The following is a 71562-nucleotide window of genomic DNA, read 5'->3' on the forward strand; positions in this document are numbered from 1 at the left end:
CAGAGGTTCGACCGGGTCCTAGTGCGGCTAGCACACACGTCGCCCAGGACCGGAGCGTGGCTGTTCGGGAAGGACGGCTGCTGCTCACGAGAGGAGAGAACCCCATGTCCCCGCGACTGTCAGCCCCCGAGCCGGCGGAGGACAGCCTCCTGCTTCGCGGCAGGGCTGGCACCCACACCGCTTGTGGCCGGTCACCCGTGTCTTGCGATCTCTTTCGTCCAGCCGCCCAAGGCGGGACCCGGACCCCGGCGCGGCTAGTACACACATCGCCCAGGACCGGAGCGTGGCTGTTCGGGAAGGACGGCCGCCGCTCCGGACAGGACAGAAGCTTTCTTCTCGGGGACAGCCAGCCCCCGAACCAGCGGATGACAGCCTTCTGTTTCACGACACGGCTGCTACGCATGCAGCTCGTGGCCGGACCTCTGTGTCGTGGGATCTCGTTTCCCGAGCCGCCCAAGACAGAAGCCGGACCCCCGTGCAGCTAGCACACACGTCGCCCAGGACCGGAGCCCAGGGACCACATCCGGACGCCTGCCGCTCTGGACTGTCTGAATCCCCGGTCCCCGGCACTGCGTAACTCCGAGCCGCTGAACGACAGCCTCCTCTTGTCGACACGGCTGGCAGCCACCGCGCTTGTGGCCGGACAACCGTGTCGTAGGATCTCCTTCCCCGAGGCGCCCGAAATGGGATCCGGACCCCGGTGCGGCGAGGAAACACGACACCCAGGATGGAGCCAAAGGGCTCGGGAAGCCGGACCCACGCAGCCCGTGGTGGGACACTGGTGTCCTGCGATCAAAATAGCGGAGCCGACCGAGGTCCCACCCGGACCCCAGTGCGGCTAGCACACAAGTCGCCCAGGATAGGAGCGTGGGTGTTCGGGACGAACGGCTGCTGCTCCGGAGAGGAGAGAACCCCATGTCCCCGCGACTGCCAGCCCCCGAGCCGGCGGAGGACAGCCTCCTGCTTCGCGGCAAGGCTGGCAGCCACAGCGCTTGTGGCCGGACAACCGTGTCTTGCGTTCACTTTCGTCGAGCTGCCCAAGGCGGGACCCGGACCCCGGTGCGGCTAGCACACACGTCGCGCAGGTCCGGAGCCTAGGGGCTCGGGAAGCCGGACCCACGCAGCCCGTAGAGGGACACACGTTTCCTGCGATCGAAATAGCGGAGCCGACAGAGGTTCGACCGGGTCCTAGTGCGGCTAGCACACACGTCGCCCAGGACCGGAGCGTGGGTGTTCGGGACGGACGGCTGCTGCTCAGGAGAGGAGAGAACCCCATATCCCCGTGATTGCCAGCCACCGAGCCGGCGGAGGAAAGCCTCCTGCTTCGCGGCAAGGCTGGCAGCCAGAGCGTTTGTGGCCGGACAACCGTGTCTTGCGATCTCTTTCGTCCAGCCGCCCAAGGCGGGACGCGGACCCCGGCGCGGCTAGCACACACGTCACCCAGGACCGGAGCCCAGGGACCACATCCGGACGCCTGCCGCTCTGGACTGTCTGAATCCCCGCTCCCCGGGACGGCGTAACTCCGAGCCGCTGAACGACAGCCTGCTCTTGTCGACACGGCTGGCAGCCACCGCGCTTGTGGCCGGACAACCGTGTCTTGCGTTCACTTTCGTCGAGCTGCCCAAGGCGGGACCCGGACCACGGTGCGGCTAGCACACACGTCACCCAGGACCGGAGCCCAGGGACCACATCCGGACGCCTGCCGCTCTGGACTGTCTGAATCCCCGCTCCCCGGGACGGCGTAACTCCGAGCCGCTGAACTACAGCCTGCTCTTGTCGACACGGCTGGCAGCCACAGCGCTTGTGGCCGGACAACCGTGTCTTGCGTTCACTTTCGTCGAGCTGCCCAAGGCGGGACCCGGACCACGGTGCGGCTAGCACACACGTCGCGCAGGTCCGGAGCCTAGGTGCTCGGGAAGCCGGACCCACGCAGCACGTAGAGGGACACACGTTTCCTGCGATCGAAATAGCGGAGCCGACAGAGGTTCGACCGGGTCCTAGTGCGGCTAGCACACACGTCGCCCAGGACCGGAGCGTGGCTGTTCGGGAAGGACGGCTGCTGCTCACGAGAGGAGAGAACCCCATGTCCCCGCGACTGTCAGCCCCCGAGCCGGCGGAGGACAGCCTCCTGCTTCGCGGCAGGGCTGGCACCCACACCGCTTGTGGCCGGTCACCCGTGTCTTGCGATCTCTTTCGTCCAGCCGCCCAAGGCGGGACCCGGACCCCGGCGCGGCTAGTACACACATCGCCCAGGACCGGAGCGTGGCTGTTCGGGAAGGACGGCCGCCGCTCCGGACAGGACAGAAGCTTTCTTCTCGGGGACAGCCAGCCCCCGAACCAGCGGATGACAGCCTTCTGTTTCACGACACGGCTGCTACGCATGCAGCTCGTGGCCGGACCTCTGTGTCGTGGGATCTCGTTCCCCGAGCCGCCCAAGACAGAAGCCGGACCCCCGTGCAGCTAGCACACACGTCGCCCAGGACCGGAGCCCAGGGACCACATCCGGACGCCTGCCGCTCTGGACTGTCTGAATCCCCGCTCCCCGGCACTGCGTAACTCCGAGCCGCTGAACGACAGCCTCCTCTTGTCGACACGGCTGGCAGCCACCGCGCTTGTGGCCGGACAACCGTGTCGTAGGATCTCCTTCCCCGAGGCGCCCGAAATGGGATCCGGACCCCGGTGCGGCGAGGAAACACGACACCCAGGATGGAGCCAAAGGGCTCGGGAAGCCGGACCCACGCAGCCCGTGGTGGGACACTGGTGTCCTGCGATCAAAATAGCGGAGCCGACCGAGGTCCCACCCGGACCCCAGTGCGGCTAGCACACAGATCGCCCAGGATAGGAGCGTGGGTGTTCGGGACGGACGGCTGCTGCTCAGGAGAGGAGAGAACCCCATGTCCCCGCGACTGCCAGCCCCCGAGCCGGCGGAGGAAAGCCTCCTGCTTCGCGGCAAGGCTGGCAGCCAGAGCGTTTGTGGCCGGACAACCGTGTCTTGCGATCACTTTCGTCCAGCCGCCCAAGGCGGGACGCGGACCCCGGCGCGGCTAGCACACACGTCACCCAGGACCGGAGCCCAGGGACCACATCCGGACTCCTGCCGCTCTGGACTGTCTGAATCCCCGCTCCCCGGGACGGCGTAACTCCGAGCCGCTGAACTACAGCCTGCTCTTGTCGACACGGCTGGCAGCCACCGCGCTTGTGGCCGGACAACCGTGTCTTGCGTTCACTTTCGTCGAGCTGCCCAAGGCGGGACCCGGACCACGGTGCGGCTAGCACACACGTCGCGCAGGTCCGGAGCCTAGGTGCTCGGGAAGCCGGACCCACGCAGCACGTAGAGGGACACACGTTTCCTGCGATCGAAATAGCGGAGGCGACAGAGGTTCGACCGGGTCCTAGTGCGGCTAGCACACACGTCGCCCAGGACCGGAGCGTGGGTGTTCGGGACGGACGGCTGCTGCTCAGGAGAGGAGAGAACCCCATATCCCCGTGATTGCCAGCCCCCGAGCCGGCGGAGGAAAGCCTCCTGCTTCGCGGCAGGGCTGGCCCCCCCACCGCTTGTGGCCGGTCACCCGTGTCTTGCGATCTCTTTCGTCCAGCCGCCCAAGGCGGGACCCGGACCCCGGTGCGGCTAGCACACACGTCACCCAGGACCGGAGCCCAGGGACCACATCCGGACGCCTGCCGCTCTGGACTGTCTGAATCCCCGGTCCCCGGGACGGCGTAACTCTGAGCCGCTGAACGACAGCCTGCTCTTGTCGACACGGCTGGCAGCCACCGCGCTTGTGGCCGGACAACCGTGTCTTGCGTTCACTTTCGTCGAGCTGCCCAAGGCGGGACCCGGACCCCGGTGCGGCGAGCACACACGTCGAGCAGGTCCGAAGCCTAGGGGCTCGGGAAGCCGGACCCACGCAGCCCGTAGAGGGACACACGTTTCCGGCGATCGAAATAGCGGAGCCGACAGAGGTTCGACCGGGTCCTAGTGCGGCTAGCACACACGTCGCCCAGGACCGGAGCGTGGGTGTTCGGGACGGACGGCTGCTGCTCACGAGAGGAGAGAACCCCATATCCCCGTGATTGCCAGCCCCCGAGCCGGCGGAGGAAAGCCTCCTGCTTCGCGGCAGGGCTGGCCCCCCCACCGCTTGTGGCCGGTCACCCGTGTCTTGCGATCTCTTTCGTCCAGCCGCCCAAGGCGGGACCCGGACCCCGGTGCGGCTAGCACACACATCGCCCAGAACCGGAGCGTGGGTGTTCGGGACGGACGGCTGCTGCTCAGGAGAGGAGAGAACCCCATATCCCCGTGATTGCCAGCCCCCGAGCCGGCGGAGGAAAGCCTCCTGCTTCGCGGCAAGGCTGGCAGCCAGAGCGTTTGTGGCCGGACAACCGTGTCTTGCGATCTCTTTCGTCCAGCCGCCCAAGGCGGGACGCGGACCCCGGCGCGGCTAGCACACACGTCACCCAGGACCGGAGCCCAGGGACCACATCCGGACGCCTGCCGCTCTGGACTGTCTGAATCCCCGCTCCCCGGGACGGCGTAACTCCGAGCCGCTGAACTACAGCCTGCTCTTGTCGACACGGCTGGCAGCCACAGCGCTTGTGGCCGGACAACCGTGTCTTGCGTTCACTTTCGTCGAGCTGCCCAAGGCGGGACCCGGACCACGGTGCGGCTAGCACACACGTCGCGCAGGTCCGGAGCCTAGGTGCTCGGGAAGCCGGACCCACGCAGCACGTAGAGGGACACACGTTTCCTGCGATCGAAATAGCGGAGCCGACAGAGGTTCGACCGGGTCCTAGTGCGGCTAGCACACACGTCGCCCAGGACCGGAGCGTGGCTGTTCGGGAAGGACGGCTGCTGCTCACGAGAGGAGAGAACCCCATGTCCCCGCGACTGTCAGCCCGCGAGCCGGCGGAGGACAGCCTCCTGCTTCGCGGCAGGGCTGGCACCCACACCGCTTGTGGCCGGTCACCCGTGTCTTGCGATCTCTTTCGTCCAGCCGCCCAAGGCGGGACCCGGACCCCGGCGCGGCTAGTACACACATCGCCCAGGACCGGAGCGTGGCTGTTCGGGAAGGACGGCCGCCGCTCCGGACAGGACAGAAGCTTTCTTCTCGGGGACAGCCAGCCCCCGAACCAGCGGATGACAGCCTTCTGTTTCACGACACGGCTGCTACGCATGCAGCTCGTGGCCGGACCTCTGTGTCGTGGGATCTCGTTCCCCGAGCCGCCCAAGACAGAAGCCGGACCCCCGTGCAGCTAGCACACACGTCGCCCAGGACCGGAGCCCAGGGACCACATCCGGACGCCTGCCGCTCTGGACTGTCTGAATCCCCGCTCCCCGGCACTGCGTAACTCCGAGCCGCTGAACGACAGCCTCCTCTTGTCGACACGGCTGGCAGCCACCGCGCTTGTGGCCGGACAACCGTGTCGTAGGATCTCCTTCCCCGAGGCGCCCGAAATGGGATCCGGACCCCGGTGCGGCGAGGAAACACGACACCCAGGATGGAGCCAAAGGGCTCGGGAAGCCGGACCCACGCAGCCCGTGGTGGGACACTGGTGTCCTGCGATCAAAATAGCGGAGCCGACCGAGGTCCCACCCGGACCCCAGTGCGGCTAGCACACAGATCGCCCAGGATAGGAGCGTGGGTGTTCGGGACGGACGGCTGCTGCTCAGGAGAGGAGAGAACCCCATGTCCCCGCGACTGCCAGCCCCCGAGCCGGCGGAGGACAGCCTCCTGCTTCGCGGCAAGGCTGGCAGCCACAGCGCTTGTGGCCGGACAACCGTGTCTTGCGTTCACTTTCGTCGAGCTGCCCAAGGCGGGACCCGGACCCCGGTGCGGCTAGCACACACGTCGCGCAGGTCCGGAGCCTAGGGGCTCGGGAAGCCGGACCCACGCAGCCCGTAGAGGGACACACGTTTCCTGCGATCGAAATAGCGGAGGCGACAGAGGTTCGACCGGGTCCTAGTGCGGCTAGCACACACGTCGCCCAGGACCGGAGCGTGGGTGTTCGGGACGGACGGCTGCTGCTCACGAGAGGAGAGAACCCCATATCCCCGTGATTGCCAGCCCCCGAGCCGGCGGAGGAAAGCCTCCTGCTTCGCGGCAGGGCTGGCCCCCCCACCGCTTGTGGCCGGTCACCCGTGTCTTGCGATCTCTTTCGTCCAGCCGCCCAAGGCGGGACCCGGACCCCGGTGCGGCTAGCACACACATCGCCCAGAACCGGAGCGTGGGTGTTCGGGACGGACGGCTGCTGCTCAGGAGAGGAGAGAACCCCATATCCCCGTGATTGCCAGCCCCCGAGCCGGCGGAGGAAAGCCTCCTGCTTCGCGGCAAGGCTGGCAGCCAGAGCGTTTGTGGCCGGACAACCGTGTCTTGCGATCACTTTCGTCCAGCCGCCCAAGGCGGGACGCGGACCCCGGCGCGGCTAGCACACACGTCACCCAGGACCGGAGCCCAGGGACCACATCCGGACTCCTGCCGCTCTGGACTGTCTGAATCCCCGCTCCCCGGGACGGCGTAACTCCGAGCCGCTGAACTACAGCCTGCTCTTGTCGACACGGCTGGCAGCCACAGCGCTTGTGGCCGGACAACCGTGTCTTGCGTTCACTTTCGTCGAGCTGCCCAAGGCGGGACCCGGACCACGGTGCGGCTAGCACACACGTCGCGCAGGTCCGGAGCCTAGGTGCTCGGGAAGCCGGACCCACGCAGCACGTAGAGGGACACACGTTTCCTGCGATCGAAATAGCGGAGCCGACAGAGGTTCGACCGGGTCCTAGTGCGGCTAGCACACACGTCGCCCAGGACCGGAGCGTGGCTGTTCGGGAAGGACGGCTGCTGCTCACGAGAGGAGAGAACCCCATGTCCCCGCGACTGTCAGCCCCCGAGCCGGCGGAGGACAGCCTCCTGCTTCGCGGCAGGGCTGGCACCCACACCGCTTGTGGCCGGTCACCCGTGTCTTGCGATCTCTTTCGTCCAGCCGCCCAAGGCGGGACCCGGACCCCGGCGCGGCTAGTACACACATCGCCCAGGACCGGAGCGTGGCTGTTCGGGAAGGACGGCCGCCGCTCCGGACAGGACAGAAGCTTTCTTCTCGGGGACAGCCAGCCCCCGAACCAGCGGATGACAGCCTTCTGTTTCACGACACGGCTGCTACGCATGCAGCTCGTGGCCGGACCTCTGTGTCGTGGGATCTCGTTTCCCGAGCCGCCCAAGACAGAAGCCGGACCCCCGTGCAGCTAGCACACACGTCGCCCAGGACCGGAGCCCAGGGACCACATCCGGACGCCTGCCGCTCTGGACTGTCTGAATCCCCGGTCCCCGGCACTGCGTAACTCCGAGCCGCTGAACGACAGCCTCCTCTTGTCGACACGGCTGGCAGCCACCGCGCTTGTGGCCGGACAACCGTGTCGTAGGATCTCCTTCCCCGAGGCGCCCGAAATGGGATCCGGACCCCGGTGCGGCGAGGAAACACGACACCCAGGATGGAGCCAAAGGGCTCGGGAAGCCGGACCCACGCAGCCCGTGGTGGGACACTGGTGTCCTGCGATCAAAATAGCGGAGCCGACCGAGGTCCCACCCGGACCCCAGTGCGGCTAGCACACAAGTCGCCCAGGATAGGAGCGTGGGTGTTCGGGACGAACGGCTGCTGCTCCGGAGAGGAGAGAACCCCATGTCCCCGCGACTGCCAGCCCCCGAGCCGGCGGAGGACAGCCTCCTGCTTCGCGGCAAGGCTGGCAGCCACAGCGCTTGTGGCCGGACAACCGTGTCTTGCGTTCACTTTCGTCGAGCTGCCCAAGGCGGGACCCGGACCCCGGTGCGGCTAGCACACACGTCGCGCAGGTCCGGAGCCTAGGGGCTCGGGAAGCCGGACCCACGCAGCCCGTAGAGGGACACACGTTTCCTGCGATCGAAATAGCGGAGCCGACAGAGGTTCGACCGGGTCCTAGTGCGGCTAGCACACACGTCGCCCAGGACCGGAGCGTGGGTGTTCGGGACGGACGGCTGCTGCTCAGGAGAGGAGAGAACCCCATATCCCCGTGATTGCCAGCCACCGAGCCGGCGGAGGAAAGCCTCCTGCTTCGCGGCAAGGCTGGCAGCCAGAGCGTTTGTGGCCGGACAACCGTGTCTTGCGATCTCTTTCGTCCAGCCGCCCAAGGCGGGACGCGGACCCCGGCGCGGCTAGCACACACGTCACCCAGGACCGGAGCCCAGGGACCACATCCGGACGCCTGCCGCTCTGGACTGTCTGAATCCCCGCTCCCCGGGACGGCGTAACTCCGAGCCGCTGAACTACAGCCTGCTCTTGTCGACACGGCTGGCAGCCACAGCGCTTGTGGCCGGACAACCGTGTCTTGCGTTCACTTTCGTCGAGCTGCCCAAGGCGGGACCCGGACCACGGTGCGGCTAGCACACACGTCGCGCAGGTCCGGAGCCTAGGTGCTCGGGAAGCCGGACCCACGCAGCACGTAGAGGGACACACGTTTCCTGCGATCGAAATAGCGGAGCCGACAGAGGTTCGACCGGGTCCTAGTGCGGCTAGCACACACGTCGCCCAGGACCGGAGCGTGGCTGTTCGGGAAGGACGGCTGCTGCTCACGAGAGGAGAGAACCCCATGTCCCCGCGACTGTCAGCCCCCGAGCCGGCGGAGGACAGCCTCCTGCTTCGCGGCAGGGCTGGCACCCACACCGCTTGTGGCCGGTCACCCGTGTCTTGCGATCTCTTTCGTCCAGCCGCCCAAGGCGGGACCCGGACCCCGGCGCGGCTAGTACACACATCGCCCAGGACCGGAGCGTGGCTGTTCGGGAAGGACGGCCGCCGCTCCGGACAGGACAGAAGCTTTCTTCTCGGGGACAGCCAGCCCCCGAACCAGCGGATGACAGCCTTCTGTTTCACGACACGGCTGCTACGCATGCAGCTCGTGGCCGGACCTCTGTGTCGTGGGATCTCGTTCCCCGAGCCGCCCAAGACAGAAGCCGGACCCCCGTGCAGCTAGCACACACGTCGCCCAGGACCGGAGCCCAGGGACCACATCCGGACGCCTGCCGCTCTGGACTGTCTGAATCCCCGCTCCCCGGCACTGCGTAACTCCGAGCCGCTGAACGACAGCCTCCTCTTGTCGACACGGCTGGCAGCCACCGCGCTTGTGGCCGGACAACCGTGTCGTAGGATCTCCTTCCCCGAGGCGCCCGAAATGGGATCCGGACCCCGGTGCGGCGAGGAAACACGACACCCAGGATGGAGCCAAAGGGCTCGGGAAGCCGGACCCACGCAGCCCGTGGTGGGACACTGGTGTCCTGCGATCAAAATAGCGGAGCCGACCGAGGTCCCACCCGGACCCCAGTGCGGCTAGCACACAGATCGCCCAGGATAGGAGCGTGGGTGTTCGGGACGGACGGCTGCTGCTCAGGAGAGGAGAGAACCCCATGTCCCCGCGACTGCCAGCCCCCGAGCCGGCGGAGGAAAGCCTCCTGCTTCGCGGCAAGGCTGGCAGCCAGAGCGTTTGTGGCCGGACAACCGTGTCTTGCGATCACTTTCGTCCAGCCGCCCAAGGCGGGACGCGGACCCCGGCGCGGCTAGCACACACGTCACCCAGGACCGGAGCCCAGGGACCACATCCGGACTCCTGCCGCTCTGGACTGTCTGAATCCCCGCTCCCCGGGACGGCGTAACTCCGAGCCGCTGAACTACAGCCTGCTCTTGTCGACACGGCTGGCAGCCACCGCGCTTGTGGCCGGACAACCGTGTCTTGCGTTCACTTTCGTCGAGCTGCCCAAGGCGGGACCCGGACCACGGTGCGGCTAGCACACACGTCGCGCAGGTCCGGAGCCTAGGTGCTCGGGAAGCCGGACCCACGCAGCACGTAGAGGGACACACGTTTCCTGCGATCGAAATAGCGGAGCCGACAGAGGTTAGACCGGGTCCTAGTGCGGCTAGCACACACGTCGCCCAGGACCGGAGCGTGGCTGTTCGGGAAGGACGGCTGCTGCTCACGAGAGGAGAGAACCCCATGTCCCCGCGACTGTCAGCCCCCGAGCCGGCGGAGGACAGCCTCCTGCTTCGCGGCAGGGCTGGCACCCACACCGCTTGTGGCCGGTCACCCGTGTCTTGCGATCTCTTTCGTCCAGCCGCCCAAGGCGGGACCCGGACCCCGGCGCGGCTAGTACACACATCGCCCAGGACCGGAGCGTGGCTGTTCGGGAAGGACGGCCGCCGCTCCGGACAGGACAGAAGCTTTCTTCTCGGGGACAGCCAGCCCCCGAACCAGCGGATGACAGCCTTCTGTTTCACGACACGGCTGCTACGCATGCAGCTCGTGGCCGGACCTCTGTGTCGTGGGATCTCGTTCCCCGAGCCGCCCAAGACAGAAGCCGGACCCCCGTGCAGCTAGCACACACGTCGCCCAGGACCGGAGCCCAGGGACCACATCCGGACGCCTGCCGCTCTGGACTGTCTGAATCCCCGCTCCCCGGCACTGCGTAACTCCGAGCCGCTGAACGACAGCCTCCTCTTGTCGACACGGCTGGCAGCCACCGCGCTTGTGGCCGGACAACCGTGTCGTAGGATCTCCTTCCCCGAGGCGCCCGAAATGGGATCCGGACCCCGGTGCGGCGAGGAAACACGACACCCAGGATGGAGCCAAAGGGCTCGGGAAGCCGGACCCACGCAGCCCGTGGTGGGACACTGGTGTCCTGCGATCAAAATAGCGGAGCCGACCGAGGTCCCACCCGGACCCCAGTGCGGCTAGCACACAGATCGCCCAGGATAGGAGCGTGGGTGTTCGGGACGGACGGCTGCTGCTCAGGAGAGGAGAGAACCCCATGTCCCCGCGACTGCCAGCCCCCGAGCCGGCGGAGGAAAGCCTCCTGCTTCGCGGCAAGGCTGGCAGCCAGAGCGTTTGTGGCCGGACAACCGTGTCTTGCGTTCACTTTCGTCGAGCTGCCCAAGGCGGGACCCGGACCCCGGTGCGGCTAGCACACACGTCGCGCAGGTCCGGAGCCTAGGGGCTCGGGAAGCCGGACCCACGCAGCCCGTAGAGGGACACACGTTTCCTGCGATCGAAATAGCGGAGGCGACAGAGGTTCGACCGGGTCCTAGTGCGGCTAGCACACACGTCGCCCAGGACCGGAGCGTGGGTGTTCGGGACGGACGGCTGCTGCTCAGGAGAGGAGAGAACCCCATATCCCCGTGATTGCCAGCCCCCGAGCCGGCGGAGGAAAGCCTCCTGCTTCGCGGCAGGGCTGGCCCCCCCACCGCTTGTGGCCGGTCACCCGTGTCTTGCGATCTCTTTCGTCCAGCCGCCCAAGGCGGGACCCGGACCCCGGTGCGGCTAGCACACACGTCACCCAGGACCGGAGCCCAGGGACCACATCCGGACGCCTGCCGCTCTGGACTGTCTGAATCCCCGCTCCCCGGGACGGCGTAACTCTGAGCCGCTGAACGACAGCCTGCTCTTGTCGACACGGCTGGCAGCCACCGCGCTTGTGGCCGGACAACCGTGTCTTGCGTTCACTTTCGTCGAGCTGCCCAAGGCGGGACCCGGACCCCGGTGCGGCGAGCACACACGTCGAGCAGGTCCGAAGCCTAGGGGCTCGGGAAGCCGGACCCACGCAGCCCGTAGAGGGACACACGTTTCCGGCGATCGAAATAGCGGAGCCGACAGAGGTTCGACCGGGTCCTAGTGCGGCTAGCACACACGTCGCCCAGGACCGGAGCGTGGGTGTTCGGGACGGACGGCTGCTGCTCAGGAGAGGAGAGAACCCCATATCCCCGTGATTGCCAGCCCCCGAGCCGGCGGAGGAAAGCCTCCTGCTTCGCGGCAGGGCTGGCCCCCCCACCGCTTGTGGCCGGTCACCCGTGTCTTGCGATCTCTTTCGTCCAGCCGCCCAAGGCGGGACCCGGACCCCGGTGCGGCTAGCACACACATCGCCCAGAACCGGAGCGTGGGTGTTCGGGACGGACGGCTGCTGCTCAGGAGAGGAGAGAACCCCATATCCCCGTGATTGCCAGCCCCCGAGCCGGCGGAGGAAAGCCTCCTGCTTCGCGGCAAGGCTGGCAGCCAGAGCTTTTGTGGCCGGACAACCGTGTCTTGCGATCACTTTCGTCCAGCCGCCCAAGGCGGGACGCGGACCCCGGCGCGGCTAGCACACACGTCACCCAGGACCGGAGCCCAGGGACCACATCCGGACGCCTGCCGCTCTGGACTGTCTGAATCCCCGCTCCCCGGGACGGCGTAACTCCGAGCCGCTGAACGACAGCCTGCTCTTGTCGACACGGCTGGCAGCCACAGCGCTTGTGGCCGGACAACCGTGTCTTGCGTTCACTTTCGTCGAGCTGCCCAAGGCGGGACCCGGACCACGGTGCGGCTAGCACACACGTCGCGCAGGTCCGGAGCCTAGGTGCTCGGGAAGCCGGACCCACGCAGCCCGTAGAGGGACACACGTTTCCTGCGATCGAAATAGCGGAGCCGACAGAGGTTCGACCGGGTCCTAGTGCGGCTAGCACACACGTCGCCCAGGACCGGAGCGTGGCTGTTCGGGAAGGACGGCTGCTGCTCACGAGAGGAGAGAACCCCATGTCCCCGCGACTGTCAGCCCCCGAGCCGGCGGAGGACAGCCTCCTGCTTCGCGGCAGGGCTGGCACCCACACCGCTTGTGGCCGGTCACCCGTGTCTTGCGATCTCTTTCGTCCAGCCGCCCAAGGCGGGACCCGGACCCCGGCGCGGCTAGTACACACATCGCCCAGGACCGGAGCGTGGCTGTTCGGGAAGGACGGCCGCCGCTCCGGACAGGACAGAAGCTTTCTTCTCGGGGACAGCCAGCCCCCGAACCAGCGGATGACAGCCTTCTGTTTCACGACACGGCTGCTACGCATGCAGCTCGTGGCCGGACCTCTGTGTCGTGGGATCTCGTTTCCCGAGCCGCCCAAGACAGAAGCCGGACCCCCGTGCAGCTAGCACACACGTCGCCCAGGACCGGAGCCCAGGGACCACATCCGGACGCCTGCCGCTCTGGACTGTCTGAATCCCCGGTCCCCGGCACTGCGTAACTCCGAGCCGCTGAACGACAGCCTCCTCTTGTCGACACGGCTGGCAGCCACCGCGCTTGTGGCCGGACAACCGTGTCGTAGGATCTCCTTCCCCGAGGCGCCCGAAATGGGATCCGGACCCCGGTGCGGCGAGGAAACACGACACCCAGGATGGAGCCAAAGGGCTCGGGAAGCCGGACCCACGCAGCCCGTGGTGGGACACTGGTGTCCTGCGATCAAAATAGCGGAGCCGACCGAGGTCCCACCCGGACCCCAGTGCGGCTAGCACACAAGTCGCCCAGGATAGGAGCGTGGGTGTTCGGGACGAACGGCTGCTGCTCCGGAGAGGAGAGAACCCCATGTCCCCGCGACTGCCAGCCCCCGAGCCGGCGGAGGACAGCCTCCTGCTTCGCGGCAAGGCTGGCAGCCACAGCGCTTGTGGCCGGACAACCGTGTCTTGCGTTCACTTTCGTCGAGCTGCCCAAGGCGGGACCCGGACCCCGGTGCGGCTAGCACACACGTCGCGCAGGTCCGGAGCCTAGGGGCTCGGGAAGCCGGACCCACGCAGCCCGTAGAGGGACACACGTTTCCTGCGATCGAAATAGCGGAGCCGACAGAGGTTCGACCGGGTCCTAGTGCGGCTAGCACACACGTCGCCCAGGACCGGAGCGTGGGTGTTCGGGACGGACGGCTGCTGCTCAGGAGAGGAGAGAACCCCATATCCCCGTGATTGCCAGCCACCGAGCCGGCGGAGGAAAGCCTCCTGCTTCGCGGCAGGGCTGGCCCCCCTACCGCTTGTGGCCGGTCACCCGTGTCTTGCGATCACTTTCGTCCAGCCGCCCAAGGCGGGACCCGGACCCCGGTGCGGCTAGCACACACGTCACCCAGGACCGGAGCCCAGGGACCACATCCGGACGCCTGCCGCTCTGGACTGTCTGAATCCCCGCTCCCCGGGACGGCGTAACTCCGAGCCGCTGAACGACAGCCTGCTCTTGTCGACACGGCTGGCAGCCACCGCGCTTGTGGCCGGACAACCGTGTCTTGCGTTCACTTTCGTCGAGCTGCCCAAGGCGGGACCCGGACCACGGTGCGGCTAGCACACACGTCGCGCAGGTCCGGAGCCTAGGTGCTCGGGAAGCCGGACCCACGCAGCACGTAGAGGGACACACGTTTCCTGCGATCGAAATAGCGGAGCCGACAGAGGTTCGACCGGGTCCTAGTGCGGCTAGCACACACGTCGCCCAGGACCGGAGCGTGGCTGTTCGGGAAGGACGGCTGCTGCTCACGAGAGGAGAGAACCCCATGTCCCCGCGACTGTCAGCCCCCGAGCCGGCGGAGGACAGCCTCCTGCTTCGCGGCAGGGCTGGCACCCACACCGCTTGTGGCCGGTCACCCGTGTCTTGCGATCTCTTTCGTCCAGCCGCCCAAGGCGGGACCCGGACCCCGGCGCGGCTAGTACACACATCGCCCAGGACCGGAGCGTGGCTGTTCGGGAAGGACGGCCGCCGCTCCGGACAGGACAGAAGCTTTCTTCTCGGGGACAGCCAGCCCCCGAACCAGCGGATGACAGCCTTCTGTTTCACGACACGGCTGCTACGCATGCAGCTCGTGGCCGGACCTCTGTGTCGTGGGATCTCGTTCCCCGAGCCGCCCAAGACAGAAGCCGGACCCCCGTGCAGCTAGCACACACGTCGCCCAGGACCGGAGCCCAGGGACCACATCCGGACGCCTGCCGCTCTGGACTGTCTGAATCCCCGCTCCCCGGCACTGCGTAACTCCGAGCCGCTGAACGACAGCCTCCTCTTGTCGACACGGCTGGCAGCCACCGCGCTTGTGGCCGGACAACCGTGTCGTAGGATCTCCTTCCCCGAGGCGCCCGAAATGGGATCCGGACCCCGGTGCGGCGAGGAAACACGACACCCAGGATGGAGCCAAAGGGCTCGGGAAGCCGGACCCACGCAGCCCGTGGTGGGACACTGGTGTCCTGCGATCAAAATAGCGGAGCCGACCGAGGTCCCACCCGGACCCCAGTGCGGCTAGCACACAGATCGCCCAGGATAGGAGCGTGGGTGTTCGGGACGGACGGCTGCTGCTCAGGAGAGGAGAGAACCCCATGTCCCCGCGACTGCCAGCCCCCGAGCCGGCGGAGGAAAGCCTCCTGCTTCGCGGCAAGGCTGGCAGCCAGAGCGTTTGTGGCCGGACAACCGTGTCTTGCGATCACTTTCGTCCAGCCGCCCAAGGCGGGACGCGGACCCCGGCGCGGCTAGCACACACGTCACCCAGGACCGGAGCCCAGGGACCACATCCGGACTCCTGCCGCTCTGGACTGTCTGAATCCCCGCTCCCCGGGACGGCGTAACTCCGAGCCGCTGAACTACAGCCTGCTCTTGTCGACACGGCTGGCAGCCACCGCGCTTGTGGCCGGACAACCGTGTCTTGCGTTCACTTTCGTCGAGCTGCCCAAGGCGGGACCCGGACCACGGTGCGGCTAGCACACACGTCGCGCAGGTCCGGAGCCTAGGTGCTCGGGAAGCCGGACCCACGCAGCACGTAGAGGGACACACGTTTCCTGCGATCGAAATAGCGGAGCCGACAGAGGTTAGACCGGGTCCTAGTGCGGCTAGCACACACGTCGCCCAGGACCGGAGCGTGGCTGTTCGGGAAGGACGGCTGCTGCTCACGAGAGGAGAGAACCCCATGTCCCCGCGACTGTCAGCCCCCGAGCCGGCGGAGGACAGCCTCCTGCTTCGCGGCAGGGCTGGCACCCACACCGCTTGTGGCCGGTCACCCGTGTCTTGCGATCTCTTTCGTCCAGCCGCCCAAGGCGGGACCCGGACCCCGGCGCGGCTAGTACACACATCGCCCAGGACCGGAGCGTGGCTGTTCGGGAAGGACGGCCGCCGCTCCGGACAGGACAGAAGCTTTCTTCTCGGGGACAGCCAGCCCCCGAACCAGCGGATGACAGCCTTCTGTTTCACGACACGGCTGCTACGCATGCAGCTCGTGGCCGGACCTCTGTGTCGTGGGATCTCGTTCCCCGAGCCGCCCAAGACAGAAGCCGGACCCCCGTGCAGCTAGCACACACGTCGCCCAGGACCGGAGCCCAGGGACCACATCCGGACGCCTGCCGCTCTGGACTGTCTGAATCCCCGCTCCCCGGCACTGCGTAACTCCGAGCCGCTGAACGACAGCCTCCTCTTGTCGACACGGCTGGCAGCCACCGCGCTTGTGGCCGGACAACCGTGTCGTAGGATCTCCTTCCCCGAGGCGCCCGAAATGGGATCCGGACTCCGGTGCGGCGAGGAAACACGACACCCAGGATGGAGCCAAAGGGCTCGGGAAGCCGGACCCACGCAGCCCGTGGTGGGACACTGGTGTCCTGCGATCAAAATAGCGGAGCCGACCGAGGTCCCACCCGGACCCCAGTGCGGCTAGCACACAGATCGCCCAGGATAGGAGCGTGGGTGTTCGGGACGGACGGCTGCTGCTCAGGAGAGGAGAGAACCCCATGTCCCCGCGACTGCCAGCCCCCGAGCCGGCGGAGGACAGCCTCCTGCTTCGCGGCAAGGCTGGCAGCCACAGCGCTTGTGGCCGGACAACCGTGTCTTGCGTTCACTTTCGTCGAGCTGCCCAAGGCGGGACCCGGACCCCGGTGCGGCTAGCACACACGTCGCGCAGGTCCGGAGCCTAGGGGCTCGGGAAGCCGGACCCACGCAGCCCGTAGAGGGACACACGTTTCCTGCGATCGAAATAGCGGAGGCGACAGAGGTTCGACCGGGTCCTAGTGCGGCTAGCACACACGTCGCCCAGGACCGGAGCGTGGGTGTTCGGGACGGACGGCTGCTGCTCAGGAGAGGAGAGAACCCCATATCCCCGTGATTGCCAGCCCCCGAGCCGGCGGAGGAAAGCCTCCTGCTTCGCGGCAGGGCTGGCCCCCCCACCGCTTGTGGCCGGTCACCCGTGTCTTGCGATCTCTTTCGTCCAGCCGCCCAAGGCGGGACCCGGACCCCGGTGCGGCTAGCACACACGTCACCCAGGACCGGAGCCCAGGGACCACATCCGGACGCCTGCCCCTCTGGACTGTCTGAATCCCCGCTCCCCGGGACGGCGTAACTCTGAGCCGCTGAACGACAGCCTGCTCTTGTCGACACGGCTGGCAGCCACCGCGCTTGTGGCCGGACAACCGTGTCTTGCGTTCACTTTCGTCGAGCTGCCCAAGGCGGGACCCGGACCCCGGTGCGGCGAGCACACACGTCGAGCAGGTCCGAAGCCTAGGGGCTCGGGAAGCCGGACCCACGCAGCCCGTAGAGGGACACACGTTTCCGGCGATCGAAATAGCGGAGCCGACAGAGGTTCGACCGGGTCCTAGTGCGGCTAGCACACACGTCGCCCAGGACCGGAGCGTGGGTGTTCGGGACGGACGGCTGCTGCTCAGGAGAGGAGAGAACCCCATATCCCCGTGATTGCCAGCCCCCGAGCCGGCGGAGGAAAGCCTCCTGCTTCGCGGCAGGGCTGGCCCCCCCACCGCTTGTGGCCGGTCACCCGTGTCTTGCGATCTCTTTCGTCCAGCCGCCCAAGGCGGGACCCGGACCCCGGTGCGGCTAGCACACACATCGCCCAGAACCGGAGCGTGGGTGTTCGGGACGGACGGCTGCTGCTCAGGAGAGGAGAGAACCCCATATCCCCGTGATTGCCAGCCCCCGAGCCGGCGGAGGAAAGCCTCCTGCTTCGCGGCAAGGCTGGCAGCCAGAGCTTTTGTGGCCGGACAACCGTGTCTTGCGATCACTTTCGTCCAGCCGCCCAAGGCGGGACGCGGACCCCGGCGCGGCTAGCACACACGTCACCCAGGACCGGAGCCCAGGGACCACATCCGGACGCCTGCCGCTCTGGACTGTCTGAATCCCCGCTCCCCGGGACGGCGTAACTCCGAGCCGCTGAACGACAGCCTGCTCTTGTCGACACGGCTGGCAGCCACAGCGCTTGTGGCCGGACAACCGTGTCTTGCGTTCACTTTCGTCGAGCTGCCCAAGGCGGGACCCGGACCACGGTGCGGCTAGCACACACGTCGCGCAGGTCCGGAGCCTAGGTGCTCGGGAAGCCGGACCCACGCAGCCCGTAGAGGGACACACGTTTCCTGCGATCGAAATAGCGGAGCCGACAGAGGTTCGACCGGGTCCTAGTGCGGCTAGCACACACGTCGCCCAGGACCGGAGCGTGGCTGTTCGGGAAGGACGGCTGCTGCTCACGAGAGGAGAGAACCCCATGTCCCCGCGACTGTCAGCCCCCGAGCCGGCGGAGGACAGCCTCCTGCTTCGCGGCAGGGCTGGCACCCACACCGCTTGTGGCCGGTCACCCGTGTCTTGCGATCTCTTTCGTCCAGCCGCCCAAGGCGGGACCCGGACCCCGGCGCGGCTAGTACACACATCGCCCAGGACCGGAGCGTGGCTGTTCGGGAAGGACGGCCGCCGCTCCGGACAGGACAGAAGCTTTCTTCTCGGGGACAGCCAGCCCCCGAACCAGCGGATGACAGCCTTCTGTTTCACGACACGGCTGCTACGCATGCAGCTCGTGGCCGGACCTCTGTGTCGTGGGATCTCGTTTCCCGAGCCGCCCAAGACAGAAGCCGGACCCCCGTGCAGCTAGCACACACGTCGCCCAGGACCGGAGCCCAGGGACCACATCCGGACGCCTGCCGCTCTGGACTGTCTGAATCCCCGCTCCCCGGCACTGCGTAACTCCGAGCCGCTGAACGACAGCCTCCTCTTGTCGACACGGCTGGCAGCCACCGCGCTTGTGGCCGGACAACCGTGTCGTAGGATCTCCTTCCCCGAGGCGCCCGAAATGGGATCCGGACCCCGGTGCGGCGAGGAAACACGACACCCAGGATGGAGCCAAAGGGCTCGGGAAGCCGGACCCACGCAGCCCGTGGTGGGACACTGGTGTCCTGCGATCAAAATAGCGGAGCCGACCGAGGTCCCACCCGGACCCCAGTGCGGCTAGCACACAAGTCGCCCAGGATAGGAGCGTGGGTGTTCGGGACGAACGGCTGCTGCTCCGGAGAGGAGAGAACCCCATGTCCCCGCGACTGCCAGCCCCCGAGCCGGCGGAGGACAGCCTCCTGCTTCGCGGCAAGGCTGGCAGCCACAGCGCTTGTGGCCGGACAACCGTGTCTTGCGTTCACTTTCGTCGAGCTGCCCAAGGCGGGACCCGGACCCCGGTGCGGCTAGCACACACGTCGCGCAGGTCCGGAGCCTAGGGGCTCGGGAAGCCGGACCCACGCAGCCCGTAGAGGGACACACGTTTCCTGCGATCGAAATAGCGGAGCCGACAGAGGTTCGACCGGGTCCTAGTGCGGCTAGCACACACGTCGCCCAGGACCGGAGCGTGGGTGTTCGGGACGGACGGCTGCTGCTCAGGAGAGGAGAGAACCCCATATCCCCGTGATTGCCAGCCACCGAGCCGGCGGAGGAAAGCCTCCTGCTTCGCGGCAGGGCTGGCCCCCCTACCGCTTGTGGCCGGTCACCCGTGTCTTGCGATCTCTTTCGTCCAGCCGCCCAAGGCGGGACCCGGACCCCGGTGCGGCTAGCACACACATCGCCCAGAACCGGAGCGTGGGTGTTCGGGACGGACGGCTGCTGCTCAGGAGAGGAGAGAACCCCATATCCCCGTGATTGCCAGCCCCCGAGCCGGCGGAGGAAAGCCTCCTGCTTCGCGGCAAGGCTGGCAGCCAGAGCGTTTGTGGCCGGACAACCGTGTCTTGCGATCACTTTCGTCCAGCCGCCCAAGGCGGGACGCGGACCCCGGCGCGGCTAGCACACACGTCACCCAGGACCGGAGCCCAGGGACCACATCCGGACTCCTGCCGCTCTGGACTGTCTGAATCCCCGCTCCCCGGGACGGCGTATCTCCGAGCCGCTGAACTACAGCCTGCTCTTGTCGACACGGCTGGCAGCCACAGCGCTTGTGGCCGGACAACCGTGTCTTGCGTTCACTTTCGTCGAGCTGCCCAAGGCGGGACCCGGACCACGGTGCGGCTAGCACACACGTCGCGCAGGTCCGGAGCCTAGGTGCTCGGGAAGCCGGACCCACGCAGCACGTAGAGGGACACACGTTTCCTGCGATCGAAATAGCGGAGCCGACAGAGGTTCGACCGGGTCCTAGTGCGGCTAGCACACACGTCGCCCAGGACCGGAGCGTGGCTGTTCGGGAAGGACGGCTGCTGCTCACGAGAGGAGAGAACCCCATGTCCCCGCGACTGTCAGCCCCCGAGCCGGCGGAGGACAGCCTCCTGCTTCGCGGCAGGGCTGGCACCCACACCGCTTGTGGCCGGTCACCCGTGTCTTGCGATCTCTTTCGTCCAGCCGCCCAAGGCGGGACCCGGACCCCGGCGCGGCTAGCACACACATCGCCCAGGACCGGAGCGTGGCTGTTCGGGAAGGACGGCCGCCGCTCCGGACAGGACAGAAGCTTTCTTCTCGGGGACAGCCAGCCCCCGAACCAGCGGATGACAGCCTTCTGTTTCACGACACGGCTGCTACGCATGCAGCTCGTGGCCGGACCTCTGTGTCGTGGGATCTCGTTTCCCGAGCCGCCCAAGACAGAAGCCGGACCCCCGTGCAGCTAGCACACACGTCGCCCAGGACCGGAGCCCAGGGACCACATCCGGACGCCTGCCGCTCTGGACTGTCTGAATCCCCGCTCCCCGGCACTGCGTAACTCCGAGCCGCTGAACGACAGCCTCCTCTTGTCGACACGGCTGGCAGCCACCGCGCTTGTGGCCGGACAACCGTGTCGTAGGATCTCCTTCCCCGAGGCGCCCGAAATGGGATCCGGACCCCGGTGCGGCGAGGAAACACGACACCCAGGATGGAGCCAAAGGGCTCGGGAAGCCGGACCCACGCAGCCCGTGGTGGGACACTGGTGTCCTGCGATCAAAATAGCGGAGCCGACCGAGGTCCCACCCGGACCCCAGTGCGGCTAGCACACAAGTCGCCCAGGATAGGAGCGTGGGTGTTCGGGACGAACGGCTGCTGCTCCGGAGAGGAGAGAACCCCATGTCCCCGCGACTGCCAGCCCCCGAGCCGGCGGAGGACAGCCTCCTGCTTCGCGGCAAGGCTGGCAGCCACAGCGCTTGTGGCCGGACAACCGTGTCTTGCGTTCACTTTCGTCGAGCTGCCCAAGGCGGGACCCGGACCCCGGTGCGGCTAGCACACACGTCGCGCAGGTCCGGAGCCTAGGGGCTCGGGAAGCCGGACCCACGCAGCCCGTAGAGGGACACACGTTTCCTGCGATCGAAATAGCGGAGCCGACAGAGGTTCGACCGGGTCCTAGTGCGGCTAGCACACACGTCGCCCAGGACCGGAGCGTGGGTGTTCGGGACGGACGGCTGCTGCTCAGGAGAGGAGAGAACCCCATATCCCCGTGATTGCCAGCCACCGAGCCGGCGGAGGAAAGCCTCCTGCTTCGCGGCAGGGCTGGCCCCCCTACCGCTTGTGGCCGGTCACCCGTGTCTTGCGATCACTTTCGTCCAGCCGCCCAAGGCGGGACCCGGACCCCGGTGCGGCTAGCACACACGTCACCCAGGACCGGAGCCCAGGGACCACATCCGGACGCCTGCCGCTCTGGACTGTCTGAATCCCCGCTCCCCGGGACGGCGTAACTCCGAGCCGCTGAACGACAGCCTGCTCTTGTCGACACGGCTGGCAGCCACCGCGCTTGTGGCCGGACAACCGTGTCTTGCGTTCACTTTCGTCGAGCTGCCCAAGGCGGGACCCGGACCCCGGTGCGGCGAGCACACACGTCGAGCAGGTCCGAAGCCTAGGGGCTCGGGAAGCCGGACCCACGCAGCCCGTAGAGGGACACACGTTTCCGGCGATCGAAATAGCGGAGCCGACAGAGGTTCGACCGGGTCCTAGTGCGGCTAGCACACACGTCGCCCAGGACCGGAGCGTGGGTGTTCGGGACGGACGGCTGCTGCTCACGAGAGGAGAGAACCCCATATCCCCGTGATTGCCAGCCCCCGAGCCGGCGGAGGAAAGCCTCCTGCTTCGCGGCAGGGCTGGCCCCCCCACCGCTTGTGGCCGGTCACCCGTGTCTTGCGATCTCTTTCGTCCAGCCGCCCAAGGCGGGACCCGGACCCCGGTGCGGCTAGCACACACATCGCCCAGAACCGGAGCGTGGGTGTTCGGGACGGACGGCTGCTGCTCAGGAGAGGAGAGAACCCCATATCCCCGTGATTGCCAGCCACCGAGCCGGCGGAGGAAAGCCTCCTGCTTCGCGGCAGGGCTGGCCCCCCTACCGCTTGTGGCCGGTCACCCGTGTCTTGCGATCACTTTCGTCCAGCCGCCCAAGGCGGGACCCGGACCCCGGCGCGGCTAGCACACACGTCACCCAGGACCGGAGCCCAGGGACCACATCCGGACGCCTGCCGCTCTGGACTGTCTGAATCCCCGGTCCCCGGGACGGCGTATCTCCGAGCCGCTGAACGACAGCCTGCTCTTGTCGACACGGCTGGCAGCCACAGCGCTTGTGGCCGGACAACCGTGTCTTGCGTTCACTTTCGTCGAGCTGCCCTAGGCGGGACCCGGACCCCGGTGCGGCTAGCACACACGTCGCGCAGGTCGGGAGCCTAGGGGCTCGGGAAGCCGGACCCACGCAGCCCGTAGAGGGACACACGTTTCCTGCGATCGAAATAGCGGAGCCGACAGAGGTTCGACCGGGTCCTAGTGCGGCTAGCACACACGTCGCCCAGGACCGAAGCCCAGGGTCCACATCTGGACGCCTGCCGCTCTGGACTGTCTGAATCCCCGGTCCCCGACACTGCGTAACTCCAAGCCGCTGAACGACAGCCTCCACTTGTCGACACGGCTGGCAGCCACAGCGCTAGTGGCCGGACAACCGTGTCGTAGGATCTCCTTCCCCGAGGCGCCCGAAATGGGATCCGGACCCCGGTGCGGCGAGGAAACACGATACCCAGGATGGAGCCAAAGGGCTCGGGAAGCCGGCCCGACGCAGCCCGTGGTGGGACACTGGTGTCCTGCGATCAAAATAGCGGAGCCGACCGAGGTCCCACCCGGACCCCAGTGCGGCTAGCACACACGTCGCGCAGTACCGGAGCCTAGGGGCTCGGGAAGCCGGACCCACATAGCCCGTAGAGGGACACACGTTTCCTGCGATCGAAATAGCGTAGCCGACAGAGGTTCGACCGGGTCCTAGTGCGGCTAGCACACACATTGGCCAGGACCGGAGCGTGGGAGTTCGGGACGGATGGCTGCTCAGGAGAAGAGAGATCCCCATGTCCCCGTGACTGCCAGCCCCCGAGCCGGCGGAGGACAGCCTCCTGCTTCGCGGCAAGGCTGGCAGCCACAGCGCTTGTGGCCGGACAACCGTGTCTTGCGTTCACTTTCGTCCAGCCGCCCAAGGCGGGACGCGGACCCCGGCGCGGCTAGCACACACGTCACCCAGGACCGGAGCCCAGGGACCACATCCGGACGCCTGCTGCTCTGGACTGTCTGAATCCCCGGTCCCCGGCACTGCGTAACTCCGAGCCGCTGAACGACAGCCTCCTCTTGTCGACACGGCTGGGTGCCAGAGCGCTTGTGGCCGGTCACCCGTGTCTTGCGATCACTTTCGTCCAGCCGCCCAAGGCGGGACCCGGACCCCGGCGCGGCTAGCACACACGTCGCGCAGGACCGGAGCCTAGGGGCTCGGGAAGCCGGACCCACGCAGCCCGTTGAGGGATACACGTTTCCTGCGATCGAAATAGCGGAGCCGACAGAGGTTCGACCGGGTCCTAGTGCGGCTAGCACACACATCGCCCGGGACCGGAGCGTGGCTGTTCGGGAAGGACGGCCGCCGCTCCGGACAGGACAGAAGCTTTGGTCTCGGGGACAACCATCCCCCGAGCCAGAGGATGACAGCTTCTTGTTTCACGACACGGCTGCTAAGCATGCAGCTCGTGGCCGGACCACTGTGTCTTGGGATCTCCTTCCCCGATTCGCCCAAGACAGAACCCAAGTGCCCCCAAAGGAAGGCTTTGGGTACAAGTGAACTCCCCAGGGGAGACTTTACGCAGCCCCACATGCAACTGGACCCTCCGTATTCGCTCTTTCACAGCAACCCTAAATATAGCCCTGGCCCGCCTGGCTGTCGACTGAAAACTCGGGCCCCAGAAAATGCGTTAAAAGCCTAATTCGCCCATCCAAAAGTGCCCCCAGAGGAAGGCTTTGGGTACAACTGAACTCCCCAGGGGAGCCTTAACGCAGCCCCACATGCAACTGGACCCTCCGGGTTCACTCTTTCACAGCAAGCCTAAATATAGACCTGGCCCGCCTGGCAGTCGACTGAAAACTCGGGCCCCAGAAAATACGTTAAAAGCCTAATTCGCCATCCAAAAGTGCCCCCAGAGGAAGGCTTTGGGTACAAGTGAACTCCCCAGGGGAGCCTTTACGCAGCCCCACATGCAACTGGACCCTCCTTGTTCACTGTTTACGAGCAACCCTAAATATACCCCTAGCCACCATGGCAGAAGACTGAAAACTCGGGCTCCAGAAAATGCGTTTCAAGCCCCATTCACCCATCCAGAAGTGCCCCCAAAGGAAGGCTTTGGGTACAAGTGAACTCCCCAGGGGAGCCTTTATGTAGCCCCACATGCAACTGGACCCTCCATATTTGCTCCTTCACAGCAACCCTAAATATAGCCCTGGCCCGCCTGGCAGTCGACTGAAAACTCGGGCCCCAGAAAATGCATTAAAAGCCTAATTCGCCCATCCAAAAGTGCCCCCAGAGGAAGGCTTTAGGTACAACTGAACTCCCCAGGGGAGCCTTTATGCAGCCCCACATGGAACTGGACCCTCCGTATTCGCTCTTTCACAGCAACCCTTAATATAACACTGGCCCGCATGGCAGACGACTGAAAAATCGGGCCCCAGAAAACGTGCTAGAAGCTCCATTCGCCCATCCAAAAGTGCCCCCAGAGGAAGGCTTTGGGTACAACTGAACTCCCCAGGGGAGCCTTTACGCAGCCCCACATGCAACTGGACCCTCCGTGTTCCCTCTTTACAGCATCCTTAAATATAACCCTATCCAGCATGGCAGAAGACTGAAAACTCGGGCCACAGAAAAAGCGTTTCAAGCCCCTTTCACCCATCCAGAAGTGCCCCCAAAGGAAGGCTTTGGGTACAAGTGAACTCCCCAGGGGAGCCTTTATGCAGCCCCACATGCAACTGGACCCTCCGTATTCGCTCTTTCACAGCAACCCTTAATATAACCCTGGCCCGCATGGCAGACGACTGAAAAATCGGGCCCCAGAAAACGTGCTACAAGCTCCATTCGACCATTCAAAAGTGCCCCCAAAGGAAGGCTTTGGGTACAAGTGAACTCCCCAGGGGAGCCTTAACGCAGCCCCACATGCAACTGGACCCTCCTTATTTGCTCTTCCACAGCAACCCTAAATATAGCCCTGGCCCGCCTGGCAGTCGACTGAAAACTCGGGCCACAGAAAATAAGGTAAAAGCCTAATTCGCCCATCCAGAAGTGCCCCCAAAGGAAGGCTTTGGGTACAACTGAACTCCCCAGGGGAGCCTTTATGCAGCCCCACATGCAACTGGACCCTCCGGGTTCACTCTTTCACCGCAAGCCTAAATATAGGCCTCGGCACAATGGGAGAAGACTGAAAAAGCGGGCCTCAGAAAACGCATTGCGATTCCCCTTGGACCATGCAAAAGTGCCCCGAAAGGAAGGTTTGGGTACAACTGGACTCCCCAGGGGAGCCTTAACGCAGCCCCACATGCAAATTGACCCTCCATATTCGCTCTTTCACAGCAAACCTAAATATAGTCCTGGCCCTCCTGGCAGTCGACTGAAAACTCGGGCCCCAGAAAATGCATTAAAAACCTAATTCGCCCATCCAAAAGTGCCCCCAGAGGAAGGCTTTGGGTACAAGTGAACTCCCCAGTGGAGCCTTTACGCAGCCCCACATGCAACTGGACCCTCCGTGTTCGCTCTTTACAGCAACCTTAAATATAACCCTAGCCAGCATGGCAGAAGACTGAAAACTCGAACCACAGAAAAAGCGTTTCAAGCCCCTTTCGCCCATCCAGAAGTGCCCCCAAAGGAAGACTTTGGGTACATCTGAACTCCCCAGGGGAGCCTTTATGCAGCCCCACATGCAACTGGACCCTCCGTATTCGCTCTTTACAGCAACCCTAAATATACGCCTAGCCACCATGGCAGAAGACTGAAAACTCGGGCCACAGAAAAAGTGTTTCAAGCCCCTTTCGCCCATCCAGAAGTGCCCCCAAAGGAAGGCTTTGCGTAGAACTGAACTCCCCAGGGGAGCCTTTATGCAGGCCCATACGCAACTGGACCCCCCGTGTTCTTTGTTTTCAAGCAACCCTAAATATAACACTAGCCAGCATGGCAGAAAACTGAAAACTCGGGCCACAGAAAAAGCGTTTCAAGCCCCTTTCACCCATCCAGATGTGCCCCCAAAGGAAGGCTTTGGGTACAAGTGAACTCCCCAGGGGAGCCTTTATGCAGCCCCACATGCAACTGGACCCTCCGGGTTCACTCTTTCACAGCAACCCTAAATATAGCCCTGGCCCGCCTGGCAGTCGACTGAAAAATGGGGCCCCAGAAAACGTGCTACAAGCTCCATTCGACCATCCAAAAGTGCCCCCAAAGGAAGGCTTTGGGGACAAGTGAACTCCCCAGGGGAGCCTTTATGCAGGCCCATACGCAACTGGACCCCCCGTGTTCGCTGTTTACAAGCAACCCTAAATATAACACTAGCCAGCATGGCAGAAAACTGAAAACTCGGGCCACAGAAAAAGCGTTTCAAGCCCCTTTCACCCATCCAGAGGTGCCCCCAAAGGAAGGCTTTGGGTACAAGTGAACTCCCCAGGGGAGCCTTAACGCAGCCCCACATGCAACTGGACCCTCCGTATTTGCTCTTTCACAGCAACCCTAAATATAGCCCTGGCCCGCCTGGCAGTCGACTGAAAACTCGGGCCCCAGAAAATGCGTTAAAAGCCTAATTCGCCCATCCAAAGGAGCCCCCAGAGATAGGCTTTGCGTACAAGTGAACTCCCCAGGGGAGCCTTTACGCAGCCCCACATGCAACTGGACCCTCCTTGTTCACTCTTTACGAGCAACCCTAAATATACCCCTAGCCACCATGGCAGAAGACTGAAAAGTCGGGCTCCAGAAAATGCGTTTCAAGCCCCATTCACCCATCCAGAAGTGCCCCCAAAGGAAGGCTTTGGGTACAACTGAACTCCCCAGGGGAGCCTTTATGCAGCCCCACATGCAACTGGACCCTCCGGGTTCACTCTTTCACCGCAAGCCTAAATATAGCCCTCGGCACAATGGGAGAAGACTGAAAAAGCGGGCCTCAGAAAACGCATTGCGATTCCCCTTGGACCATGCAAAAGTGCCCCCAAAGGAAGGCTATGGGTACAACTGGACTCCCCAGGGGAGCCTTAATGCAGCCCCACATGCAAATTGACCCTCCATATTCGCTCTTTAACAGCAACCCTAAATATAGCCCTGGCCCGCCTGGCAGTTGACTGAAAACTCGGGCCCCAGAAAATGCGTTAAAAGCCTAATTCGCCCATCCAAAAGAGCCCCCAGAGGAAGGCTTTGGGTACAAGTGAACTCCCCAGGGGAGCCTTTACGCAGCCCCACATGCAACTGGACCCTCCTTGTTCACTGTTTACGAGCAACCCTGAATATAGCGCTAGCCACCATGGCAGAAGACTGAAAACTCGGGCTCCATAAAATGCGTTTCAAGCCCCATTCACCCATCCAGAAGTGCCCCCAAAGGAAGGCTTTGGGTACAAGTGAACTCCCCAGGGGAGCCTTTATGCAGCCCCACATGCAACTGGACCCTCCGGGTTCACTCTTTCACCGCAAGCCTAAATATAGCCCTCGGCACAATGGGAGAAGACTGAAAAACGGGCCTCAGAAAACGCATTGCGATTCCCCTTGGACCATGCAAAAGTGCCCCCCAAAGGAAGGCTTTGGGTACAACTGGACTCCTCAGGGGAGCCTTAACGCAGCCCCACATGCAAATTGACCCTCCATATTCGCTCTTTCACAGCAACCCTAAATATAGCCCTGGCCCGCCTGGCAGTCGACTGAAAACTCGGGCCCCAGAAAATGCATTAAAAGCCTAATTCGCCCATCCAAAAGTGCTCCCAGAGGAAGGCTTTGGGTACAAGTGAACTCCCCAGGGGAGCCTTTACGCAGCCCCACATGCAACTGGACCCTCCGTGTTCGCTCTTTACAGCAACCTTAAATATAACCCTAGCCAGCATGGCAGAAGACTGAAAACTCGGGCCACAGAAAAAGCGTTTCAAGCCCCTTTCGCCCATCCAGAAGTGCCCCCAAAGGAAGGCTGTGGGTACAAGTGAACTCCCCAGGGGAGCCTTTATGCAGCCCCACATGCAACTGGACCCTCCGTATTCGCTCTTTTACAGCAACCCTAAATATAACCCTGGCCCGCATGGCAGACGACTGAAAAATCGGGCCCCAGAAAACGTGCTACAAGCCCCATTCGACCATCCAAAAGTGCCCCCAGAGGAAGGCTTTGGGTACAAGTGAACTCCGCAGGGGAGCCTTTATGCAGGCCCATACGCAACTGGACCCCCCGTGTTCGCTGTTTACAAGCAACCCTAAATATACCCCTAGCCAGCATGGCAGAAGACTGAAAATTCGGGCTCCAGAAAATGCGTTTAAAGCCCCATTCAACCATCCAAAAGTGCCCCCAAAGGAAGGCTTTGGGTACAAGTGAACTCCCCAGGGGAGCCTTTATGCAGCCCCACATGCACCTGGACCGTCCGGGTTCACTCTTTCACTGCAAGCCTAAATATAGCCCTCGGCACAATGGGAGAAGACTGAAAAAGCGGGCCTCAGAAAACGCATTGCGATTCCCCTTGTACCATCCAAAAGTGCCCCCAAAGGAAGGCTTTGGGTACAACTGGACTCCCCAGGGGAGCCTTAACGCAGCCCCACATGCAACTGGACCCTCCGTATTCGCTCTTTCACAGCAACCCTAAATATAGCCCTGGCCCGCCTGGCAGTCGACTGAAAACTCGGGCCCCAGAAAATGCATTCAAAGCCTAATTCGCCCATCCAAAAGTGCCCCCAGAGGAAGGCTTTGCGTACAACTGAACTCCCCAGGGGAGCCTTAACGCAGCCCCACATGCAACTGGACCCTCCGTATTCGCTCTTTACAGCAACCCTAAATATAACCCTATCCAGCATGGCAGAAAACTGAAAACTCCGGCCACAGAAAAAGCGTTTCAAGCCCCTTTCGCCCATCCAGAAGTGCCCCCAAAGGAAGGCTTTGGGTACAAGTGAACTCCCCAGGGGAGCCTTTATGCAGCCCCACATGCAACTGGACCCTCCGGGTTCACTCTTTCACCGCAAGCCTAAATATAGCCCTAGCACGCCTGGCAGTCGACTGAAAGCTCGGGCTCCTGAAAATGCGTTTCAAGCCCCATTCACCCATCCAGAAGTGCCCCCAAAGGAAGGCTTTGCGTACAACTGAACTCCCCAGGGGAGCCTTTATGCAGCCCCACATGCAACTGGACCCTCCGGGTTCAGTCTTTCACCGCAAGCCTAAATATAGCCCTCGGCGCAATTGGAGAAGACTGAAAAAGCGGGCCTCAGAAAACGCATTGCGATTCCCCTTGTACCATCCAAAAGTGCCCCCAAAGGAAGGCTTTGGGTACAACTGGACTCCCCAGGGGAGCCTTAACGCAGCCCCACATGCAACTGGACCCTCCGTATTCGCTCTTTCACAGCAACCCTAAATATAGCCCTGGCCCGCCTGGCAGTCGACTGAAAACTCGGGCCCCAGAAAATGCATTAAAAGCCTAATTCGCCCATCCAAAAGTGCCCCCAGAGGAAGGCTTTGGGTACAAGTGAACTCCCCAGGGGAGCCTTTACGCAGCCCCACATGGAACTGGACCCTCCTTGTTCACTGTTTACGAGCAACCCTGAATATAGCCCTAGCCACCATGGCAGAAGACTGAAAACTCGGGCTCCATAAAATGCGTTTCAAGCCCCATTCACCCATCCAGAAGTGCTCCCAAAGGAAGGCTTTGGGTACAAGTGAACTCCCCAGGGGAGCCTTTATGCAGCCCCACATGCAACTGGACCCTCCTTGTTCACTGTTTACGAGCAACCCTAAATATACCCCTAGCCACCATGGCAGAAGACTGAAAACTCGGGCTCCAGAAAATGCGTTTCAAGCCCCATTCACGCATCCAGAAGTGCCCCCAAAGGAAGGCTTTGGGTACAACTGAACTCCCCAGGGGAGCCTTTATGCAGCCCCACATGCAACTGGACCCTCCTTGTTCACTGTTTACGAGCAACCCTAAATATACCCCTAGCCACCATGGCAGAAGACTGAAAACTCGGGCTCCATAAAATGCGTTTCAAGCCCCATTCACCCATCCAGAAGTGCCCCCAAAGGAAGGCTTTGGGTACAAGTGAACTCCCCAGGGGAGCCTTTATGCAGCCCCACATGCAACTGGACCCTCCGGGTTCACTCTTTCACCGCAAGCCTAAATATATCCTTAGCACGCCTGGCAGTCGACTGAAAGCTCGGGCTCCTGAAAATGCGTTTCAAGCCCCATTCACCCATCCAGAAGTGCCCCCAAAGGAAGGCTTTGGGTACAAGTGAACTCCCCAGGGGAGCCTTTATGCAGCCCCACATGCAACTGGACCCTCCGGGTTCACTCTTTCACCGCAAGCCTAAATATAGCTCTCGGCACAATGGGAGAAGACTGAAAAAGCGGGCCTCAGAAAACGCATTGCTATTCCCCTTGGACCATCCAAAAGTGCCCCCAAAGGAAGGCTTTGGGTACAACTGGACTCCCCAGGGGAGCCTTAACGCAGCCCCACATGCAACTGGACCCTCCGTGTTCGCTCTTTACAGCAACCCTAAATATAACCCTAGCCACCATGGCAGAAGACTGAAAACTCGGGCCACAGAAAATGCGTTTCAAGCCCCTTTCGCCCATCCAGAAGTGCCCCCAAAGGAAGGCTTTGCGTACAACTGAACTCCCCAGGGGAGCCTTTATGCAGCCCCACATGCACCTGGACCCTCCGGGTTCACTCTTTCACCGCAAGCCTAAATATAGCCCTCGGCACAATGGGAGAAGACTGAAAAAGCGGGCCTCAGAAAACGCATTGCGATTCCCCTTGGACCATCCCAAAGTGCCCCCAAAGTAAGGTTTTGGGTACAACTGGACTCCCCAGGGGAGCCTTAACGCAGCCCCACATGCAACTGGACCCTCAGTATTCGCTCTTTCACAGCAACCCTAAATATAGCCCTGGCCCGCCTGGCAGTCGACTGAAAACTCGGGCCCCAGAAAATGCATTAAAAGCCTAATTCGCCCATCCAAAAGTGCCCCCAGAGGAAGGCTTTGGGTACAAGTGAACTCCCCAGGGGAGCCTTTACGCAGCCCCACATGCAACTGGACCCTCCTTGTTCACTGTTTACGAGCAACCCTGAATATAGCCCTAGCCACCATGGCAGAAGACTGAAAACTCGGGCTCCAGAAAATGCGTTTCAAGCCCCATTCACCCATCCAGAAGTGCCCCCAAAGGAAGGCTTTGCGTAGAACTGAACTCCCCAGGGGAGCCTTTATGCAGCCCCACATGCAACTGGACCCTCCGGGTTCACTCTTTCACAGCAACCCTAAATATAACCCTAGCCAGCATGGCAGAAGACTGAAAACTCGGGCCAAAGAAAAAGCGTTTCAAGCCCGTTTCGCCCATCCAGAAGTGCCCCCAAAGGAAGGCTTTGGGTACAAGTGAACTCCCCAGGGGAGCATTTATGCAGCCCCACATGCAACTGGACCCTCCGTATTCGCTCTTTCACAGCAACCCTAAATATAGCCCTGGCCCACCTGGCAGACTACTGAAAAATTGGGCCCCAGAAAACGTGTTACAAGCCTCATTCGACCTTCCAAAAGTGCCCCCAGAGGAAGGCTTTGGGTACAACTGAACTCCCCAGGGGAGCCTTTATGCAGGCCCATACGCAACTGGACCGCCCGTGTTCGCTGTTTACAAGCAACCCTAAATATAACACTAGCCAGCATGGCAGAAAACTGAAAACTCGGGCCACAGAAAAAGCGTTTCAAGCCCCATTCACCCATCCAGAAGTGCCCCCAAAGGAAGGCTTTGGGTACAAGTGAACTCCCCAGGGGAGCCTTTATGCAGCCCCACATGCAACTGGACCCTCCGGGTTCACTCTTTCACCGCAAGACTAAATATAGCCCTCGGCGCAATTGGAGAAGACTGAAAAAGCGGGCCTCAGAAAACGCATTGCGATTCCCCTTGTACCATCCAAAAGTGCACCCAAAGGAAGGCTTTGGGTACAACTGAACTCCCCAGGGGAGCCTTTATGCAGACCCACATGCAACTGGACCCTCAGTATTCGCTCTTTCACAGCAACCCTAAATATAGCCCTGGCCCGCCTGGCAGTCGACTGAAAACTCGGGCCCCAGAAAATGCGTTTCAAGCCCCTTTCGCCCATCCAGAAGTGCCCCCAAAGGAAGGCTTTGCGTACAAGTGAACTCCCCAGGGGAGCCTTTATGCAGCCCCACATGCACCTGGACCCTCCGGGTTCACTCTTTCACCGCAAGACTAAATATAGCCCTCGGCACAATGGGAGAAGACTGAAAAAGCGGGCCTCAGAAAACGCATTGCGATTCCCCTTGGACCATCCCAAAGTGCCCCCAAAGTAAGGTTTTGGGTACAATGGACTCCAAAGGGGAGCCTTAACGCAGCCCCACATGCAACTGGACCCTCCGTATTCGCTCTTTCACAGCAACCCTAAATATAGCCCTGGCCCGCCTGGCAGTTGACTGAAAACTCGGGCCCCAGAAAATGCATTAAAAGCCTAATTCGCCCATCCAAAAGTGCCCCCAGAGGAATGCTTTGGGTACAACTGAACTCCCCAGGGGAGCCTTTACGCAGCCCCACATGCAACTGGACCCTCCTTGTTCACTGTTTACGAGCAACCCTAAATATACCCCTAGCCACCATGGCAGAAGACTGAAAACTCGGGCTCCAGAAAAAGCGTTTCAAGCCCCTTTCGCCCATCCAGAAGTGCCCCCAAAGGAAGGCTTTGGGTACAACTGAACTGCCCAGGGGAGCCTTTATGCAGGCCCATACGCAACTGGACCCTCCGGGTTCACTCTTTCACAGCAACCCTAAATATAGCCCTAGCACGCCTGGCAGTCGACTGAAAGCTCGGGCCACAGAAAATGTGTTACGAGCCCCATTCGCCCATCCAAAAGTGCCCCCAAAGGAAGGCTTTGGGTACAACTGAACTCCCCAGGGGAACCTTTATGCGGCCCCACATGCAACTGGACCCTCCCTGTTCGCTCTTTACAGCAACCCTAAATATAACCCTAGTCAGCATGGCAGAAGACTGAAAACTCGGGCCACAGAAGAAGCGTTTCAAGCCCGTTTCGCCCATCCAGAAGTGCCCCCAAAGGAAGGCTTTGTGTACAACTGAACTCCCCAGGGGAGCCTTTATTCAGACCCACATGCAACTGGACCCTCCGTATTCGCTCTTTCACAGCAACCCTAAATATAGCCCTGGCCCGCCTGGCAGACTACTGAAAAATCGGGCCCCAGAAAACGTGCTACAAGCCTCATTCGACCTTCCAAAAGTGCCCCCATGTGTTGGGTCTGTCTGAGCTGGAGTCACCTTTTCCCTGCAGCAGCCTGCACAGTGCTGTGCTCTGCACTCGTAGCTGGAACAGCACTGATATCACTCCAGTGTTGTGTCTATTGCTGCGTAGTGCTGGCACAGCATCAGGACTCCTAAGCCCCCAAGAGCCAGCAGGCTGGGGGTGGGCAAGTGATGGGGAGGGGATATTGCCGGGGCAGCTGACCTAAACCAACCAAAGGGATATTCCATAACACCTGATGTCACACTCAGCAATAAAAGGGGGGGCTCTCGTGGGGGAGGGGGCTGTTCCTCCTGAACAACCACTACGCGTTTGAGGCCCTGCTTCCCAGGACGTGGCCGAACACCGCTCGCTGATGGGAAGTAGAGAATAATTTTTCTCTCTCTCTGTGCTTCCGCGCGGACTGATTGTTTCTTTTGCATCTGTTTCTCCTGCCCATTCCCTTTCCCTTTAATTAAACCTTTCTCATCTCAAACCTCGAGTTCTCTGTGTTGTATTTTCTCCCCCTCCTTCTGAGGAGAGGGGGAGTGAGAGAGCGGTTGTGGTGGAGCTTGGCTGCCCACCTGAGTAAAACCACCACACCCCAGTGGAAGGCTTTGGGTACAACTGAACTCCCCAGGGGAGCCTTTATGCAGGCCCATACGCAACTGGACCGCCCGTGTTCGCTGTTTACAAGCAACCCTAAATATAACACTAGCCAGCATGGCAGAAAACTGAAAACTCGGGCCACAGAAAAACCGTTTCAAGCCCCATTCACCCATCCAGAAGTGCCCCCAAAGGAAGGCTTTGGGTACAAGTGAACTCCCCAGGGGAGCCTTTACGCAGCCCCACATGCAACTGGACCCTCCCTGTTCGCTCTTTCACCGCAAGACTAAATATAGCCCTCGGCGTAATTGGAGAAGACTGAAAAAGCGGGCCTCAGAAAACGCATTGCGATTCCCCTTGTACCATCCAAAAGTGCCCCCAAAGGAAGGCTTTGGGTACAACTGAACTCCCCAGGGGAGCCTTTATGCAGACCCACATGCAACTGGACCCTCAGTATTCGCTCTTTCACAGCAACCCTAAATATAACCCTGGCCCGCATGGCAGACGACTGAAAAATCGGGCCCCAGAAAACGTGCTACAATCCCCATTCGACCATCCAAAAGTGCCCCCAAAGGAAGGCTTTGGGTACAACTGAACTCCCCAGGGGAGCCTTTATGCAGGCCCATACGCAACTGGACCCCCCGTGTTCGCTGTTTACAAGCAACCCTAAATATAGCCCTGGCCCGCCTGGCAGTCGACTGAAAACTCGGGCCGCAGAAAATGCGTTAAAAGCCTAATTCGCCCATCCAAAAGTGCCCCCAAAGGAAGGCTTTGGGTACAACTGGACTCCCCAGGGGAGCCTTAACGAAGCCCCACATGCAACTGGACCCTCCGTATTCGCTCTTTACAGCAACCCTAAATATAACCCTAGCCAGCATGGCAGAAGACTGAAAACTCGGGCCAAAGAAAAAGCGTTTCAAGCCCCTTTCGCCCATCCAGAAGTGCCCCCAAAGGAAGGCTTTGGGTACAAGTGAACTCCCCAGGGGAGCCTTTATGCAGCCCCACATGCAACTGGACCCTCCGGGTTCACTCTTTCACCGCAAGCCTAAATATAGCCCTAGCACGCCTGGCAGTCGACTGAAAGCTCGGGCTCCTGAAAATGCGTTTCAAGCCCCATTCACCCATCCAGAAGTGCCCCCAAAGGAAGGCTTTGCGTAGAACTGAACTCCCCAGGGGAGCCTTTATGCAGCCCCACATGCAACTGGACCCTCTGGGTTCACTCTTTCACCGCAAGCCTAAATATAGCTCTCGGCACAATGGGAGAAGACTGAAAAAGCGGGCCTCAGAAAACGCATTGCGATTCCCCTTGGACCATCCCAAAGTGCCCCCAAAGGAAGGCTTTGGGTACAACTGGACTCCCCAGGGGAGCCTTAACGCAGCCCCACATGCAACTGGACCCTCCTTGTTCACTGTTTACGAGCAACCCTAAATATACCCCTAGCCACCATGGCAGAAGACTGAAAACTCGGGCTCCAGAAAATGCGTTTCAAGCCCCATTCACCCATCCAGAAGTGCCCCCAAAGGAAGGCTTTGGGTACAACTGAACTCCCCAGGGGAGCCTTTACGCAGCCCCATATGCAACTGGACCCTCCGTGTTCGCTCTTTACAGCAACCCTAAATATACCCCTAGCCACCATGGCAGAAGACTCAAAACTCGGGCTCCAGAAAATGCGTTTCAAGCCCCATTCACCCATCCAGAAGTGCCCCCAAAGGAAGGCTTTGGGTACAACTGAACTCCCCAGGGGAGCCTTTACGCAGCCCCACATGCAACTGGACCCTCCGTGTTCGCTCTTTACAGCAACCCTAAATATAACCCTAGCCAGCATGGCAGAAGACTGAAAACTCGGGCCACAGAAGAAGCGTTTCAAGCCCGTTTCGCCCATCCAGAAGTGCCCCCAAAGGAAGGCTTTGGGTACAAGTGAACTCCCCAGGGGAGCATTTATGCAGCCCCACATGCAACTGGACCCTCCGTATTCGCTCTTTCACAGCAACCCTAAATATAGCCCTGGCCCGCCTGGCAGACTACTGAAAAATCGGGCCCCAGAAAACGTGCTACAAGCCTCATTCGACCTTCCAAAAGTGCCCCCAGAGGAAGGCTTTGGGTACAACTGAACTCCCCAGGGGAGCCTTTATGCAGGCCCATACGCAACTGGACCGCCCGTGTTCGCTGTTTACAAGCAACCCTAAATATAACACTAGCCAGCATGGCAGAAAACTGAAAACTCGGGCTCCAGAAAAAGCGTTTCAAGCCCCATTCACCCATCCAGAAGTGCCCCCAAAGGAAGGCTTTGGGTACAAGTGAAATCCCCAGGGGAGCCTTTATGCAGCCCCACATGCAACTGGACCCTCCGGGTTCACTCTTTCACCGCAAGACTAAATATAGCCCTCGGCGTAATTGGAGAAGACTGAAAAAGCGGGCCTCAGAAAACGCATTGCGGTTCCCCTTGTACCATCCAAAAGTGCCCCCAAAGGAAGGCTTTGGGTACAACTGAACTCCCCAGGGGAGCCTTTATGTAGACCCACATGAACTGGACCCTCAGTATTCGCTCTTTCACAGCAACCCTAAATATAACCCTGGCCCGCATGGCAGACGACTGAAAAATCGGGCCCCAGAAAACGTGCTACAAGCCCCATTCGACCATCCAAAAGTGCCCCCAAAGGAAGGCTTTGGGTACAACTGAACTCCCCAGGGGAGCCTTTATGCAGGCCCATACGCAACTGGACCCCCCGTGTTCGCTGTTTACAAGCAACCCTAAATATAGCCCTGGCCCGCCTGGCAGTCGACTGAAAACTCGGGCCCCAGAAAATGCGTTAAAAGCCTAATTCGCCCATCCAAAAGTGCCCCCAAAGGAAGGCTTTGGGTACAACTGGACTCCCCAGGGGAGCCTTAACGCAGCCCCACATGCAAGTGGACCCTCCGTATTCGCTCTTTACAGCAACCCTAAATATAACCCTAGCCAGCATGGCAGAAGACTGAAAACTCGGGCCAAAGAAAAAGCGTTTCAAGCCCCTTTCGCCCATCCAGAAGTGCCCCCAAAGGAAGGCTTTGGGTACAAGTGAACTCCCCAGGGGAGCCTTTATGCAGCCCCACATGCAACTGGACCCTCCGGGTTCACTCTTTCACCGCAAGCCTAAATATAGCCCTAGCACGCCTGGCAGTCGACTGAAAGCTCGGGCTCCTGAAAATGCGTTTCAAGCCCCATTCACCCATTCAGAAGTGCCCCCAAAGGAAGGCTTTGCGTAGAACTGAACTCCCCAGGGGAGCCTTTATGCAGCCCCACATGCAACTGGACCCTCCGGGTTCACTCTTTCACCGCAAGCCTAAATATAGCTCTCGGCACAATGGGAGAAGACTGAAAAAGCGGGCCTCAGAAAACGCATTGCGATTCCCCTTGTACCATCCAAAAGTGCCCCCAAAGGAAGGCTTTGGGTACAACTGGACTCCCCAGGGGAGCCTTAACGCAGCCCCACATGCAACTGGACCCTCCGTGTTCGCTCTTTACAGCAACCCTAAATATAACCCTAGCCACCATGGCAGAAGACTGAAAACTCGGGCCACAGAAAATGCGTTTCAAGCCCCATTCACCCATCCAGAAGTGCCCCCAAAGGAAGGCTTTGGGTACAAGTGAACTCCCCAGGGGAGCCTTTATGCAGCCCCACATGCACCTGGACCCTCCGGGTTCACTCTTTCACCGCAAGCCTAAATATAGCCCTCGGCACAATGGGAGAAGACTGAAAAAGCGGGCCTCAGAAAACGCATTGCGATTCCCCTTGGACCATCCCAAAGTGCCCCCAAAGTAAGGTTTTGGGTACAACTGGACTCCCCAGGGGAGCCTTAACGCAGCCCCACATGCAACTGGACCCTCCGGGTTCGCTCTTTCACAGCAACCCTAAATATAGCCCTGGCCCGCCTGGCAGTCGACTGAAAACTCGGGCCCCAGAAAATGCATTAAAAGCCTAATTCGCCCATCCAAAAGTGCCCCCAGAGGAAGGCTTTGGGTACAAGTGAACTCCCCAGGGGAGCCTTTACGCAGCCCCACATGCAACTGGACCCTCCTTGTTCACTGTTTACGAGCAACCCTGAATATAGCGCTAGCCACCATGGCAGAAGACTGAAAACTCGGGCTCCATAAAATGCATTTCAAGCCCCATTCACCCATCCAGAAGTGCCCCCAAAGGAAGGCTCTGGGTACAACTGAACTCCCCAGGGGAGCCTTTATGCAGCCCCACATGCAACTGGACCCTCCTTGTTCAGTGTTTACGAGCAACCCTAAATATACCCCTAGCCACCATGGCAGAAGACTGAAAACTCGGGCTCCAGAAAATGCGTTTCAAGCCCCATTCACCCATCCAGAAGTGCCCCCAAAGGAAGGCTTTGCGTAGAACTGAACTCCCCAGGGGAGCCTTTATGCAGCCCCACATGCAACTGGACCCTCCGGGTTCACTCTTTCACAGCAACCCTAAATATAACCCTAGCCAGCATGGCAGAAGACTGAAAACTCGGGCCAAAGAAAAAGCGTTTCAAGCCCGTTTCGCCCATCCAGAAGTGCCCCCAAAGGAAGGCTTTGGGTACAAGTGAACTCCCCAGGGGAGCCTTTATGCAGCCCCACATGCAACTGGACCCTCCGGGTTCACTCTTTCACCGCAAGACTAAATATAGCCCTCGGCGCAATTGGAGAAGACTGAAAAAGCGCGCCTCAGAAAACGCATTGCGATTCCCCTTGTACCATCCAAAAGTGCCCCCAAAGGAAGGCTTTGGGTACAACTGAACTCCCCAGGGGAGCCTTTATGCAGCCCCACATGCAACTGGACCCTCCTTGTTCACTGTTTACGAGCAACCCTAAATATACCCCTAGCCACCATGGCAGAAGACTGAAAACTCGGGCTCCAGAAAATGCGTTTCAAGCCCCATTCACCCATCCAAAAGTGCCCCCAAAGGAAGGCTTTGGGTACATCTGAACTCCCCAGGGGAGCCTTTACGCAGCCCCACATGCAACTGGACCCTCCGTGTTCGCTCTTTACAGCAACCCTAAATATAACCCTAGCCAGCATGGCAGAAGACTGAAAACTCGGGCCACAGAAAAAGAGTTTCAAGCCCGTTTCGCCCATCCAGAAGTGCCCCCAAAGGAAGGCTTTGGGTACAAGTGAACTCCCCAGGGGAGCATTTATGCAGCCCCACATGCAACTGGACCCTCCGTATTCGCTCTTTCACAGCAACCCTAAATATAGCCCTGGCCCGCCTGGCAGACTACTGAAAAATCGGGCCCCAGAAAACGTGCTACAAGCCTCATTCGACCTTCCAAAAGTGCCCCCAGAGGAAGGCTTTGGGTACAACTGAACTCCCCAGGGGAGCCTTTATGCAGGCCCATACGCAACTGGACCGCCCGTGTTCGCTGTTTACAAGCAACCCTAAATATAACAATAGCCAGCATGGCAGAAAACTGAAAACTCGGGCCACAGAAAAACCGTTTCAAGCCCCATTCACCCATCCAGAAGTGCCCCCAAAGGAAGGCTTTGGGTACAAGTGAACTCCCCAGGGGAGCCTTTATGCAGCCCCACATGCAACTGGACCCTCCGGGTTCACTCTTTCACCGCAAGACTAAATATAGCCCTCGGCGCAATTGGAGAAGACTGAAAAAGCGGGCCTCAGAAAACGCATTGCGATTCCCCTTGTACCATCCAAAAGTGCCCCCAAAGGAAGGCTTTGGGTACAACTGAACTCCCCAGGGGAGCCTTTATGCAGACCCACATGCAACTGGACCCTCAGTATTCGCTCTTTCACAGCAACCCTAAATATAACCCTGGCCCGCATGGCAGACGACTGAAAAATCGGGCCCCAGAAAACGTGCTACAAGCCCCATTCGCCCATCCAAAAGTGCCCCCAAAGGAAGGCTTTGGGTACAACTGGACTCCCCAGGGGAGCCTTAACGCAGCCCCACATGCAACTGGACCCTCCGTATTCGCTCTTTCACAGCAACCCTAAATATAGCCCTGGCCCGCCTGGCAGTCGACTGAAAACTCGGGCCCCAGAAAATGCATTAAAAGCCTAATTCGCCCATCCAAAAGTGCCCCCAGAGGAAGGCTTTGGGTACAACTGGACTCCCCAGGGGAGCCTTAACGCAGCCCCACATGCAACTGGACCTTCCGTATTCGCTCTTTACAGCAACCCTAAATATAACCCTAGCCAGCATGGCAGAAGACTGAAAACTCGGGCCAAAGAAAAAGCGTTTCAAGCCCCTTTCGCCCATCCAGAAGTGCCCCCAAAGGAAGGCTTTGGGTACAAGTGAACTACCAAGGGGTGCCTTTATGCAGCCCCACATGCAACTGGACCCTCCGGGTTCACTCTTTCACCGCAAGCCTAAATATAGCCCTAGCACGCCTGGCAGTCGACTGAAAGCTCGGGCTCCTGAAAATGCGTTTCAAGCCCCATTCACCCATCCAGAAGTGCCCCCAAAGGAAGGCTTTGGGTACAACTGAACTCCCCAGGGGAGCCTTTATGCAGCCCCACATGCAACTGGACCCTCCGGGTTCACTCTTTCACCGCAAGACTAAATATAGCCCTCGGCGCAATTGGAGAAGACTGAAAAAGCGGGCCTCAGAAAACGCATTGCGATTCCCCTTGTACCATCCAAAAGTGCCCCCAAAGGAAGGCTTTGGGTACAACTGGACTCCCCAGGGGAGCCTTAACGCAGCCCCACATGCAACTGGACCCTCCGTGTTCGCTCTTTACAGCAACCCTAAATATAACCCTAGCCACCATGGCAGAAGACTGAAAACTCGGGCCACAGAAAATGCGTTTCAAGCCACTTTCGCCCATCCAGAAGTGCCCCCAAAGGAAGGCTTTGCGTACAACTGAACTCCCCAGGGGAGCCTTTATGCAGCCCCACATGCACCTGGACCCTCCGGGTTCACTCTTTCACCGCAAGCCTAAATATAGCCCTCGGCACAATGGGAGAAGACTGAAAAAGCGGGCCTCAGAAAACGCATTGCGATTCCCCTTGGACCATCCCAAAGTGCCCCCAAAGTAAGGTTTTGGGTACAACTGAACTCCCCAGGGGAGCCTTAACGCAGCCCCACATGCAACTGGACCCTCCGTATTCGCTCTTTCACAGCAACCCTAAATATAGCCCTGGCCCGCCTGGCAGTCGACTGAAAACTCGGGCCCCAGAAAATGCATTAAAAGCCTAATTCGCCCATCCAAAAGTGCCCCCAGAGGAAGGCTTTGGGTACAAGTGAACTCCCCAGGGGAGCCTTTACGCAGCCCCACATGCAACTGGACCCTCAGTATTCGCTCTTTACAGCAACCCTAAATATAACCCTAGCCAGCATGGCAGAAGACTGAAAACTCGGGCCAAAGAAAAAGCGTTTCAAGCCCGTTTCGCCCATCCAGAAGTGCCCCCAAAGGAAGGCTTTGGGTACAAGTGAACTCCCCAGGGGAGCATTTATGCAGCCCCACATGCAACTGGACCCTCCGTATTCGCTCTTTCACAGCAACCCTAAATATAGCCCTGGCCCGCCTGGCAGACTACTGAAAAATCGGGCCCCAGAAAACGTGCTACAAGCCTTATTCGACCTTCCAAAAGTGCCCCCAGAGGAAGGCTTTGGGTACAACTGAACTCCCCAGGGGAGCCTTTATGCAGGCCCATACGCAACTGGACCGCCCGTGTTCGCTGTTTACAAGCAACCCTAAATATAACACTAGCCAGCATGGCAGAAAACTGAAAACTCGGGCCACAGAAAAAGCGTTTCAAGCCCCATTCACCCATCCAGAAGTGCCCCCAAAGGAAGGCTTTGCGTAGAACTGAACTCCCCAGGGGAGCCTTTATGCAGCCCCACATGCAACTGGACCCTCCGGGTTCACTCTTTCACCGCAAGACTAAATATAGCCCTCGGCGCAATTGGAGAAGACTGAAAAAGCGGGCCTCAGAAAACGCATTGCGATTCCCCTTGTACCATCCAAAAGTGCCCCCAAAGGAAGGCTTTGGGTACAACTGAACTCCCCAGGGGAGCCTTAACGCAGCCCCACATGCAACTGGACCCTCCGTATTCGCTCTTTCACAGCAACCCTAAATATAACACTGGCCCGCATGGCAGACGACTGAAAAATCGGGCCCCAGATAACATGCTACAAGCCCCATTCGCCCATCCAAAAGTGCCCCCAAAGGAAGGCTTTGGGTACAACTGGACTCCCCAGGGGAGCCTTAACGCAGCCCCACTTGCAACTGTACCCTCCGGGTTCACTCTTTCACAGCAAACCTAAATATAGCCCTAGCACGCCTGGCAGTCGACTGAAAGTTCGAGCCACAGAAAATGTGTTACGAGCCCCATTCGCCCATCCAAAAGTGCCCCCAGAGGAAGGCTTTGGGTACAAGTGAACTCCCCAGGGGAGCCTTTACGCAGCCCCACATGCAACTGGACCCTCCGTGTTCGCTCTTTACAGCAACCCTAAATATAACCCTTGCCAGCATTGCAGAAGACTGAAAACTCGGGCCACAGAAAAAGCGTTTCAAGCCCCTTTTGCCCATCCAAAAGTGCCCCCAGAGGAAGGCTTTGGGTACAAGTGAACTCCCCAGGGGACCCTTTATGCAGCCCCACATGCAAGTGGACCCTCCTTGTTCACTCTTTACGAGCAACCCTAAATATACCCCTAGCCACCATGGCAGAAGACTGAAAACTCGGGCTCCAGAAAATGCGTTTCAAGCCCCATTCACCCATCCAGAAGTGCCCCCAAAGGAAGGCTTTGGGTACAAGTGAACTCCCCAGGGGAGCCTTTAGGCAGCCCCACATGCAACTGGTCCCTCCGGGTTCACTCTTTCACCGCAAGCCTAAATAGAGCCCTCGGCACAATGGGAGAAGACTGAAAAAGCGGGCCTCAGAAAACGCATTGCGATTCCCCTTGGACCATCCAAAAGTGCCCCCAAAGGAAGGCTTTGGGTACAACTGGACTCCCCAGGGGAGCCTTTATGCAGACCCACATGCAACTGGACCCTCAGTATTCGCTCTTTCACAGCAACCCTAAATATAACCCTGGCCCGCATGGCAGACGACTGAAAAATCGGGCCCCAGAAAACGTGCTACAAGCCCCATTCGCCCATCCAAAAGTGCCCCCAAAGGAAGGCTTTGGGTACAAGTGAACTCCCCAGGGGAGCCTTTATGCAGGCCCATACGCAACTGGACCCCCCGTGTTCGCTGTTTACAAGCAACCCTTAATATAGCCCTGGCCCGCCTGGCAGTCGAATGAAAACTCGGGCCACAGAAAATGCGTTAAAAGCCTAATTCGCCCATCCAAAAGTGCCCCCAGAGGAAGGCTTTGGGTAAATCTGAACTCCCCAGGGGAGCCTTTACGCAGCCCCACATGCAACTGGACCCTCCGTGTTCGCTCTTTACAGCAACCCTAAATATACCCCTAGCCAGCATGGCAGAAGACTGAAAACTCGGGCTCCAGTAAATGCGTTTCAAGCCCCTTTCGCCCATCCAGAAGTGCCCCCAAAGGAAGGCTTTGGGTACAACTGAACTCCCCAGGGGAGCCTTTATGCAGCCCGACATGCAACTGGACCCTCCTTGTTCACTGTTTACAAGCAACCCTAAATATACCCCTAGCCACCATGGCAGAAGACTGAAAACTCGGGCTCCAGAAAATGCGTTTCAAGCCCCATTCACCCATCCAGAAGTGCCCCCAAAGGAAGGCTTTGGGTACAACTGAACTCCCCAGGGGAGCCTTTATGCAGCCCCACATGCAACTGGACCCTCCGGGTTCACTCTTTCACAGCAACCCTAAATATAGCCCTAGCACGCCTGGTAGTCGACTGAAAGTTCGAGCCACAGAAAATGTGTTACGAGCCCCATTCGCCCATCCAAAAGTGCCCCCAAAGGAAGGCTTTGGGTACAACTGAACTCCCCAGGGGAGCCTTTACGCAGCCCCACATGCAACTGGACCCTCCGTGTTCGCTCTTTACAGCAACCCTAAATATAACCCTAGCCAGCATGGCAGAAGACTGAAAACTCGGGCCACAGAAAAAGCGTTTCAAGCCCCTTTCGCCCATCCAGAAGTGCCCCCAGAGGAAGGCTTTGCGTAGAACTGAACTCCCCAGGGGAGCCTTTATGCAGCCCCACATGCAACTGGACCCTCCGGGTTAACTCTTTCACCGCAAGCCTAAATATAGCCCTCGGCACAATGGGAGAAGACTGAAAAAGCGGGCCTCAGAAAACGCATTGCGATTCCCCTTGGACCATCCCAAAGTGCCCCCAAAGGAAGGCTTTGGGTACAACTGGACTCCCCAGGGGAGCCTTAACGCAGCCCCACATGCAACTGGACCCTCCGTATTCGCTCTTTCACAGCAACCCTAAATATAACCCTGGCCCGCCTGGCAGTCGACTGAAAACTCGGGCCCCAGAAAATGCATTAAAAGCCTAATTCGCCCATCCAAAAGTGCCCCCAAAGGAAGGCTTTGGGTACAAGTGAACTCCCCATGGGAGCCTTTATGCAGCCCCACATGCAACTGGACCCTCCGGGTTCACTCTTTCACCGCAAGCCTAAATATAGCCCTCGGCGCAATGGGAGAAGACTGAAAAAGCGGGCCTCAGAAAACGCATTGCGATTCCCCCTGGACCATCACAAAGTGCCCCCAGAGGAAGGCTTTGGGTACAACTGAACTCCCCAGGGGAGCCTTTATGCAGCCCCACATGCAACTGGACCCTCAATTTTCACTGTTTACGAGCAACCCTAAATATAGCCCTAGCACGCCTGGCAGTCGACTGAAAACTCGGGCCACAGAAAATGTGTTACGAGCCCCATTCGCCCATCCAAAAGTGCCCCCAAAGGAAGGCTTTGGGTACAACTGAACTCCCCAGGGGAGCCTTTATGCAGCCCCACATGCAACTGGACCCTTCGTGTTCGCTCTTTACAGCAACCCTAAATATAACCCTAGCCAGCATGGCAGAAGACTGAAAACTCGGGCCACAGAAAAAGCGTTTCAAGCCCCTTTCGCCCATCCAGAAGTGCCCCCAAAGGAAGGCTTTGGGTACAACTGAACTCCCCAGGGGAGCCTTTATGCAGCCCCACATGCAACTGGACCCTCCTTGTTCACTGTTTATGAGCAACCCTAAATATACCCCTAGCCACCATGGCAGAAGACTGAAAACTGGGGCTCCAGAAAATGCGTTTCAAGCCCCATTCACCCATCCAGAAGTGTTGTGGTTTAACCCGGCCGGCAGCTAAACACCACGCAGCCGTTCGCTCACCCTCCCCCCTCCCTCTCCGGGACGGGGGAGAGAAATGGAAAGTGAAGCCCGTGAGTTGAGATAAAGACAGTTTAATAAGACAGGAAAATAATAATAACAAAATAATAATAAAAATAATAACAATAATAATACAATGATGATAATAGGAAAGTAATAATAGTATGTACAAACAAGTGATGCACAATGCAATTGCTCACCACTCGCTGACCGATGCCCAGCCTAACCCCGAGCAGTCCGGCCCCTTCCCCCCCAGCTAGCCACCCCTATATATTGTTTAGCATGACGTCAGATGGTATGGAATACCCCTTTGGCTAGTTTGGGTCACCTGTCCTGGGTCTGTCCCCTCCCAGCTCTTACTGCACCCCCAGCCTGCCCGTTGGCAGGACAGAGCAAAAGGCTGAGATGTCCTTGGCTTAGTATAAGCACTGCTCTGCAACAATTAAAGCATCGGGGTGTTATCAGCACTCTTCTCATCCTAAGCCAAAACACAGCATTCCACCAGCTACTAGGAAGAAAATTAATTCTGTGCTAACTGAAACCAGGACATCTATCCACCCCTTATTCCATACCATTTATGTCATGCTCAGGTTACACTCTTTTCCATACATTCTAATTAGTCACCTATAGTAATCATGGTAGTGATAACATACAGTATAATATACTATTTAACATGGTACAATTCAGTTCATGGGCTATTCTCACCCAGTATTAAATCTCCTTGAGGTACACACCGGACCTCTCCGTTCTTTTGCATCACCCACCAAGTGTATCCAGGTCCCTGAGCGAAAACAATTCCACGAATAGGTTTGCCTTTTCCTGAGGCAGGAGTAGCCCAGACTGTTTTACCCAGCATATTTTTTACATGCACTACAGGAACTTTATCCCCATCTACAGTACGTAACAGGTTTGATTGGGCAGGTCCAGCTCGGTTGGTAGATCCCCTAGTATTGACTAACCAAGTGGCCTTTGCTAAATGCGTATCCCAGTTTTTGAACGTCCCAGCGCCCATTGCTTTCAAGGTAGTCTTTAACAGGCCATTGTATCGTTCAACTTTCCCGGAGGCTGGTGCATGATAGGGGATGTGATACACCCATTCAATACCATGTTCTTTGGCCCAAGTGTCTATAAGGTTGTTTCGGAAGTGAGTCCCATTGTCTGATTCTATTCTTTCTGGGGTGCCATGTCGCCATAGGACTTGCTTTTCAAGGCCCAGGATGGTGTTCCGGGCGGTGGCATGAGGCACAGGATATGTTTCCAGCCATCCGGTGGTTGCTTCCACCATTGTAAGTACGTGGCGCTTGCCATTGCGAGTTTGAGGGAGTGTGATGTAATCAATCTGCCAGGCCTCTCCATATTTATATTTCAGCCATCGTCCTCCATACCAAAGAGGCTTTGACCGTTTGGCTTGCTTGATTGCAGCACATGTTTCACAGTCATGAATAACCTGTGCTATAGCGTCCATGGTCAAGTCCACCCCTCGATCACGAGCCCATCTGTATGTTGCATCTCTACCTTGATGGCCTGAGGTGTCATGGGCCCATCGGGCTATAAATAATTCACCTTTATGCTGCCAATCCAAGTCCACCTGAGCTACTTCAATCTTAGCAGCCTGATCCACCTGCTGGTTGTTTTGATGTTCTTCAGTAGCCCGATTTTTGGGCACATGAGCATCTACGTGGCGTACTTTCACAGCCAGGTTCTCTACCCGAGCAGCAATATCTTGCCACAATGCAGCAGCCCAGATGGGTTTGCCCCTACGCTGCCAGTTGTTTTGCTTCCATTGCTGTAACCATCCCCACAGGGCATTTGCTACCATCCATGAATCGGTGTAGAGATAGAGAACTGGCCATTTTTCTCGTTCAGCAATGTCTAAAGCCAGCTGAATGGCTTTCACTTCTGCAAACTGACTCGATTCACCTTCTCCCTCAGCAGCTTCTGCAACTCGTCGCGTAGGACTCCATACAGCAGCCTTCCATCTCCGATGCTTCCCCACAATACGACAGGACCCATCAGTGAACAGGGCATATTTCTTTTCATTCTCTGGCAACTGGTTGTACAGCGGGGCTTCTTCAGCACGACCCACCTCCTCCTCTGATGATATCCCAAAGTATTTGCCTTCTGGCCAGTCCATGATCACTTCCAATATTCCTGGGCGACTGGGGTTTCCTATTCGAGCCCGCTGAGTAATCAATGCAACCCACTTGCTCCATGTAGCATCAGTTGCATGATGCGTAGAGGGGACCCTTCCCTTGAACATCCAGCCTAGTACTGGCAATCGGGGTGCTAGGAGGAGTTGCGCTTCAGTACCGACCACCTCCGAAGCAGATCGAACTCCTTCATATGCTGCCAATATCTCCTTTTCAGTTGGAGTATAGCGGGCCTCAGATCCTCTGTATCCCCGACTCCAAAACCCCAGGGGCCGACCTCGAGTTTCCCCAGGTTCTTTCTGCCAGAGGCTCCAGGTGGGGCCGTTCTCCCCGGCTGCAGTGTAGAGCACATTTTTTACATCTGGTCCTGTTCGAACTGGCCCAAGGGCTACTGCATGGACTATTTCCTGCTTGATTTGTTCAAAGGCTTGTCGTTGTTCAGGGCCCCATTCAAACTCATTCTTCTTACGGGTTACTTGGTAGAGCGGGTTTACAATCAGACTGTAATTTGGGATGTGCATTCTCCAAAACCCCACAACACCTAGGAAAGTCTGTGTTTCTTTTTTGTTAGTTGGTGGAGACATAGCTGTTATTTTGTTGATCACATCCATTGGGATTTGACGACGTCCATCTTGCCATTTTATTCCTAAAAACTGGATCTCTCGTGCAGGTCCTTTGACTTTATTCTGTTTTATGGCAAAACCGGCTTTCAGAAGGATTTGGACTATTTTCTTCCCTTTCTCGAAAACTTCCTCTGCTGTGTCACCCCACACAATAATGTCATCGATGTACTGCAGGTGTTCAGGAGCTTCCCCCTGCTCTAGCGCAGACTGGATCAGCCCATGGCAAATGGTAGGGCTGTGTTTCCACCCCTGGGGCAGCCTATTCCAAGTATATTGAACTCCCCTCCAAGTGAAGGCAAATTGTGGCCTGCACTCTGCTGCTAGAGGGATGGAGAAAAATGCATTAGCGATATCAATTGTGGCGTACCACTTGGCTGCCCTCGATTCAAGTTCATACTGAAGTTCCAGCATGTCCGGCACTGCAGCACTCAGTGGTGGCGTGACTTCGTTCAGGCCACGATAGTCCACTGTTAGTCTCCACTCGCCATTAGACTTTCGCACTGGCCATATGGGGCTATTGAAAGGTGAATGGGTCTTGCTGATCACTCCTTGGCTCTCCAATTGACGAATTAGCTTATGGATGGGAATCAGGGAGTCTCGGTTAGTGCGATATTGCCGCCGGTGCACAGTTGTGGTAGCGATTGGCACTTGCTGTTCTTCGACCCTCAGCAACCCCACAACAGAGGGGTCCTCTGAGAGACCAGGCAAGGTAGATAATTGTTTAATGCCCTCTGTCTCTAAGGCAGCTATACCAAAAGCCCACCGGAACCCTTTTGGGTCCTTGCAATATCCTCTTCTAAGATAGTCTATGCCAAGGATACATGGAGCATCCGGGCCAGTCACAATGCGGTGCTTTTCCCACTCATTCCCAGTCAGACTTACTTCAGCCTCCAATACAGTCAACTGCTGAGATCCTCCTGTCACTCCACAAATATAGATGGGCTCTGGTCCTTTATAGCTCGATGGCATTATAGTACATTGTGCACCAGTGTCTACTAAAGCCTTATACTTCTGTGCGCGTGATGTGCCAGGCCATCGAATCCACACAGTCCAATAAACTCGATTGTCCCTTTCCTCCCCCTGGCTGGAGGCAGGGCCCCCCTAATCCTGGTCAGAATCTTCTTCGTTTCTGTGTTTGAAGGATTGTCTGCTGGAAGTTGGAGCAGCAAACTTTTCGGAGAATCCTTTTTTCCTGATTGTTTTCTTTTGCAACTCACGTACCCGTGCCTCTAGGGTCGCGGTAGATTTTCCATCCCATTTTCTCATGTCCTCTCCATGGTCTCGTAAGTAAAACCACAGGGTGGCACGGGGTGAGTACCCACTATATCGTCTTCCTTGTGTGGATGAACACCTACCCCTGATAGCTGAGACACTGCTTTGTACAGGTGCGGAGGAGAATAATCTCTCCTCAAGTTGGTGAAACTTTTCAGAAAGTTTCTCCCAGGTGTTCTCTTTCGGTCGTTGGACACTGGTTGGTTCAGGTTGGGGGGAAGATAGATTCTCTTTAAGTTGGTGGACCTCTTCAGACAGTTTCTCCACAGCTGAGACGCAGGCCTGTAAGGAAGAGGAGAGACTTTCTTCGTACTGCCGGAGTTGTTTAGCCGCTTCATCCACTGTGGGTTCCTCATCCTCTTTCCAGGCCATTACTGCCAATGAGCTGGCATATGATGATGGTGCACTCCGTACAAACTTCCGCCACATGGGTCGTGTACACTTGACTTCATCTGGATCTTTGGATGTTTGTGTCTGGTCTGGATCCTCATAAATCACTTCCCGTACGGCTAATTCCCTCAGGTACTGGATTCCCTTCTCCATAGTGGTCCACTTGCCTGGTACACATAAAATATCTTCCTTGAAGGGATACCTTTCCCTCACAGCTGAGAGGAGACGCCTCCAGAGGCTGGTGGGTCGTGCTCCATCTGCAATTGCTTTGTCAATGCCGGCGTCTCGAGCAAGGGATCCCAACCGTCTGGCTTCCCTGCCGTCTAATTCCACACAATTGGCTCCAGAGTCCCAGCACCGGAGCAGCCAGGTGACAAGCTGCTCACCTATACAGCGACCAAAATCTTTTCGCACATCTCGTAGCTCGCGCTCGTTTAGGCTTCGCGTAGTTACTGTTGCTCTTTCGGCATCCTCATCTTCCTCCTCCTGAATCCTTGATGGCCCAGCGTCGTCATCATCTTCGTCATCTCTATACTTAGTTTTGGCAGAAGCCTTACCTGGATTGGCAGAAGACTCTCTGCGTTCTAAACGACTTGAATTTCTGTACCATATTTTCACCTTCTCTACAGGGGCAGCTTGCACTGCTACTGCTCGTTTCTCTGACTTTGTTACAGGGTCTGCCACAGGGATTGGAATACCCTCTGCAGGGTCAACTTGCACTGCTACAGCTCGTTTCTCTGACACGGCCACAGGAGCTGGAGCGGCTGCAGGAGCTGGAGCAGTTGCAGGAACCAGAGCTGTAGCGGCTACAGGAGCTGGAGCTGGAGCTGGAGCAGTTGCAGGAGCTGGGACTGGAGCAGCAGTAGGAGCTGGAGCTGGAGCGGCTGCAGGAGCTGGAGCTGGAGCTGGAGCAGTTGCAGGAGCTGGGACTGGAGCAGCAGTAGGAGCTGGAGCTGGAGCGGCTACAGGAGCTGGAGCTGGAGCAGTTGCAGGAACTGGGACTGGAGTAGCGGCCGGAGCTGAAACTGGAGCGGCTGCAGGAACTGGAGCTGGAGCGGCTGCAGGAGCTGGAGCTGGAGCGGCTGCAGGAGCTGGAACTGGAGCGGCTGCAGGAGCTGGAGCTGGAGCGGCTGCAGGAGCTGGAACTGGAGCGGCTGCAGGAGCTGGAACTGGAGCGGCTGCAGGAGCTGGAACTGGAGCGGCTGCAGGAGCTGGAACTGGAGCGGCTGCAGGAGCTGGAACTGGAGCGGCTGCAGGAGCTGGGACTGGAGCGGCTGCAGGAGCTGGAGCTGGGGCGGCTGCAGGAACCGGATCTGGAGCGGCTGCAGGAGCTGGGACTGGAGCGGCTGCAGGAGCTGGAACTGGAGCGGCTGCAGGAGCTGGAGCTGGGGCGGCTGCAGGAGCTGGAGCTGGGGCGGCTGCAGGAACCGGATCTGGAGCGGCTGCAGGAACCGGATCTGGAGCGGCTGCCGAGTCCACCGTAGGGGTCACAGTGGCCGTTGGATCTGTCACAGGGCTTGGAGTGGCCGCAGGGTCTGTCACTAAGTTGATAGCAGTATCAATGGCAGCTCGATAGGCATGAGCCAGGCCCCAGCACGTTACAATGATTTGTGTTACTTTAGAACTGCCAGAATCATGACACCTTTTTTTCAAGCATTCTGCCAGTTTTTGAGGATTTTGCCATTGTTCAGGGGTGAATTTCCAACACACTGGGGGTGCCAACTGCTCTAGATGCCTGCCCATATCCGCCCATACTCCCTGCCACCCACAACTATCCTGCCCCCGGGCAGATCTCCAGAAGAGCTTCCCAAGTAGTTGTTTAACTTTAAGCAGAACCTGAAGTGCATTCATGAGGCAGAACAACAAGACTATGGTACTCTGAGTATTCCAGAAATATTCAATATCTTGGAGAGCTATTGTGACAAGCTCAGGGGATAAGAGGGTGGTGAAGGAGGAAGGCAGAGTGACCCAGGAGGATACAGGGGTGGTGAAGGAGAAAGGGAGAGTAAGCAAGTAAGGAAAAATATCCTCCCCTTTCCCCTCCACAGATTGACTCCTTAATGGAAAAAAACAATAGGTATAATTGCTAATAGTTTCCAAGATACAGTTTCCAAAGTACAGAGTTGACGATGTTACTGAATACAAATAACAAGTTAGAGTCATGACCACATATTTCATCGTCTCATAAGCCATTGCTACAACACACAGCACCATAATGATCTGAAACCAGGGCCCGGAGAGGATAAACAACACGACAGAGAGTAAATACGGAAAATAATGTACTATAATACTCAATTTGGAAAACAGGCGCAGCAAAGTTGAGATTAAAGCAATCAGCATTATGACAAGTGACTATTAAGCAGGTCTAATCCTTACACCAATTTTAGTTTAACACACTCTGGTCAGATCTGCCGTTATCTCAACCTTTCGGGCCCCACGTTGGGCGCCAAAAAGGCTGTTGTGGTTTAACCCGGCCGGCAGCTAAACACCACGCAGCCGTTCGCTCACCCTCCCCCCTCCCTCTCCGGGACGGGGGAGAGAAATGGAAAGTGAAGCCCGTGAGTTGAGATAAAGACAGTTTAATAAGACAGGAAAATAATAATAACAAAATAATAATAAAAATAATAACAATAATAATACAATGATGATAATAGGAAAGTAATAATAGTATGTACAAACAAGTGATGCACAATGCAATTGCTCACCACTCGCTGACCGATGCCCAGCCTAACCCCGAGCAGTCCGGCCCCTTCCCCCCCAGCTAGCCACCCCTATATATTGTTTAGCATGACGTCAGATGGTATGGAATACCCCTTTGGCTAGTTTGGGTCACCAGTCCTGGGTCTGTCCCCTCCCAGCTCTTACTGCACCCCCAGCCTGCCCGTTGGCAGGACAGAGCAAAAGGCTGAGATGTCCTTGGCTTAGTATAAGCACTGCTCTGCAACAATTAAAGCATCGGGGTGTTATCAGCACTCTTCTCATCCTAAGCCAAAACACAGCATTCCACCAGCTACTAGGAAGAAAATTAATTCTGTGCTAACTGAAACCAGGACACCCCAAAGGAAGGCTTTGGGTACAACTGAACTCCCCAGGGGAGCCTTTATGCAGCCCCACATGCAACTGGACCCTCCGGGTTCACTCTTTCACCGCAAGCCTAAATATAGCCCTAGCACGCCTGGCAGTCGACTGAAAGCTCGGGACACAGAAAATGTGTTACGAGCCCCATTCGCCCATCCAAAAGTGCCCCCAAAGGAAGGCTTTGGGTACATCTGAACTCCCCAGGGGAGCCTTTATGCAGGCCCATACTCAACTGGGCCCCCCGTGTTCGCTGTTTACAAGCAACCCTAAATATAACCCTAGCCAGCATGGCAGAAGACTGAAAACTCGGGCCACTGAAAAAGCGTTTCAAGCCCCATTCACCCATCCAGAAGTGCCCCCAAAGGAAGGCTTTGGGTACAAGTGAACTCCCCAGGGGAGCCTTTATGCAGCCCCACATGCAACTGGACCCTCCGGGTTCACTCTTTCACAGCAACCCTAAATATAGCCCTAGCACGCCTGGCAGTCGACTGAAAGTTCGAGCCACAGAAAATGTGTTACGAGCCCCATTCGCCCATCCAAAAGTGCCCCCAGAGGAAGGCTTTGGGTACAACTGAACTCCCCAGGGGAGCCTTTACGCAGCCCCACATGCAAGTGGACCCTCCGTGTTCGCTCTTTACAGCAACCCTAAATATAACCCTAGCCAGCATGGCAGAAGACTGAAAACTCGGGCCACAGAAAAAGCGTTTCAAGCCCCTTTCGCCCATCCAAAAGTGCCCCCAGAGGAAGGCTTTGGGTACAAGTGAACTCCCCAGGGGAGCCTTTATGCAGCCCCACATGCAAGTGGACCCTCCTTGTTCACTCTTTACGAGCAACCCTAAATATACCCCTAGCCACCATGGCAGAAGACTGAAAACTCGGGCTCCAGAAAATGCGTTTCAAGCCCCATTCACCCATCCAGAAGTGCCCCCAAAGGAAGGCTTTGGGTACAACTGGACTCCCCAGGGGAGCCTTAACGCAGCCCCACATGCAACTGGACCCTCCGTATTTGCTCTTTCACAGCATCCCTAAATATAGCCCTGGCCCGCCTGGCAGTCGACTGAAATCTCGGGCCACAGAAAAAGCATGAAAAGCCTAATTCGCCCATCCAAAGGTGCCCCCAGAGGAAGGCTTTGGGTACAACTGAACTCCCCAGGGGAGCCTTTATGCAGCCCCACATGCAACTGGACCCTCCGGGTTCACTCTTTCACCGCAAGCCTAAATATAGCCCTAGCACGCCTGGCAGTCGACTGAAAGCTCGGGACACAGAAAATGTGTTACGAGCCCCATTCGCCCATCCAAAAGTGCCCCCAAAGGAAGGCTTTGGGTACATCTGAACTCCCCAGGGCAGCCTTTACGCAGCCCCACATGCAACTGGACCCTTCGTGTTCGCTCTTTACAGCAACCCTAAATATAACCCTAGCCAGCATGGCAGAAGACTGAAAACTCGGGCCACAGAAAAAGCGTTTCAAGCCCCTTTCGCCCATCCAGAAGTGCCCCCAAAGGAAGGCTTTGGGTACAACTGAACTCCCCAGGGGAGCCTTTATGCAGCCCCACATGCAACTGGACCCTCCTTGTTCACTGTTTATGAGCAACCCTAAATATACCCCTAGCCACCATGGCAGAAGACTGAAAACTCGGGCTCAAGAAAATGCGTTTCAAGCCCCATTCACCCATCCAGAAGTGCCCCCAAAGGAAGGCTTTGGGTACAACTGAACTCCCCAGGGGAGCCTTTATGCAGCCCCACATGCAACTGGACCCTCCGGGTTCACTCTTTCACAGCAACCCTAAATATAGCCCTAGCACGCCTGGCAGTCGACTGAAAGCTCGGGCCACAGAAAATGTGTTACGAGCCCCATTCGCCCATCCAAAAGTGCCCCCAAAGGAAGGCTTTGGGTACAAGTGAACTCCCCAGGGGAGCCTTTATGCAGGCCCATACTCAACTGGGCCCCCCGTGTTCGCTGTTTACAAGCAACCCTAAATATAACCCTAGCCAGCATGGCAGAAGACTGAAAACTCGGGCCACAGAAAAAGCGTTTCAAGCCCCATTCACCCATCCAGAAGTGCCCCCAAAGGAAGGCTTTGGGTACAAGTGAACTCCCCAGGGGAGCCTTTATGCAGCCCCACATGCAACTGGACCCTCCGGGTTCACTCTTTCACAGCAACCCTAAATATAGCCCTAGCACGCCTGGCAGTCGACTGAAAGTTCGAGCCACAGAAAATGTGTTACGAGCCCCATTCGCCCATCCAAAAGTGCCCCCAGAGGAAGGCTTTGGGTACAAGTGAACTCCCCAGGGGAGCCTTTACGCAGCCCCACATGCAACTGGACCCTCCGTGTTCGCTCTTTACAGCAACCCTAAATATAACCCTAGCCAGCATGGCAGAAGACTGAAAACTCGGGCCACAGAAAAAGCGTTTCAAGCCCCTTTCGCCCATCCAAAAGTGCCCCCAGAGGAAGGCTTTGGGTACAAGTGAACTCCCCAGGGGAGCCTTTATGCAGCCCCACATGCAAGTGGACCCTCCTTGTTCACTCTTTACGAGCAACCCTAAATATACCCCTAGCCACCATGGCAGAAGACTGAAAACTCGGGCTCCAGAAAATGCGTTTCAAGCCCCATTCACCCATCCAGAAGTGCCCCCAAAGGAAGGCTTTGGGTACAACTGGACTCCCCAGGGGAGCCTTAACGCAGCCCCACATGCAACTGGACCCTCCGTATTTGCTCTTTCACAGCATCCCTAAATATAGCCCTGGCCCGCCTGGCAGTCGACTGAAAACTCGGGCCACAGAAAAAGCATGAAAAGCCTAATTCGCCCATCCAAAAGTGCCCCCAGAGGAATGCTTTGGGTACAACTGAACTCCCCAGGGGAGCCTTTACGCAGCCCCACATGCAACTGGACCCTCCTTGTTCACTGTTTACGAGCAACCCTAAATATACCCCTAGCCACCATGGCAGAAGACTGAAAACTCGGGCTCCAGAGAAAGCGTTTCAAGCCCCTTTCGCCCATCCAGAAGTGCCCCCAAAGGAAGGCTTTGGGTACAACTGAACTGCCCAGGGGAGCCTTTATGCAGGCCCATACGCAACTGGACCCTCCGGGTTCACTCTTTCACAGCAACCCTAAATATAGCCCTAGCACGCCTGGCAGTCGACTGAAAGCTCGGGCCACAGAAAATGTGTTACGAGCCCCATTCGCCCATCCAAAAGTGCCCCCAAAGGAAGGCTTTGGGTACAACTGAACTCCCCAGGGGAACCTTTATGCGGCCCCACATGCAACTGGACCGTCTGGGTTCACTCTTTCACCGCAAGCCTATATATAGCCCTCGGCGCAATGGGAGAAGACTGAAAAAGCGGGCCTCAGAAAACGCATTGCGATTCCCCTTGGACCATCCCAAAGTGCCCCCAAAGGAAGGCTTTGGGTACAACTGGACTCCCCAGGGGAGCCTTAACGCAGCCCCACATGCAACTGGACCCTCCGTATTCGCTCTTTCACAGCTACCCTAAATATAGCCCTGGCCCGCCTGGCAGACTACTGAAAAATCGGGCCCCAGAAAACGTGCTACAAGCCTCATTCGACCTTCCAAAAGTGCCCCCATGTGTTGGGTCTGTCTGAGCTGGAGTCACCTTTTCCCTGCAGCAGCCTGCACAGTGCTGTGCTCTGCACTCGTAGCTGGAACAGCACTGATATCACTCCAGTGTTGTGTCTATTGCTGCGTAGTGCTGGCACAGCATCAGGACTCCTAAGCCCCCAAGAGCCAGCAGGCTGGGGGTGGGCAAGTGATGGGGAGGGGATATTGCCGGGGCAGCTGACCTAAACCAACCAAAGGGATATTCCATAACACCTGATGTCACACTCAGCAATAAAAGGGGGGGCTCTCGTGGGGGAGGGGGCTGTTCCTCCTGAACAACCACTACGCGTTTGAGGCCCTGCTTCCCAGGACGTGGCCGAACACCGCTCGCTGATGGGAAGTAGAGAATAATTTTTCTCTCTCTCTGTGCTTCCGCGCGGACTGATTGTTTCTTTTGCATCTGTTTCTCCTGCCCATTCCCTTTCCCTTTAATTAAACCTTTCTCATCTCAAACCTCGAGTTCTCTGTGTTGTATTTTCTCCCCCTCCTTCTGAGGAGAGGGGGAGTGAGAGAGCGGTTGTGGTGGAGCTTGGCTGCCCACCTGAGTAAAACCACCACACCCCAGTGGAAGGCTTTGGGTACAACTGAACTCCCCAGGGGAGCCTTTATGCAGGCCCATACGCAACTGGACCGCCCGTGTTCGCTGTTTACAAGCAACCCTAAATATAACACTAGCCAGCATGGCAGAAAACTGAAAACTCGGGCCACAGAAAAACCGTTTCAAGCCCCATTCACCCATCCAGAAGTGCCCCCAAAGGAAGGCTTTGGGTACAAGTGAACTCCCCAGGGGAGCCTTTACGCAGCCCCACATGCAACTGGACCCTCCCTGTTCGCTCTTTCACCGCAAGACTAAATATAGCCCTCGGCGTAATTGGAGAAGACTGAAAAAGCGGGCCTCAGAAAACGCATTGCGATTCCCCTTGTACCATCCAAAAGTGCCCCCAAAGGAAGGCTTTGGGTACAACTGAACTCCCCAGGGGAGCCTTTATGCAGACCCACATGCAACTGGACCCTCAGTATTCGCTCTTTCACAGCAACCCTAAATATAACCCTGGCCCGCATGGCAGACGACTGAAAAATCGGGCCCCAGAAAACGTGCTACAATCCCCATTCGACCATCCAAAAGTGCCCCCAAAGGAAGGCTTTGGGTACAACTGAACTCCCCAGGGGAGCCTTTATGCAGGCGCATACGCAACTGGACCCCCCGTGTTCGCTGTTTACAAGCAACCCTAAATATAGCCCTGGCCCGCCTGGCAGTCGACTGAAAACTCGGGCCGCAGAAAATGCGTTAAAAGCCTAATTCGCCCATCCAAAAGTGCCCCCAAAGGAAGGCTTTGGGTACAACTGGACTCCCCAGGGGAGCCTTAACGAAGCCCCACATGCAACTGGACCCTCCGTATTCGCTCTTTACAGCAACCCTAAATATAACCCTAGCCAGCATGGCAGAAGACTGAAAACTCGGGCCAAAGAAAAAGCGTTTCAAGCCCCTTTCGCCCATCCAGAAGTGCCCCCAAAGGAAGGCTTTGGGTACAAGTGAACTCCCCAGGGGAGCCTTTATGCAGCCCCACATGCAACTGGACCCTCCGGGTTCACTCTTTCACCGCAAGCCTAAATATAGCCCTAGCACGCCTGGCAGTCGACTGAAAGCTCGGGCTCCTGAAAATGCGTTTCAAGCCCCATTCACCCATCCAGAAGTGCCCCCAGAGGAAGGCTTTGGGTACAAGTGAACTCCCCAGGGGAGCCTTTATGCAGCCCCACATGCAACTGGACCCTCCGGGTTCACTCTTTCACAGCAACCCTAAATATAGCCCTAGCACGCCTGGCAGTCGACTGAAAGTTCGAGCCACAGAAAATGTGTTACGAGCCCCATTCGCCCATCCAAAAGTGCCCCCAGAGGAAGGCTTTGGGTACAAGTGAACTCCCCAGGGGAGCCTTTACGCAGCCCCACATGCAACTGGACCCTCCGTGTTCGCTCTTTACAGCAACCCTAAATATAACCCTAGCCAGCATGGCAGAAGACTGAAAACTCGGGCCACAGAAAAAGCGTTTCAAGCCCCTTTCGCCCATCCAAAAGTGCCCCCAGAGGAAGGCTTTGGGTACAAGTGAACTCCCCAGGGGAGCCTTTATGCAGCCCCACATGCAAGTGGACCCTCCTTGTTCACTCTTTACGAGCAACCCTAAATATACCCCTAGCCACCATGGCAGAAGACTGAAAACTCGGGCTCCAGAAAATGCGTTTCAAGCCCCATTCACCCATCCAGAAGTGCCCCCAAAGGAAGGCTTTGGGTACAACTGGACTCCCCAGGGGAGCCTTAACGCAGCCCCACATGCAACTGGACCCTCCGTATTTGCTCTTTCACAGCATCCCTAAATATAGCCCTGGCCCGCCTGGCAGTCGACTGAAAACTCGGGCCACAGAAAAAGCATGAAAAGCCTAATTCGCCCATCCAAAAGTGCCCCCAGAGGAATGCTTTGGGTACAACTGAACTCCCCAGGGGAGCCTTTACGCAGCCCCACATGCAACTGGACCCTCCTTGTTCAATGTTTACGAGCAACCCTAAATATACCCCTAGCCACCATGGCAGAAGACTGAAAACTCGGGCTCCAGAAAAAGCGTTTCAAGCCCCTTTCGCCCATCCAGAAGTGCCCCCAAAGGAAGGCTTTGGGTACAACTGAACTGCCCAGGGGAGCCTTTATGCAGGCCCATACGCAACTGGACCCTCCGGGTTCACTCTTTCACAGCAACCCTAAATATAGCCCTAGCACGCCTGGCAGTCGACTGAAAGCTCGGGCCACAGAAAATGTGTTACGAGCCCCATTCGCCCATCCAAAAGTGCCCCCAAAGGAAGGCTTTGGGTACAACTGAACTCCCCAGGGGAACCTTTATGCGGCCCCACATGCAACTGGACCGTCTGGGTTCACTCTTTCACCGCAAGCCTATATATAGCCCTCGGCGCAATGGGAGAAGACTGAAAAAGCGGGCCTCAGAAAACGCATTGCGATTCCCCTTGGACCATCCCAAAGTGCCCCCAAAGGAAGGCTTTGGGTACAACTGGACTCCCCAGGGGAGCCTTAACGCAGCCCCACATGCAACTGGACCCTCCGTATTCGCTCTTTCACAGCTACCCTAAATATAGCCCTGGCCCGCCTGGCAGTCGACTGAAAACTCGGGCCCCAGAAAATGCATTAAAAGCCTAATTCGCCCATCCAAAAGTGCCCCCAGAGGAAGGCTTTGGGTACAAGTGAACTCCCCAGGGGAGCCTTTACGCAGCCCCACATGCAACTGGACCCTCCTTGTTCACTGTTTACGAGCAACCCTAAATATACCCCTAGCCACCATGGCAGAAGACTGAAAACTCGGGCTCCAGAAAAAGCGTTTCAAGCCCCATTCACCCATCCCAAAGTGCCCCCAAAGGAAGGCTTTGGGTACAACTGAACTCCCCAGGGGAGCCTTATGCAGCCCCACATGCAACTGGACCCTCCGTATTCGCTCTTTCACAGCTACCCTAAATATAACCCTTGCCCGCATGGTAGACGACTGAAAAATCGGGCCCCAGAAAACGTGCAACAAGCCCCATTCGCCCATCCAGAAGTGCCCCCAGAGGAAGGCTTTGGGTACAACTGAACTCCCCAGGGGAGCCTTTATGCAGGCCCATACGCAACTGGACCCCCCGTGTTTGCTTTTTACAAGCAACCCTAAATATACCCCTAGCCACCATGGCAGAAAACTGAAAACTCGGGCCACAGAAAAAGCGTTTCAAGTCCCATTCACCCATCCAGAAGTGCCCCCAAAGGAAGGCTTTGGGTACAAGTGAACTCCCCAGGGGAGCCTTTATGCAGCCCCACATGCAACTGGACCCTCCGTGTTCGCTCTTTCACAACAACCCTAAATATAACCCTGTCCCGCCTGGCAGTCGACTGAAAACTCGGGCCCCGGAAAATGCATGAAAAGCCTAATTCGCCCATCCAAAAGTGCCCCCAGAGGAAGGCTTTGGGTACAAGTGAACTCCCCAGGGGAGCCTTTATGCAGCCCCACATGCAACTGGACCCTCCTTGTTCACTGTTTACGAGCAACCCTAAATATACCCCTAGCCACCATGGCAGAAGACTGAAAACTCGGGCTCCAGAAAATGCGTTTCAAGCCCCATTCACCCATCCAGAAGTGCCCCCAAAGGAAGGCTTTGGGTACAAGTGAACTCCCCAGGGGAGCCTTTATGCAGCCCCACATGCAACTGGACCCTCCGGGTTCACTCTTTCACCGCAAGCCTAAATATAGCCCTAGCACGCCTGGCAGTCGACTGAAAGCTCGGGCCCCAGAAAATGTGTTACAAGCCCCATTCGCCCATCCAAAAGTGCCCCCAAAGGAAGGCTTTGGGTACAACTGAACTCCCCAGGGGAGCCTTTATGCGGCCCCACATGCAACTGGACCCTCCATATTCGCTCTTTCACAGCAACCCTAAATATAACCCTGGCCCGCATAGCAGAGGACTGAAAACTCGGGCCCCAGAAAATGCGTTAAAAGCCTAATTCGCCCATCCAGAAGTGCCCCCAAAGGAAGGCTTTGGGTACAACTGGACTCCCCAGGGGAGCCTTTATGCAGCCCCACATGGAACTGGACCCTCCTTGTTCACTGTTTACGAGCAACCCTAAATATACCCCTAGCCACCATGGCAGAAGACTGAAAACTCGGGCTCCAGAAAATGCGTTTCAAGCCCCATTCACCCATCCAGAAGTGCCCCCAAAGGAAGGCTTTGGGTACATCTGAACTCCCCAGGGGAGCCTTTACGCAGCCCCACATGCAACTGGACCCTCCGTGTTCGCTCTTTACAGCAACCCTAAATATAACCCTAGCCAGCATGGCAGAAGACTGAAATCTCGGGCTCCAGAAAAAGCGTTTCAAGCCCGTTTCGCCCATCCAGAAGTGCCCCCAAAGGAAGGCTTTGGGTACAAGTGAACTCCCCAGGGGAGCATTTATGCAGCCCCATATGCAACTGGACCCTCTGTATTCGCTCTTTCACAGCAACCCTAAATATAGCCCTGGCCCGCCTGGCAGACTACTGAAAAATCGGGCCCCAGAAAACGTGCTAGAAGCCTCATTCGACCTTTCAAAAGTGCCCCCAGAGGAAGGCTTTGGGTACAACTGAACTCCCCAGGGGAGCCTTTATGCGGCCCCACATGCAACTGGACCCTCCGTATTCGCTCTTTCACAGCAACCCTAAATATAACCCTGGCCCGCATGGCAGACGACTGAAAACTCGGGCCCCAGAAAATGCGTTAAAAGCCTAATTCGCCCATCCAGAAGTGCCCCCAAAGGAAGGCTTTGGGTACAACTGAACTCCCCAGGGGAGCCTTTATGCAGCCCCACATGCAACTGGACCCTCCGGGTTCACTCCTTCACCGCAAGCCTAAATATAGTCCTCGGCGCAATGGGAGAAGACTGAAAAAGCGGGCCTCAGAAAACGCAATGCGATTCCCCTTGGACCATCCAAAAGTGCCCCCAAAGGAAGGTTTTGGGTACAAGTGAACTCCCCAGGGGAGCCTTTATGCAGCCCCACATGCAACTGGACCCTCCGTGTTCGCTCTTTACAGCAACCCTAAATATAACCCTAACCAGCATGGCAGACGACTGAAAACTCGGGCCACAGAAAATGCGTTTCAAGCCCCTTTCGCCCATCCAGAAGTGCCCCCAGAGGAAGGCTTTGGGAACAAGTGAACTCCCCAGGGGAGCCTTTATGCAGCCCCACATGCACCTGGACCCTCCGGGTTCACTCTTTCACCGCAAGCCTAAATATAGCCCTCGGCACAATGGGAGAAGACTGAAAAAGCGGGCCTCAGAAAACGCATTGCGATTCCCCTTGGACCATCCCAAAGTGCCCCCAAAGTAAGGTTTTGGGTACAACTGGACTCCCCAGGGGAGCCTTAACGCAGCCCCACATGCAACTGGACCCTCAGTATTCGCTCTTTCACAGCAACCCTAAATATAGCCCTGGCCCGCCTGGCAGTCGACTGAAAACTCGGGCCCCAGAAAATGCATTAAAAGCCTAATTCGCCCATCCAAAAGTGCCCCCAGAGGAAGGCTTTGGGTACATCTGAACTCCCCAGGGGAGCCTTTACGCAGCCCCACATGCAACTGGACCCTCCTTGTTCACTGTTTACGAGCAACCCTGAATATAGCCCTAGCCACCATGGCAGAAGACTGAAAACTCGGGCTCCAGAAAATGCGTTTCAAGCCCCATTCACCCATCCAGAAGTGCCCCCAAAGGAAGGCTTTGGGTACAACTGAACTCCCCAGGGGAGCCTTTATGCAGCCCCACATGCAACTGGACCCTCCTTGTTCACTGTTTACGAGCAACCCTAAATATACCCCTAGCCACCATGGCAGAAGACTGAAAACTCGGGCTCCAGAAAATGCGTTTCAAGCCCCATTCACCCATCCAGAAGTGCCCCCAAAGGAAGGCTTTGGGTACAAGTGAACTCCCCAGGGGAGCCTTTATGCAGCCCCACATGCAACTGGACCCTCCTTGTTCACTGTTTACGAGCAACCCTATATATACCCCTAGCCACCATGGCAGAAGACTGAAAACTCGGGCTCCAGAAAATGCGTTTCAAGCCCCATTCACCCATCCAGAAGTGCCCCCAAAGGAAGGCTTTGGGTACAACTGAACTCCCCAGGGGAGCCTTTATTCAGCCCCACATGCAACTGGACCCTCCGGGTTCACTCTTTCACCGCAAGCCTAAATATAGCCCTCGGCACAATGGGAGAAGACTGAAAAAGCGGGCCTCAAAAAACGCATTGCGATTCCCCTTGGACCATCCCAAAGTGCCCCCAAAGGAAGGCTTTGGGTAAAACTGGACTCCCAAGGGGAGCCTTAACGCAGCCCCACATGCAACTGGACCCTCCGTATTCGCTCTTTCACAGCAACCCTAAATATAGCCCTGGCCCGCCTGGTAGTCGACTGAAAACTCGGGCCCCGGAAAATGCATGAAAAGCCTAATTCGCCCATCCAAAAGTGCCCCCAGAGGAAGGCTTTGGGTACAACTGAACTCCCCAGGGCAGCCTTTACGCAGCCCCACATGGAACTGGACCCTCCTTGTTCACTGTTTACGAGCAACCCTAAATATACCCCTAGCCACCATGGCAGAAGACTGAAAACTCGGGCTCCAGAAAATGCGTTTCAAGCCCCATTCACCCATCCAAAAGTGCCCCCAAAGGAAGGCTTTGGGTACAACTGAACTCCCCAGGGGAGCCTTTACGCAGCCCCACATGCAACTGGACCCTCCGTGTTCGCTCTTTACAGCAACCCTAAATATAACCCTAGCCAGCATGGTAGAAGAGTGAAAACTCGGGCCAAAGAAAAAGCGTTTCAAGCCCGTTTCGCCCATTCAGAAGTGCCCCCAAAGGAAGACTTTGGGTACAAGTGAACTCCCCAGGGGAGCATTTATGCAGCCCCACATGCAACTGGACCCTCCATATTCGCTCTTTCACAGCAACCCTAAATATAGCCCTGGCCTGCCTGGCAGACGACTGAAAAATCGGGCCCCAGAAAACGTGCTAGAAGCCTCATTCGACCTTCCAAAAGTGCCCCCAGAGGAAGGCTTTGGGTACAAGTGAACTCTCCAGGGGAGCCTTTATGCAGGCCCATAAGCAACTGGACCGCCCGTGTTCGCTGTTTACAAGCAACCCTAAATATAACACTAGCCAGCATGGCAGAAAACTGAAAACTCGGGCCACAGAAAAAGCGTTTCAAGCCCCATTCACCCATCCAGAAGTGCCCCCAAAGGAAGGCTTTGGGTACAAGTGAACTCCCCAGGGGAGCCTTTATGCAGCCCCACATGCAACTGGACCCTCAATTTTCACTGTTTACGAGCAACCCTAAATATAGCCCTAGCACGCCTGGCAGTCAACTGAAAACTCGGGCCCCAGAAAATGCATTAAAAGCCTAATTCGCCCATCCAAAAGTGCCCCCAGAGGAAGGCTTTGGGTACAACTGAACTCCCCAGGGGAGCCTTAACGCAGCCCCACATGCAACTGGACCCTCCGGGTTCACTCTTTCACAGCAACCCTAAATATAGCCCTAGCACGCCTGGCAGTCGACTGAAAGTTCGAGCCACAGAAAATGTGTTACGAGCCCCATTCGCCCATCCAAAAGTGCCCCCAGAGGAAGGCTTTGGGTACAACTGAACTCCCCAGGGGAGCCTTTACGCAGCCCCACATGCAACTGGACCCTCCGTGTTCGCTCTTTACAGCAACCCTAAATATAACCCTTGCCAGCATTGCAGAAGACTGAAAACTCGGGCTCCAGAAAATGCATTTCAAGCCCCATTCACCCATCCAGAAGTGCCCCCAAAGGAAGGCTTTGGGTACAAGTGAACTCCCCAGGGGAGCCTTTATGCAGCCCCACATGCAACTGGACCCTCCGGGTTCACTCTTTCACCGCAAGCCTAAATATAGCCCTCGGCACAATGGGAGAAGACTGAAAAAGCGGGCCTCAGAAAACGCATTGCGATTCCCTTGGACCATCCAAAAGTGCCCCCAAAGGAAGGCTTTGGGTACAAGTGAACTCCCCAGGGGAGCCTTTATGCGGCCCCACATGCAACTGGACCCTCCGTGTTCGCTCTTTACAGCAACCCTAAATATAACCCTGGCCCGCATGGCAGACGACTGAAAACTCGGGCCCCAGAAAATGCGTTAAAAGCCTAATTCGCCCATCCAGAAGTGCCCCCAAAGGAAGGCTTTGGGTACAACTGAACTCCCCAGGGGAGCCTTTACGCAGCCCCACATGGAACTGGACCCTCCTTGTTCACTGTTTACGAGCAACCCTAAATATACCCCTAGCCACCATGGCAGAAGACTGAAAACTCGGGCTCCAGAAAATGCGTTTCAAGCCCCATTCACCCATCCAGAAGTGCCCCCAAAGGAAGGCTTTGGGTACATCTGAACTCCCCAGGGGAGCCTTTACGCAGCCCCACATGCAACTGGACCCTCCGTGTTCGCTCTTTACAGCAACCCTAAATATAACCCTAGCCAGCATGGCAGAAGACTGAAAACTCGGGCTCCAGAAAAAGCGTTTCAAGCCCGTTTCGCCCATCCAGAAGTGCCCCCAAAGGAAGGCTTTGGGTACAAGTGAACTCCCCAGGGGAGCATTTATGCAGCCCCATATGCAACTGGACCCTCCGTATTCGCTCTTTCACAGCAACCCTAAATATAGCCCTGGCCCGCCTGGCAGACTACTGAAAAATCGGGCCCCAGAAAACGTGCTAGAAGCTTCATTCGACCTTTCAAAAGTGCCCCCAGAGGAAGGCTTTGGGTACAACTGAACTCCCCAGGGGAGCCTTTATGCGGCCCCACATGCAACTGGACCCTCCGTATTCGCTCTTTCACAGCAACCCTAAATAAAACCCTGGCCCGCATGGCAGACGACTGAAAACTCGGGCCCCAGAAAATGCGTTAAAAGCCTAATTCGCCCATCCAGAAGTGCCCCCAAAGGAAGGCTTTGGGTACAAGTGAACTCCCCAGGGGAGCCTTTATGCAGCCCCACATGCAACTGGACCCTCCGGGTTCACTCTTTCACAGCAACCCTAAATATAGCCCTAGCACGCCTGGCAGTCGACTGAAAGCTCGGGCCACAGAAAATGTGTTACGAGCCCCATTCGCCCATCCAAAAGTGCCCCCAAAGGAAGGCTTTGGGTACAAGTGAACTCCCCAGGGGAGCCTTTATGCAGGCCCATACTCAACTGGGCCCCCCGTGTTCGCTGTTTACAAGCAACCCTAAATATAACCCTAGCCAGCATGGCAGAAGACTGAAAACTCGGGCCACAGAAAAAGCGTTTCAAGCCCCATTCACCCATCCAGAAGTGCCCCCAAAGGAAGGCTTTGGGTACAAGTGAACTCCCCAGGGGAGCCTTTATGCAGCCCCACATGCAACTGGACCCTCCGGGTTCACTCTTTCACAGCAACCCTAAATATAGCCCTAGCACGCCTGGCAGTCGACTGAAAGTTCGAGCCACAGAAAATGTGTTACGAGCCCCATTCGCCCATCCAAAAGTGCCCCCAGAGGAAGGCTTTGGGTACAAGTGAACTCCCCAGGGGAGCCTTTACGCAGCCCCACATGCAACTGGACCCTCCGTGTTCGCTCTTTACAGCAACCCTAAATATAACCCTAGCCAGCATGGCAGAAGACTGAAAACTCGGGCTCCAGAAAAAGCATTTCAAGCCCCATTCACCCATCCCAAAGTGCCCCCAAAGGAAGGCTTTGGGTACAACTGAACTCCCCAGGGGAGCCTTATGCAGCCCCACATGCAACTGGACCCTCCGTATTCGCTCTTTCACAGCTACCCTAAATATAACCCTTGCCCGCATGGCAGACGACTGAAAAATCGGGCCCCAGAAAACGTGCAACAAGCCCCATTCGCCCATCCAGAAGTGCCCCCAGAGGAAGACTTTGGGTACAACTGAACTCCCCAGGGGAGCCTTTATGCAGGCCCATACGCAACTGGACCCCCCGTGTTTGCTTTTTACAAGCAACCCTAAATATACCCCTAGCCACCATGGCAGAAAACTGAAAACTCGGGCCACAGAAAAAGCGTTTCAAGTCCCATTCACCCATCCAGAAGTGCCCCCAAAGGAAGGCTTTGGGTACAAGTGAACTCCCCAGGGGAGCCTTTATGCAGGCCCATACGCAACTGGACCCTCCGTGTTCGCTCTTTCACAACAACCCTAAATATAACCCTGTCCCGCCTGGCAGTCGACTGAAAACTCGGGCCCCGGAAAATGCATGAAAAGCCTAATTCGCCCATCCAAAAGTGCCCCCAGAGGAAGGCTTTGGGTACAAGTGAACTCCCCAGGGGAGCCTTTATGCAGCCCCACATGCAACTGGACCCTCCTTGTTCACTGTTTACGAGCAACCCTAAATATACCCCTAGCCACCATGGCAGAAGACTGAAAACTCGGGCTCCAGAAAATGCGTTTCAAGCCCCATTCACCCATCCAGAAGTGCCCCCAAAGGAAGGCTTTGGGTACAACTGAACTCCCCAGGGGAGCCTTTATGCAGCCCCACATGCAACTGGACCCTCCGGGTTCACTCTTTCACCGCAAGCCTAAATATAGCACTAGCACGCCTGGCACTCGACTGAAAGCTCGGGCCCCAGAAAATGTGTTACAAGCCCCATTCGCCCATCCAAAAGTGCCCCCAAAGGAAGGCTTTGGGTACAACTGAACTCCCCAGGGGAGCCTTTATGCGGCCCCACATGCAACTGGACCCTCCGTATTCGCTCTTTCACAGCAACCCTAAATATAACCCTGGCCCGCATAGCAGACGACTGAAAACTCGGGCCCCAGAAAATGCGTTAAAAGCCTAATTCGCCCATCCAGAAGTGCCCCCAAAGGAAGGCTTTGGGTTCAACTGGACTCCCCAGGGGAGCCTTTATGCAGCCCCACATGGAACTGGACCCTCCTTGTTCACTGTTTACGAGCAACCCTAAATATACCCCTAGCCACCATGGCAGAAGACTGAAAACTCGGGCTCCAGAAAATGCGTTTCAAGCCCCATTCACCCATCCAGAAGTGCCCCCAAAGGAAGGCTTTGGGTACATCTGAACTCCCCAGGGGAGCCTTTACGCAGCCCCACATGCAACTGGACCCTCCGTGTTCGCTCTTTACAGCAACCCTAAATATAACCCTAGCCAGCATGGCAGAAGACTGAAAACTCGGGCTCCAGAAAAAGCGTTTCAAGCCCGTTTCGCCCATCCAGAAGTGCCCCCAAAGGAAGGCTTTGGGTACAAGTGAACTCCCCAGGGGAGCATTTATGCAGCCCCATATGCAACTGGACCCTCCGTATTCGCTCTTTCACAGCAACCCTAAATATAGCCCTGGCCCGCCTGGCAGACTACTGAAAAATCGGGCCCCAGAAAACGTGCTAGAAGCCTCATTCGACCTTTCAAAAGTGCCCCCAGAGGAAGGCTTTGGGTACAAGTGAACTCCCCAGGGGAGCCTTTATGCGGCCCCACATGCAACTGGACCCTCCGTATTCGCTCTTTCACAGCAACCCTAAATATAACCCTGGCCCGCATGGCAGACGACTGAAAACTCGGGCCCCAGAAAATGCTTTAAAAGCCTAATTCGCCCATCCAGAAGTGCCCCCAAAGGAAGGCTTTGGGTACAACTGAACTCCCCAGGGGAGCCTTTATGCAGCCCCACATGCAACTGGACCCTCCGGGTTCACTCTTTCACCGCAAGCCTAAATATAGTCCTCGGCGCAATGGGAGAAGACTGAAAAAGCGGGCCTCAGAAAACGCAATGCGATTCCCCTTGGACCATCCAAAAGTGCCCCCAAAGGAAGGTTTTGGGTACAAGTGAACTCCCCAGGGGAGCCTTTATGCAGCCCCACATGCAACTGGACCCTCCGTGTTCGCTCTTTACAGCAACCCTAAATATAACCCTAACCAGCATGGCAGACGACTGAAAACTCGGGCCACAGAAAATGCGTTTCAAGCCCCTTTCGCCCATCCAGAAGTGCCCCCAGAGGAAGGCTTTGGGAACAAGTGAACTCCCCAGGGGAGCCTTTATGCAGCCCCACATGCACCTGGATCCTCCGGGTTCACTCTTTCACCGCAAGCCTAAATATAGCCCTCGGCACAATGGGAGAAGACTGAAAAAGCGGGCCTCAGAAAACGCATTGCGATTCCCCTTGGACCATCCCAAAGTGCCCCCAAAGTAAGGTTTTGGGTACAACTGGACTCCCCAGGGGAGCCTTAACGCAGCCCCACATGCAACTGGACCCTCAGTATTCGCTCTTTCACAGCAACCCTAAATATAGCCCTGGCCCGCCTGGCAGTCGACTGAAAACTCGGGCCCCAGAAAATGCATTAAAAGCCTAATTCGCCCATCCAAAAGTGCCCCCAGAGGAAGGCTTTGGGTACATCTGAACTCCCCAGGGGAGCCTTTACGCAGCCCCACATGCAACTGGACCCTCCTTGTTCACTGTTTACGAGCAACCCTGAATATAGCCCTAGCCACCATGGCAGAAGACTGAAAACTCGGGCTCCAGAAAATGCGTTTCAAGCCCCATTCACCCATCCAGAAGTGCCCCCAAAGGAAGGCTTTGGGTACAACTGAACTCCCCAGGGGAGCCTTTATGCAGCCCCACATGCAACTGGACCCTCCTTGTTCACTGTTTACGAGCAACCCTAAATATACCCCTAGCCACCATGGCAGAAGACTGAAAACTCGGGCTCCAGAAAATGCGTTTCAAGCCCCATTCACCCATCCAGAAGTGCCCCCAAAGGAAGGCTTTGGGTACAAGTGAACTCCCCAGGGGAGCCTTTATGCAGCCCCACATGCAACTGGACCCTCCTTGTTCACTGTTTACGAGCAACCCTATATATACCCCTAGCCACCATGGCAGAAGACTGAAAACTCGGGATCCAGAAAATGCGTTTCAAGCCCCATTCACCCATCCAGAAGTGCCCCCAAAGGAAGGCTTTGGGTACAACTGAACTCCCCAGGGGAGCCTTTATTCAGCCCCACATGCAACTGGACCCTCCGGGTTCACTCTTTCACCGCAAGCCTAAATATAGCCCTCGGCACAATGGGAGAAGACTGAAAAAGCGGGCCTCAAAAAACGCATTGCGATTCCCCTTGGACCATCCCAAAGTGCCCCCAAAGGAAGGCTTTGGGTAAAACTGGACTCCCAAGGGGAGCCTTAACGCAGCCCCACATGCAACTGGACCCTCCGTATTCGCTCTTTCACAGCAACCCTAAATATAGCCCTGGCCCGCCTGGTAGTCGACTGAAAACTCGGGCCCCGGAAAATGCATGAAAAGCCTAATTCGCCCATCCAAAAGTGCCCCCAGAGGAAGGCTTTGGGTACAACTGAACTCCCCAGGGGAGCCTTTACGCAGCCCCACATGGAACTGGACCCTCCTTGTTCACTGTTTACGAGCAACCCTAAATATACCCCTAGCCACCATGGCAGAAGACTGAAAACTCGGGCTCCAGAAAATGCGTTTCAAGCCCCATTCACCCATCCAAAAGTGCCCCCAAAGGAAGGCTTTGGGTACATCTGAACTCCCCAGGGGAGCCTTTACGCAGCCCCACATGCAACTGGACCCTCCGTGTTCGCTCTTTACAGCAACCCTAAATATAACCCTAGCCAGCATGGTAGAAGAGTGAAAACTCGGGCCAAAGAAAAAGCGTTTCAAGCCCGTTTCGCCCATTCAGAAGTGCCCCCAAAGGAAGACTTTGGGTACAAGTGAACTCCCCAGGGGAGCATTTATGCAGCCCCACATGCAACTGGACCCTCCGTATTCGCTCTTTCACAGCAACCCTAAATATAGCCCTGGCCTGCCTGGCAGACGACTGAAAAATCGGGCCCCAGAAAACGTGCTAGAAGCCTCATTCGACCTTCCAAAAGTGCCCCCAGAGGAAGGCTTTGGGTACAACTGAACTCCCCAGGGGAGCCTTTATGCAGCCCCACATGCAACTGGACCCTCCTTGTTCACTGTTTACGAGCAACCCTAAATATACCCCTAGCCACCATGGCAGAAAACTGAAAACTCGGGCCACAGAAAAAGCGTTTCAAGCCCCATTCACCCATCCAGAAGTGCCCCCAAAGGAAGGCTTTGGGTACAAGTGAACTCCCCAGGGGAGCCTTTATGCAGCCCCACATGCAACTGGACCCTCAATTTTCACTGTTTACGAGCAACCCTAAATATAGCCCTAGCACGCCTGGCAGTCAACTGAAAACTCGGGCCCCAGAAAATGCATTAAAAGCCTAATTCGCCCATCCAAAAGTGCCCCCAGAGGAAGGCTTTGGGTACAACTGAACTCCCCAGGGGAGCCTTAACGCAGCCCCACATGCAACTGGACC

This window comes from Anas platyrhynchos, chromosome 5 (genome assembly GCF_047663525.1).
Source record: "Anas platyrhynchos isolate ZD024472 breed Pekin duck chromosome 5, IASCAAS_PekinDuck_T2T, whole genome shotgun sequence".
In the NCBI taxonomy this organism is placed as follows: Eukaryota; Metazoa; Chordata; class Aves; order Anseriformes; family Anatidae; genus Anas; species Anas platyrhynchos.